The 59,753-nt window shown below is 42.8% G+C and overlaps 2 protein-coding genes and 1 pseudogene across 3 annotated transcripts; all 3 read left to right on the top strand.

The window, feature by feature from the left end:
* Positions 1-975: 975 nt before the first annotated feature.
* On the top strand, positions 976-1,261 carry LOC127198506 (small nuclear ribonucleoprotein F-like). Its single transcript, XM_051156485.1, has one exon. The coding sequence runs from the start codon at positions 976-978 to the stop codon at positions 1,234-1,236; it is 261 nt and encodes an 86-aa protein (XP_051012442.1). The 3' UTR covers positions 1,237-1,261.
* A 910-nt stretch (positions 1,262-2,171) lies between these two features.
* Nrg4 (neuregulin 4) lies at positions 2,172-55,755 on the top strand. Of its 2 annotated transcripts, XM_051156486.1 has the most exons (6): positions 2,172-2,274; positions 3,175-3,240; positions 5,164-5,257; positions 41,305-41,454; positions 48,013-48,092; positions 55,670-55,755. In XM_051156486.1, the coding sequence occupies exons 2-6, from the start codon at positions 3,231-3,233 to the stop codon at positions 55,684-55,686; spliced, it is 351 nt and encodes a 116-aa protein (XP_051012443.1). In that variant the 5' UTR covers positions 2,172-2,274; positions 3,175-3,230; the 3' UTR covers positions 55,687-55,755. The 2 variants fall into 2 exon arrangements, 1 of the variants encoding a protein (XP_051012443.1); XR_007831825.1 differs by lacking the exons at positions 48,013-48,092; positions 55,670-55,755 and having other exon boundaries at positions 3,175-3,250; positions 41,305-41,439.
* On the top strand, positions 43,409-43,800 carry LOC127198504 (60S ribosomal protein L34-like; annotated as a pseudogene).
* Positions 55,756-59,753: the final 3,998 nt, after the last annotated feature.

Here is a 59,753-nt window from a genome sequence, read left to right as displayed (position 1 = left end):
CCCTCCATGCATGTGCCCTGTACGCATTCCGGCCTGTGAGCTACCAACAATTAGTTAGCCACCCTGGATCTTCTTTCTTTGTGCCTTAAACATTATGTGAAACGTTTATCCATCTCTGCTCACGAACACTTCTTTATTCCCAAGGTTCTGTGCAAATGATAGTAATTCTTGGAGCCTCTCACTTTTCCTTATTAGTAAACTAGTATTATTGGTTTTGATGTGTGTGTGCTTATGTAGTGGCATACAGCCTAAGCTACATAGTACGACTCTGTCTTAAATAGTAAAATATCACACTTACATAGGAGTTGGCAAGAATCCTGGCTTGACCCACACGAAATTATCCTTGTTCTAATTAAAAATCCCAATTATGTAAATTTGTGTGTCAGCCTTCTGTCTCAGTGGAAAAACACTGAGAGAAGTAAGGTAAAGGAGGAGAGGCTTATTTTGGCTCACAGCCTTGAGTCACAGTTAGGTGGCATCATTGCTTTTGGGCCTGAGGTAAAAAGAACGTCACATCAAGGAGCTAAGCTCTCCATCTCATTGTGTCTAGAAAACACAGAAACGTACAACATGTATAATGTATGTATGTATATATTAAAAACATGCTTTTGACTGCAGACTTATTCTCATTGTCACATACTATCTGGGGGGGGGGGGAAGAAATGAGACATTGCCACAAATTTATTGGCAACATAATAGTTTTTTAGTTCAAATGAAATAATAAAGGATATTTTCATCATCTCATTTTCAGTCTCAAATACTACATGCTAAAATGATTTATGTGTACACACTTATATATAATGACTATATCTATAAAAATTTTGGATTTTCTCCTAGCATTGGGGATTTTCTCCTAGCATTGGGGATTTTCTTCTAGCGTTGGGCCTTTCCGGTTAGCGGCAGCTGCTCCAGTCATGAGGGGCCGGCAGCGGCAGGGTCAGAGGCTAGTGGGTGCAGCGCTCCCGGGTGTTTGCGATGAGTTTACCCCTCAATCCCAAGCCTTTTCTCAGTGGATTGACAGGAAAGCCAGTGATGGTAAAACGTAAGTGGGAGATGGAGAACAAGGGCTACCTGGTCTCTGTGGACGGCTACATGAACATGCAGCTGGCGAATACAGAAGAATACATAGATGGGGCATTGTCTGGACATCTGGGTGAAGTTCTAATAAGGTGTAATAATGTCCTTTATATCACAGGCGTTGAAGAGGAGGAGGAAGACGGGGAAATGAGAGAATAGCATCTTTGGGGGGAATATATATATATATATATATATATATATATATATATATATATATATATATAAATAATAAAGATTTTTTTCAAATTGAAAAAAAAACTTGTATGTGGGAGATAATATGTGGCAATGAAAATCTAGTCAAAACTTCTTATATATGTGTAATATGTATCTATTAGAACAAATGTATTTGTTTCTGTGTTTTATACCCACGAAATAATGATTTTGTCTGAATTGCAATTTTTAGAAAATAAAAACATCTAAATGCTTACTTTACTTTAGAGAATTCTATAAAAAGGAAACCCCACACTCATTTAAACAGACTTATATATTGATTTTTCGGAACCTACCTTTTCTTAGTGTATGCAAAGCTGAGAGCTCTACGCAGAGGGGGAGGCGGGAAAATTGTAAGAGCCAGAGGCGATGGACGACTCCCAGGGGACAGTGTTTTGCAGACACAAGAGGACTTACACACACATGAGCTCAAAGAGAGGGGGGCAGCATGCACAAATGGCTTTGTCACAATTCTCAGGTGGCTTGTGTTATCAGAGCACAAGCTGTGTTACAACTGTTGTTCCGTTCAGTTTTATAAACTCAAGTCATTCCATATAAATTTTACATAATTTATAAGGAGATTATTCTCTGAACTCTGTGGTGCACCTGACCATTAGCTTCCATCACAGTAGTATGTCTCCGCAAGCTTACACAACACATGTGCGTTACCAAGGCATGCACAGGTTAGTAAGGACTCTAAACAAACAGTGCAGCTTATTTCATAACTTTGAAATGTGGGCCGTGCTTTCGGGGTGCCACCTAGTGCAGCTCCTTTTCTGAGTGGAATCCTGCCCATTTGCAGTTTGGAAACGTGTGGGAGTGGTTCCCTTGGTCTGCCCTGACCTCACCCACACTGAAGTGACATAAATCAGATTTTTGACACATGGTAAAGTGCAAGTCACGGCTGCTGGAGTCCTCGGTACTCAAATGAAAAGCTGCATATCTAGCAAATTTTACTTTTTAATGGGAATATAAATTTTTGTTGAGGTAAGCCCTGTTTATTTGGGGGAAAAGAAAGAATGAGTCAGTGATTATACTTTTACTGTGTTTATGTAAACGCTTTCTCTCTCTCTCTTCTCTCTCTCTCTCTCTCTCTCTCTCTCTCTCTCTCTCTCTCTCTCTCCCCTCCCCTCTCCTCCCCTTCCCCATCTCCCCATCCCTCTCCCTCCTTGTCTGTAAAAAGAGATTAGCTCTAGAAGACTTTAGTATTGCACATGTTCTTAACTTGCTACAGTCTTCGTACCATCGAGAGCTTGTAATGCAGTCTTAGGACAAATGCTTCGTCAGCAGCTCTATTTTAACAGCCTTGTTTCTCTTTAGTAGCAAACTTGACACACAAACATGTCTCCTTACTTGCGCTGTCTTGCCAAACCTCAGACACTGTTTTAAGGAAGGGCATTCGTCAATTAAGTGACAGGCAGAGTGGGTAGCTTCTACACAACGTGGAAGTGCGCTTGTGAAGGTTTTAAAGCTGCAACAGAAGTGCAAATGTTTTAAATGCTTGCTGAGATTTTTCTAGAGAACAACTATTTTCAACACGTTGAAAAGTTGGGAGGTCACGGGTTCTTCTTGAAAGTCAGGTCTCTGAGGGCGCTATGGTTTCAGAAGCACAGGTGTCTCTTGAGATGACCCTGTGGAATGTGCTGCTGCACGTCTTCAAGCGAGATGCCGTGGCACTGAAGTCTTCATCCAAAGCTAACCCTTTAACGTTGATTCTGTTTCATCTGGTCATGTTTCAGCACTACCTATGTGTCTAAGATGATCAGATTCTGACGCACATGTTTTATTTTCAACATTTTAGAGTTTTGCTGATTGAGCATTTGGCGCTTTAGAATGCCCTCAAAACAGGATTATTTCCCCTAAAATATAAATTTTAAATCATTTTAGGTGCTGTCTTTCAACCCTAATCCTTTCACCAAGAATGAAACTATTTAAAAGTTAAGATGCCAACAGGTAATTTCTTGTAAGTTCATACTTTTTGTCTATGTGTGAGTTTTATTTAACAAGAAAATGACAAATGTATATTAGCATGGGGATGCAAAGCCTTCCAAAAGCATTAAGTAGTTTAGCATTAAAAGGTCTATGTAATGAGAAGCCATTTAACTTTTATGTTTTATTATCCTATTTCTTCTTACAAAGTGGCAGATTCAATCTTTCTATCTGGTATCAACTTTTCAACTACTAAGTGAATGCAATAAGACTAAAAATAGCTTCAGGGATACTGAGTCAGGTTCAGTGAGCTCCTCTACTGATGGAACACCGGGTACTGAGAGCAGTCTTTTTGCAATACAGTTAGAGTCAAAGACATTGGTTTCAGCTGTGACAGTCACAGTTCATCCTTAGTGTTAAAATATACTGCCTTCCTGGTTTTGATAGAGTAATAATTGGCATTTTATTTGTTAGCCAAATTACTCCTAGGATATTATATAATGTTAAAACTTGGGTTATTAAGAGACATCGCATTGTGTAAAAAAGAAAAGGGACTCTAAAAAAAAAAAATGAATTTGGGCCAGCTTACTTTTTTTTTTTTTTAACACTAAATTCTTTGTAGTTCTGTTCATTTTTTCCCTTCTTTTTTTTACATTTGTATACTTTTTAAAATCACTTTTATAGTTGCAATGTGAAGCTGAAACAAGTTTTTCTTGTTTCTAAAGTAAAAGGAAAATTTAAACTTTTCAAATTCAGACTGGAGATTTCTAGCTCCTTGAAATTATATCTTAACAGTCATCAGTACTTCAGAGGTCAATATATACTAGCAAGCTTTTTTAATGGCGTATTATTTTTCAATGCCAAGTTGGATGTGGAGTGGAAGTAATGCCATTTTCTTCTTCACGTTGGTTGATTCTAGACCATGTTTTCCAAACAACCAGGAGCTGGCAACATGCACTCCTAAAGCAGTGTGATGCTCTCTTAAAGCAGAAGTTCCAAGGTCCCCCTTGTAGTCAGTCAGTGAAGACCGGGTTAAGGAAAGGTCAAAGGTGAAAGAGAAAGTGACACTGGCCAACAAGCAGGGAAAAAGGAAAACAAGAGAGAAAGCATGGTTTCTTTCCTTGATATTCTGCACGTTTGGGCTTGTATCTAAGCAACGGGTTAAGTTTTCAGTTCTACTTAAGACCCTGATCTTGCCGGGCGTGGTGGTGCACGCCTTTAATCCCAGCACTCAGGAGGCAGAGGCAGGCGGATCGCTGTGAGTTCAAGGCCAGCCTGGTCTACAAAGTGAGTCCAGCATGGCCAAGGCTACACAGAGAAAACCCTGTCTCGAAAAAAAAAAAAAAAAAAAAAAAAAAAAAAAAAGACCCTGATCTTTACAGCTGCAAACCATAACTGAAACTCCCTTGCAGATGAAACCTCGTGCAATTGTGTCCTTTGTTTTTGTGTTTTGTTTTGTTTTTTTGACATTGATATGTAAAGGTTTATTAGAAATCGGACTCTACTTCAATTATCTAGATATTTTCCCACTGAAAATTCAGATTGTTTATATATATTTGAGACATTAAAAGTAGGCACGTAGAGTAAGAATCTAAATACAGCTTTGTCCAGGAAGTGCCTAAGCTCCCCAGACTGGACTGCGCGAGAGCAGTTTTGTAGTAAGACTGCACTTTAATCGAACTGTGAAGATGTCTTTATTTCTGCTATGTAGCTTCTAAAGTTATTATTGTCAATAGCCATATTCTTGGGACAGAATGACTTTTCTTTCAAAGGGGTAGACTCTCTTGCCCATGAAATAAGGAATAAGATTATTTCACTTTGAGGGGGAAAACAATTCATTCTTTAAAAAAAAAAAATGCTAGCTTCGTTCTTAGATGAGACATTCCAGTTCCTGATGGCGTCAGCAAAGCGTTAACCGTCTCTATTTCATATGCATGTGTGTTGTAGATCACGAGGAGCCCTGTGGTCCCCGTCACAGGGCGTTTTGCCTGAATGGGGGGATTTGTTATGTGATTCCTACCATTCCCAGCCCATTCTGTAGGTGAGTGACGTGGACGGACGGGGAGAGGGTGATGGCGTGTAAGCTGAAGGGAAGTGGGGGCGCTGGTCTCTGTGTGTAGGACAATCAGATCCTGGGAGAAAACAAAGCCAAGTGGGGGATAAAAGTCTCAGTGTGGCGTTTGTTTTCAAAACCGGTTTGGTAGTTCCCAGCCTAGACAGATTATAAAGAACACGCCCAAGAGAACCTTCCAAAGGTCAGCAGTTTAGGGATGGTGGGGCACGCCTTTAATCCCAGCACTAGGGAGGCTGAGTCAGGCAGATCCCTATGAGTTCTAGGCCAGCCTGGGCTATCATAGTGAACTCAGACCAGCCTGGGCTATCATAGTGAGACTCTGTCTCAAAACAACAAAATACAGCACTAAGAATGACAAGATTTGGAGATTCATTAAAATGGGAAGAAAGCTTGGTTGCCTGCACTTTTATTTTGTTTTTTAAACTTGGATAAATGTGTTCTTAGAACATTCCCAAAAAAGTTACCTTCGATGAAAGACAACAGGAAGTTAGCTGGTAAAATACCAAGTTTAAGAATGCAACTAGTAAAAAAAAAAAAAAAAAAAAAAAAAAAAAGAATGCAACTAGTTTCTTCCTAACTTCCATTTGCGAACAGCAATTAGTAAGTAGTCAACACCACGCTCTGAGTCTGTGATGGGTAGAGAACGGGCTGGCCAGCGTGTAGTGGCGCCCCAGGTTAGTGGGGTTGGCCCTCTCTGGCAATAAACGAACCGTGTAACCAAGAGCAGCTGTTCAGTACCCTGGAGGAAAAAGGGTCATGGCTGCATCAGACAGGAGGACGAGACAGGCTGAGAGGCAAGGAGAGGAGTGTCTGAAGGTTGAGTGGAGTTGAATGATCTGTCATATTTTAAATCATGTATTATTTTATTTTTTAAACATTTTTATTAATTTATTCTTGCTACATCTCAATGGTTATCCCATCCCTTGTATCCTCCCATTCCTCCCTCCCTCCCATTTTCCCCTTACTCCCCTCCGCTATGACTGTTCTGAGGGGGATTTCCTCCCCCTGTATATGCTCATAGGGTATCAAGTCTCTTCTTGGTAGCCTGCTGTCCTTCCTCTGAGTGCCACCAGGTCTCCCCCTCCAGGGGACATGGTCAAATATGGGGCACCAGAGTTCGTGTGAAAGTCAGTCCCTACTCTCCACTCAACTGTGGAGAATGTTCTGTTCATTGGCTGGATCTGGGTAGGGGTTTAAAGTTTACCACCTGTGTTGTCCTTGGCTGGTGCCTTAGTTTGAGCGGGACCCCTGGGCCCATATTATTTTATTTTAAAAATTGCCTTCCAAGGACCTTAGGACTACATTTCTAATATAGTTGTCACTATAGACTGTAATTGCACTATCTGAGGGTGATACATGAACTTCTGGTCCCTTCCATACTATTTCCTGTATTCCCAATCATCCTGTCACGGAGAAACCCAGACTCATTCCTGACTAGCATTGCTGCTTCGGCCACTTGTCAGTTCAGATTTCTTCTTTGCTGCATCTCTCTAATCTCTCCATCCCTTTCTGTTTTTACTATTGGTCTGCTAGCTCGGACCTTCCCGAGCCCTGGTTTGTCTGACAGAAACCGTTCCCAGACTAACTCCTAGAGCCCCATTTGTATTGCTGTACCTCCTAAGATCAAGAAAAACGTCATAAGCAATAGATCCCGTACCTGCACACCCCCTACCTCCGAAGTCAAACCTTACTGTTCTGCTCAGCTTTTAGAGCCGTTTGCAGTTCGGTACCAAACCCACCGTTGTGGCCTTCTCCTCATGCCTGGTCGGCACTTCATCGAGAAGCACCATTTCATGTTCAGTTACGCTTTGCACTACGCTTTATAACTACTCCGCCTCCTCTTTCTACACAGCCACATTGCAAACCTGCTTGTATTTCAAGGCTACTTCTTCCCCCGTCCTTGACCCCATCACAAGCCAGAGCTAGCGTCTCCCTGTGGACTTGCACAGAAATGTGACAAAGCTATTGCTTTATATTTGGGGTCATTTATATACCCAGCACACGTAGTATTCAGCTATAAATAGCCCTCCGCTCTGTCTCACCACCTGTAGAATGAATGATCCATCAACTCTGATGATGTTTTAGAAATCATTTTAAGTCGGAGTCAGTGATCAGTGTTCTTTAGTGAAACGGGTAAGTGAATTATGATTTTTTTTTAATTAGGAATTCTGCAATGTCTAAGTGTGTTTTACAGCCCTGATACATTCTCTCCATGCATACAGTAAGTGGCGTTTTTCCCCCTCTTGTCTGCACTTGTTTCTTCATTGAGCTTTCTCAGAACATACTCTGGCTTTCTCTATGTACTTTAACTAGTTAGTCTCTAAAACATGTGACTTTAAGCTAAGATGCTAATTGAGTTAACTGGTGTGAATTCTTCAGTGTTACTTGGGCACATTAGCTCTCATGTATATCCTACGTACTCCGGGAGCTGCAGGCAGAAGGTAGCTGCGGGTTCACGGCCAGCCTAGGAGACAATGCGAGACTCTGTCTTCGGTGTTTGTTAAAACTGGCTTCGAAGCCTGGCTCGCGGACGGAATTTGGAATGGTCCACCTGTGCTAGAGGGGGGCTGCGGACTCTGAATGACGGGAGCAGGGCTGTGCGCGTTCTCATATCCCTGATCCCCCTCCCCTTCCTGTGTTTTTACCTAGTTGGCTTGTCAATAACTAAAGAGCTAATGCCAAAAGCTCCTTCTCAGATTTTGAATCTTCAGTGTGGTTTCTGCTAATTTCTACTTGAAATACTTTGAAATAATATTATGAAGCCCATATAATGTACAGTGGACTATTTTCTAGTAAATTTCCCTTTCTGTATTGTATGCTAGTGGCCTCCTTTGTCCCTAATAATGCTTTCTATCTTCACACATATATTTCATTGGCATCAGGGTGGCACACCCAGTTGTCCCTTGTTAAGTATTTGAATATTGGGATTTTTTTTTTCCTTCAACTTTTTGTTAGGCAGGAGCGTCTGTAAATACTCATAGTAAGCTTTAAAAAAAAAACAAACAAACAAAACAAAAACAAAACCCCGTCTGCAATGTTTTTCTTTTAATATGAGTTAAATCAAAATTTGGTTTTCTGGTTATATTACGAAATTTTTAAATCAGTTTTTAACCTTCTTTCTTTATGATCGCCACTGTGCTTTAAAGGTTCCTTCTGGCCTCGTCAGTGTGCTTTGTTTCATTTCATTTTGTAGCAAGATCTCACACTGGCCCAGGCTGGCCTGCCACTCTCTTACATAACCTAGGCTGCCCTGGGACTCTTACGTAAGCCAGGCTGGCTAGGATTCCAGGAAGGTGCTGCCGCCATGGCCAGCTTCATACTTGCCTTTAGCTCTAGGAGCTTGAACCGTGTGTGTTTAGTTAGGATGCATAACACGTGTGCCGAGCCTGCTGGAGACGAGGTCCTCCTCTATCTGCTTGGTACATGGGTTTGCCTGCTCTCTTCTGCATCCTTTCTAGGCACATGTAGGGGCTCCTTCCTTTGCCCTTGTCACACTAGTGTCATACTAGCATGAGGGCTAACATTTGAACATTTTTAGTTTTTATTAAGTCACAATTAAACATTTTTTCCCTTTGGTTGTCAAATCTACGATGTCGTTACTAGACCCCTATCACAAGGCTTCCCTCTTGTTCTCTGAAATGTTTACATCTTATGTTTAGGCCTTTGATCTACTTTATGTTGATTTTTGTGTTTGGTATGAGATAAGGCTTGTTTGTTTGTTCTTGTTCTATTTGTTTGTTTTTCAAGACAGGGTCTCTCTGTGTAGCCTTGGCTGTCCTGGACTTGCTTTGTAGACCAGGCTGGCCTCAAACTCACAGCGATCCACCTGCGTCTGCCTCCCGAGTACTGGGATTACAGGCGTGCGCCACGACGCCTGGCTGTTTGTTTTAATGTACCTATGCAGCTTTTCTAGCTGTCTGTCCCTCACTGAATGGTCTTGGTGACCTGAGCATTGGGTGAGGGGTTATTTCTGGGCTCTGCATTCTGCTCCATTTAGTCTATAGTCTGCATTTAGGTTTTTATCACAGTTTAGTTTGTAACATGTACTTATATGGGAGGGGGTGTGCATGCCATGGCATGTATGGAGGTCAGAGGACAATTAGGCAGAGCTTGGCTCTCTCCACCGTGTGGGATCTAGGAGTCAAATTCACATTGCCCTGCTCGGTGGAAGCCACCTTTACCCACTGAACAATCCTACTAGCCCCTAAAACAGCATTTTAATACTGTACTTGTGTAGTTAGCTCTTAATTCAGGAAATAAGAGTTCTCCGGTTTTCTTTTTCAAAAATGTTTTGGCTGATCAGTGTACCTTAGGAGACCTAAGACGGGCTTTTTGTTATTGCTCTGTGTGAGTATGTTCAATTTGTATGAAGAGTATCCACAGATACTCAGTTTTGTTAAGATTACCTTGGGCACCCATATAGCCTTATTTCTTTATATTTATTTCTTTTAGTCAGGTCTCACTATGTAAACCAGGCTAATCTTGAACTCATAGAGATCCACTGCCTCTGGCTTCCATGCTGGGATCAAAGGCCTGCACCACCATGCCTGGTCATTTCTTTATTCTGTGTCAGAAACTATATATGAAACCATAGAGGTAATTTAAGGCCGCTGGTGTTACATTCCTTCAGAGAGGATCTACACACGCTTTCGGCAGGCGGTTAAAAACAACACTAAGAACAGGTTGGCTGCTTGGTGGTTGGGATCCTTTGCAGCGAGGTTTCTGCTCTGTGTGGACCACTTCATCTGGTTTACCATTGTGTCAAAGATAAACATTAGATCATCTTTTCAACTTGCAAAAGAAGGACGTAGGCCCGTAAGATTTTAAATGAGATTGAATCTTTATATCATATATGAAGAAAATTGACATCTTGATAAAGCTGAAGACTTCTGAGCCCTGTACGAGATGTACACCCTAATTAAGTTTTCATCTGTAATACCTGTTTTATGGTTGTATTGTGATATCGATGCATATATTCCCATTTTTTAAAAAGGCATTTTAATAATTTTGGCTGGTATATTAAATAGCATTTAAATTTTCATTTTAAAAATATTTGTTTTTTAAGGTATAATCTTTATTTTCTAAAGATTTGGGGGAATCTAGGTATATGTAAATTATTTTTTTCAAATTTTTATTTTACCAAGATATACATAACATAAAACACATTATTTTAACCACTTTTAAATGCACACATCAGCATATTAAATATACTCAATATTGTGACTCACCACCACCACCCATCGCCATACTTACCTTGTGAACCTGGAGCTCGCTCAGTACCAGTTAAACAATGCCTTACATCCACCCATCCTGGGAGCACATTTCTGGAAGTGAGGTTGCTGGGCTGAACATCAGTGCACCTGTGACTTTAATGTGTCATGAACTTGCTCTCCATGGAGCTTTTGATATGACAGCTGAACTCACACTAATAAGGTCTATGTGTACCCGTCTCTCCACATATACCCTGGAAAGAAAGGACAAACTTCTGGAGTTGTGCCAGTTTGATAAATAAGAGCATCTCAAAATACCTTTTAAATTATATTCTCTGAATTCTAAGCTGAGTTGACTATGTCATTAAGTATAATTAAATTATTTTATAATGTATTTGTTTATTCTAATAATTGGAGTTTTTATTTCTTCCCCTATAGAATTTCCATTATAAGCTTGGATTTTCCCCCCTATATTATCAGTCATAGAAAATTATTTATGGTTTATTCTTCCTTTTTAACCTAACCTGCTTATTTTTTTCTTTGTGGTAGTTTTGTTTTATTGAAGTCAAACTCTGTTATTTCTTAAAGCCTGTAGGATTTCAGTCACACGATGGGACGTCCTCCTTGCCTAAGTTATAAGTAATTTGCCCATGTTTGCTTTAGGTACCTCTTAAATTAATTACTTAATTAAATTAAATATTTGAGTCTTGTGGATACGGATCTAAATTCACCTTCTTCAAAATGTTTTGTTTAGTGTGTTTGTGCTGCTCACACGATATCTGAAAGTGATTACTCAATAAAAATGTATTCCTCTCAGGTCTAGAGGTTAGTAGGTCTAAGATCAGGGAACTAGCACCCAGAGCCCTGACAAATGAAGGGCGTGGCTAGCTGACAGATGAAGGGCGTGGCTAGCTGACAAGTGAAGGGCGTGGCTAGCTTGCTCCACCTTTTGATAGTGCACAGTGGGAAGTAAGTCTGAACAAGCACTTTGGAAAAAACAGATTGAAAGCGCAACAGCAACTCTGTTCTCACAGCATTACTGCCCTGGCTGTCACAGTTCCCATTAGCATGTCGGCCCCATAAGGACAGGAGCCTGTCCAGCCCTGGGCCAGTAGCAGTCTTTTAGCTGCTGGATTTTTATAGTAAGTTTAGTAGACAGTAAGCCTAGTTTGTGTTCCCTGCCCATGCCTTTTATTTTTCCATATCAACTTTAGAATGAAAATATCTGTTCAGAAGAAAAATATCATGGTTTGGGGGGGTTATCTGAATTTCATTAAATGTGCTTAATGTGTTTGTTTATAATGTCGAAGCCTCTTACCCAAGATTGAGAAATGTATTTTCATTTGTTCAAAGCCTCTCTCATGTTCTTCAACAATGTCCTCGGCATGGTATAAATGTTTTGAACATTCCTAAGGGAGTTTATTCCATATAGTTTATGTTTTATTATTAAAATGAGTTTTCCCTACAAATTTTAAAAAGTTAATTATTTGTATACCTAGAACCCCTCTGGGTTTTTCTCTCTTGGATGAAAGCCAGTGGCTTGTAAAACCCTCAGGACACAGCCTTCTGCTGTGCTCTGGCCTCGTGTCTTGTTCTTGTCCCCTTCCTCATCTCCTGAGCCACAGTAGCCACCCTGCTGTTCCCTGAGCTGGCCCAGCTCTGACTTCAGCTATCGCCCATGTCCTCCTTTGCCAGGTGCTTTCCCTGGACGTTCTTCAAGGAGATGCCTCTTACTTCCTTTACATTTCATGTCACCCTCTCAGTGAAATGGCCAATGTGCACTTTTCTGCTGCCACTCCCTGTTTCCCCACACTCTCGCTATCCACTGATAACACTGCGTGCTTATTTAGTCTTTACTTTCTAGCTCCTTAAGGTGGAATGTAAGTGCCACAGAGGAATATGTTTTTTATCTGTTTTGTTTTGTTTTTCAGTCCATACAGAACAGGTGTAGAACAATCATTGAGGTGATCGCCTTTGGAATGAATGAATGACCTACGACTTTGCTCAGGTCTTTTACTGTCTGTAAAGTTTCTGATAGTTGCTGGGTTCTCATCATATAGGGTCAAAATTAGTGGTGCGTTCTGAAATTCACCCAAAGATCTCTATTCATTATAAAGTCTCTCAAGGTGGAGTTTGCCATTTTCTGTTCTACTCACTGTAGCAGAGGCTCTTAGTGTTCACTGTAGCCTCCTGTGTTCTGCGGTTCCTAGTCTTGCTTACAGATAGGTTGGATCCATGTGACGGATCCTCACAGTGGATATCAACAAAGGGGACAGCAGCCACTGGCAAGTCTGGCTTTTAAAGCCAACTCCAAAAACACTCCAACCCTCATTTGTCCTTGTCAGGGACCCAAGAGCCATATTTTCCAGGAAGCAAAACCAGGAGGTAGAGAAGATAGCTAGGGTGGCATTGGGCATTAGACTGTACAGTGAACACAAACAAACAAAAACAAGAATAAATTTGAGATGTAACAAGAATAAATTAATAAAAAGAAAAAAAAAAGAAAGAATAAAAGGAAAACTTTTTTTTTGCATTAACCTACCAATATTTGAGAGTTTGCCTTCAAGGCAACAAAAAGCAACTTGAGGGGGTGCACTGGTTTGCTGCTGCTGTGATAAACAATGACAAACAGCACTTGGGGAGGAAAGGGTTTATTTGAGTCACAGGGTCCATCATGGCCCATCCTCCAGGAAAGCTAGGTCAGGAGCTCACAGCCGGCGCTGAAACAGAGCCCCTGGGGGAACACTGCTGAGTGAGTCACTTCCTCTGGCCTGCTCGGTGGCCTGCGTTACATAACCCAGACTTATCTGCTTAGGGATGACACCGCCCACAGTGGGCTGAGCCCTCCAACATCAAGTAGCCTCCCCCATGATATTCACACGGACTGGCCTGCTGTTGCCTCTTCAGTCAAGCCCTTCTGGAGCTACCTGAAGGTGTGTTTCCATGGTGATTATAACTCTAGTCAAGTTAACAATAAGAATCTTGTGGTGTGGCATGTTTTTGAAATTTTTCATGAAGTTGAATGGGTACCCAAAATTTTAAGTTGCCTTTGCTTTCCACTAGGGAAAGTAGTAGATAAATTACCTCGTGCAATTTAGTTGTGATTTTGTACAAGGATGTTACTGAGTTGCTTTCACTTTCAGTTTAGCTCAGTTTCCTTCTGCCATTAACATATCAGCCCCTCAGACCATCTCAAATTTTTTTTAGCCTGTAATAGAGTATGAAATTGAGAAAGTGCTCAGCTGGTGGTGGCGGGCGGGGGCTGTAAGGGGACTGACAGATAGTGTCCCCTCCTTTACACCTACCTCATCCTTTTTTACAAATTATCTCAACCAATACGTGCGAAATGGAGCTCCAAATATAGCAGTAATCCGGGGGATCAGCTGGGAGTGCGCAATGCTGGTATTTATGGATCCTCATTAATATAGTTTCTGTGAGATGCACCTCACTGGAAGTTCGTTGAGGTTTGAAGGAGACCCTGTCTACTTTATATTCTATTATAACCGTGCCATCTGATTCCTACAAGACTATAAGTAAATATCATAATGATAAGCATACTGAGATCTGTTATGATGCAAGAATTGCCACACAAACCACTCAAGCACCAATCTCAGTGAGACGTTGAAGGCTTATCAGAAGGCTACACCCCAAGACTGCCATGGCCAGGGACACAGTGGCCTTGGGAGCCTAACTGTGACATTGGTCTGCTTCTAAGGCAGGCAAATTTTTATAAGAAAAAACATAACCAGGTAGAGGGCAGCATTACACCATTTTGACCAGTTAAACACAAGAAGAATCTATTTTGTTCTGAGCACAATGTCCAGGTAGCTGGACAAAGCATTTTAAGCTAATTGGCTAGGATCCTCACCATTCCGGAGAGAACATAGCAGGATGTTGCAGACTTAACTCTACCAGAACATACATTTATCTTTTATTGTTTTATTCTAAGCAGCAGGCATTGAACCTTCCTGGTTTCAGGCACGTAGGGCCTGAGAACTTGAACCAAATTTCACCTTATGATCAAAATGGAGATTTGGAGTCAAAATGGCTTCTGATATGCTAAAAGCTGGTGTTAACAGAGGAGCTACAGTCATGCTAGGAAGTGAAGTAGGTCTCAGTGGAGTGGCTTAGACCTTAAGCAGGTTATAAGATCCAGTGCTGTCATTATGTAGATAAATGATCTAAATAAATACTTAGCCACTTTAACGATAAGTTAAGAAATTTGGCACATTTTCCAGTTTTGTGGATAATTTTCTTTTTTTCTTTTCTTTTCTTTTTTTTTTTTTCCCTACATCTAGGGAGATTTGTATGAGAAACTATGACCTAGTTCTCTAAACTGACTGACTGACTTACTTTAGTTTCCCAACGTCTCAGTGTACACCTTTCCCAGCATTATGTCTCCATTCTTCTTTGCCTTATGCAACTAAACATACGTGCTACATTAAAAAACAAAGCTTAGCTGGGCGCAGCGACACATACTTAATCCTAGCACTTGGGAAGTGAAGGCAGGTGGATCTCCGTGAGTTTAAGGCCAGTCTGTCTACATAGTGAGTCTCAGGGCAGTCAGGGCTACATAATGAGACCCTGTCTCAAAACAAAACAAAACAAACAAACAAACAAACAAAACTAAAACAAAAGAAAAAACCCCCAAAATGAATTTGTTTAACAGCATGAAAATCGAGCCTCAAACTTTTGTAGTTAAAACAAAATTCTCACTACTCTGTGAGCTAGTATTAGCACATTTAGAGAATTAGCAGTGCGGCAGAGTACTGAGAAGAGGGCTGTGTGTCCGTGGTGGTGTGACGGCTTGCATTTTTACACTGTAGGTAGATTTCGTCTCTCATGATGAGCATGTACTGACGACGCTTACAGAAACCGGTGTCTAAAATAAGCATGCTAGCTTATGGTTTATAATGGGTATAAGTAACATGGACTTGTGTTAATGAGAGCCAATCGTTTTCTCTCCCTGTGAGCTAACACAGACAGGAAGCCAAATTTATAATCAAAACATTTAGTTTAGAGCATTATTGATTAAAAAGAAAAACAAAAAAGTAATGTGATTTGAATGTGTAACTTCCTTGATGCATTTATTTCATGGGGGGGGGGGGAGGGAAGTATCTCACATCAGGCTGTGATTGCATTATGTCTCCCGGCCAGAGCTACCTCTGTTTATGGTGCTTAAATACACATCACTGATATTTTGCCTCTGTGCCTCTCCTATACCTGGGTTTCTTTGCCAACCAATAAAAAGAGGAAGACAGCTCTTTCTTTATATATGTTAATGTATGCTAAGCCAGTCTCCATTGTTTAAAGGAACTTTGCTCACCTCAAAGCTTAGAAACTTGTAATTTTGAATTAAATAATCTTATTTCCTTCAGTTCAAAGTATAGTACCATATCAGTTTCCTGCTTATACTTAAGAGTCAATCTGAATATAGTCCAAGTATAAGAAATATATATTATTGTCTGGCTTATTTTCCTTTACACATTCTTCATCTAAGTTTTTTTTTTTAAGATTTATTATTTATCATGTACACAGTGTTCTGTCCACATGTATGCCTGTACCCCAAAAGAGGGCACCAAATCTCATTATAGATGGTTGTGGGCCACCATGTGGGTGCTGGGAATTGAACTCGGGACCTTTGGAAGAGCAACCAATGCTCTTAACCTCTGAGCCATCTCTCCAGCCCCTTTTCTTCTAAGTCTTGCCTTTTAAGAATACTATTCACGTGGCTAGTGAAACACTCCACTTCAGCCTTAGAGAAGTGCCTCAATTTTATTCTTATTATTTTTCGAGACAGAGTTTCTCTGTGTAGCCTTGGCTGTCCTGGAACTCACACTGTAGACCAGGCTGGCCTTGAACTCACAGAGATCCACTTGCCTCTGCCTCCCAAGTGCTAGGATTAAAGGCGTGCGCCACCATGCCCAGCTAGTGCCTCACTTTTAAATCCTGTGGGGTTCTTTCATGCTTGAGCACTTTCAGAACAAGTTCTAGTTCAATCTGTTCCTTAGGAAGGGCTAGAGTTGCTCCTATTTCTTTCAGATAAAAATGGTAGATGCTTTGCTAACAGTGCTCTGGGGAACTGATGCAAAGGCCACGGAGGAACGCTCTGTCCTGGCATGGCTTGTTCAGTTGGCTTTTTTGTACAACCCAGGACCAGTTGCCCAAGGGCGGTACCACTCACAATGGGATGATCCCTCCCACCCCAGTCATTAATCAAGAAAATGTCCCACAGACTTGCGGGGGGTAGGGGGATACACACACACACACACACACACACACACACACACAGAGACAGAGAAAGGGAAAGAGATTGCTTCTTCAGATACATATGTATGCATATACATTTTGTGCCATTGCTTCTTCAAATATATATATTTGTGTGTGCATGTGCATGCACATGTATGCCTGCACATGAACACACATGGAGATCAGAGGATAATTGTAGAAGTCAGGTCTCTCCTTACACCATCTAGGTTCCTGGGATCAGCTAGGTCATCAGACTTGGTGACAAGGTGACAAGTACGTCCCACCTCCTCCACCCCCTCACCCCCCCTACCCCCCACCCCCACCACATCCCACCCCTGCCTCCAACCATCTTGCTGCTGGCACTCTGGGATCTCACAGATAAACAATGTCCACGAGGCCCTGCAGTGGTGGCACAGCATCATTCTGTGCGGTGCTGTGCTGTTCCGGATAAAATCGTATTTCTAGTCTCTTCACAGGCTCTGTGTGTTCTCATCTGTAGACCGACTCTCACTGTCTCAGTCCAGAAGTTTTCCCCTGAAGTTAACACAGATGCCCACAGATTTGTTTATTCAGATTAGAAGCGACACCACTGGTTGGCTCCTGGGATCTTGCAGCACAGAGTGACTTACTCTATGAAGAATCCTGGGCCGCTGTAACACACAGAACTCGGATAGCTAAGGGCTTTATTTGTCCAGAGATTGACCAGTGTGTGGCAGAGAAATGAGCAGAAGTGTCCAGGTCACAGTTCTTTCTGGTTATGATTCCTTAAACCGTCTCCTATTAGTATGGGCTCCAGAAGCTGTTGACATTTTAAAAATTTGATAATAAATTCACAGTGTCACTCCTTCCCATCCTGTGTCTATATTTTCTATTCCCATGGGAGCAATTTTAGCAGCTTATTTCTCTTGTAGCATAAATCAATGTATATCACTGCCCTATGTTACTTAATGGTGTGTTCTGATAAATGTATTTGGTGATTCTGTCATTGTCCCAACATGATTAAGTACTTACGCAAACCTGGGTGGTGCAAAACAGGTCATTCAACATAGCTTCTTTATGCAGTCAGGCAATGTGGTAAACACAAGTGTGCAATTCCACTGCTAGTGGAACAAAGTTCCTTTCTTTCTTTCTTTCGTTTATTTTTTGTTTTTTTGAGACACAGTTTCTCTGTGCAGCCCTGTCTGTCCTAGACTTTAGACCAGGACTGGTCTTTGCAGACCAGACCAGCCTCAAACTCAGAGATCCATCTGCCTCTACCTCCTGATCTCTGGGATTATAAGCCTCACCACCATGGCCCTCAAAGCTCACTTCTTTATAGAAAACTTCACGGTAGATAGCTCACTCTCTATTGTAAAGTACAAGGGTTTTTTTTTTTTTTTTTTTTTTTCCCTGTGCCTGCTCCAGCTCTGAATAATGACATGGAGACCTTTATATTTATTAATAATCTTCAGGCACTATAGCTGGGCAGACGTTCAGCTATCCCAACCCTCCAACCGTGGCCTGGCCCTACTTCCCAGCCGTGTGACTCTGCCAGGTTAGGCTTGCCCTGGCACCATCTCCTGCATCCACTCCCGCCTCTGGTCCCCACCTGGGACTCCTTTCTCCCGGCCTAGAATTCCTGCTTCATCCTCTCCTGCCTGGCTATTGGCTGTTCAGCTCTTTATTTAAGCAAGATGGAGAAGATGATGGAGGACAGTGTTTGCAACAGACTGAGACAGGAGACTAATTGACAACGCCAAAGTCTGGACTGCAACCAGATTTCTGGGTACAGAAATCAACATGTGAATACCCAGTGCATAAAAACATCCTCCAACACTCTATAATGATGCAATGTATATTATAGCAAATACCTAAACCAGTAATAGTTACTTATTATCATCATCAAGGATCACATACTGTATTTGGTTATATATGTGATTTTTAAAAAACATTTATTTATTTTGTATGTGTATGGAACGTGGGGACACACATACCACAGTGCACCTGTGGAGGACAACTTATGGGAGTCAGTTCTTTTCTTCCACCATGTGGGTTCTGCGGATCAAACTCGGGTTGTCACCGGGCCCTGCGCGCGCAGTAATCTTAAGGGACCAACAGGGCAGTTGGTTTAACGGAGCATCAGCACAAGCATAAATAATGTTAACTCAAGTTGTTCTGTGCAAACAATGCCACAATGGGTAACCTTTCATCTTACAAATGCGAGCACATTTCAAGAAGCTGGCTTGACCGTCTATTTGTAATTCTGGTGGACACTGTCCACTTGTTTAACGTGGCATCTCAGTTCCTGCCCACTTCTTACGGAAGCATCGCAGTACAGAGTGGAAATTTTCCTTAATTCGGACTTTGCCAGCCCGATAGAGGACAATGACAACTCAGTTTTGTTCTACTTCACATTTGTCGTGTAAAAGATGAGGTTCCCTGTTTGCATCAGTCAAGATGTACAGAACAAAGTGAATGCAACAGACTCGAGACAGCTGTCCTCAGAGTGGCCTGCTTGCATAGTACTTGTCTGGCATATAGGTTTACTTCTGTAGAACTTTCTCTAAATAGGGAGATGTCTCACTATGCACGCAACAGCGTTTATGCTGAATAACTACTTTTCTTTAGAAAGTCTGGGGTGATGGTGTATGCTAGACAGGGGTGATGCCATGACCCTCTCCCAGGAAAAATCTTGGGTACCAAGTCTCTAAAAAGCTTCTGTGGTAGACAGCATGTGGCAAATGTCACAGCTCATTCCTGAAGGAATTGGGCATCTCCCCCAGGCCTGCTTTAGGGGAGGGCCCTGGAGCACGGGCCTGGTCTCTTCTGGACCAGTCCCTTTATGCATGTTATGTACGTCTGCTATAATAAACGGTTGCCTTGGGCATGACTACATACTGAGTCCATTCTTAACAAGTCATCAGTCCTGAAAATCACAACGGAATTTACCTCTGCTTTCTTTCCTTTTTGTTAAAGGCTTTATTTTAATTGTTTTAAAGGCTTTTTTTTTTTTTTTTTTTTTTTTTTTTTAATGCCTATAATCCCAGCACTCTCGGAGTCAGAGCCCGGTGGATCTCTGAGTTTGAGGGCAGCCTGGTCTACAAAGTGAGTCCAGGATAGCCAAGGGTACACAGGGAAACCCTGCCTTGAAAACAAACAAACCAAACCAAAACCAAAAAACAATTTTTAAACAAGGTTTTTTTTCAGGGCAGTTTTATGTTCACAGCAAACCGTAGAGCAAGGGCAGAGGCCTAGCTCTCTCTCTCTACCCACGTTTGCATCACTGTTTCCTCTGGAGGCTGCGTCATCACAACAGTAACATTCTTCCCATGCCAATGTCTTTCTTTGATTTTTTTTCTTGTTTGACAGTTGAATTTTACTAGTTTTTCACCCCCACCCCCACCCTACCCCTCTTCTCCTCTCCCCCTCTCCCCCTGGAGCCTTTCTTTTCAGCCAGGCCCTCTCCTACTTCCCTATTTTCTTGTGTGTGGCCCTCTGAGTTTACATAGTGTCTTGCCTGAGCACCAGGGAGGTTAGTTACTGGATCCAAAAGCAGCTTCCCAGTGGCTGCTCCACTGTTGTCCATTGTGGAGCAATCAACATCCCTCCTGAGCAGTACTCACAGCCGCCTCTCCACTCCCTGCTGTCATCCCTGAAAACATTAACACTTAGTTCCTGCAAGTCAAAGTGGGCTGCTTTGTCTTCAGGAAGCACTTCTGCCTGCCTGTCTGTCTGTCTCTCTGTCTATCTATCTGAGACAGGGTAGCTCTTGCTAGCCTGGAATTCACTATTCAGACCAGACTGGCCTCAAACTCACAGAGATCCCTGGCTCACTCTCATTCTCTTCCTCCCTCCCTCCTCTCCCTCTCCATCCCTCTCTCCCCCTCCCTCCCTTTCTCTCCTCTCTCTCCCTCCCTTTCTCCCTCACTCTTTCTCTCCCCCTCCCTCTTTCTCCCCCTCCCTCCCCCTCCCTCTTTCTCTCCCCTCTCTCCCCTTCCCCCTGTCCTTCCCTTCCCCCCCCATCCCCCTATCCCTCCCCCCCCCCAGCTCAGGAAGCACTCTTAATGGTGCCCTCTGGTCTTGCTAGTCCCTGGAAACTCTCTTGTGACTTCGGCTTCTTTTGATAGTTCTCACACATGTTTCAGAATCTTTGGGTAACAACTCTTCAAACAGTGTAAGAAGGACACAGAGAAAGCCTAACCTTTAAAGGACATTTACTGAAACTTGATGGTGTGTCATTTTCTGGAACCTACATATCCCATGACTTCGTCGCACAGGGGTGGGACAGAAAATTATAACTTGTGTAGCCCTGTGCCTAGCTACGGATTTTATTAGATAAAATAATTAAAGGGTACTGAGAATAGAGGGGACATGTAGCCGTTTCTGCCAGGTTTCTAATCTTTCACTGGTGAAAGGCCGAAGATTTTTATGTACAGCATGGGTAAGGCCTCAGGGATGAACAAGAATTTGTCAAGCTCAGATATGAAATAGCTCTCCTCCTCATGACGGTGACCTATTGGGAAGTACCTTCACTATTTATAAGGTTAGCTATGGTGTTTTCCTGAAGGCTGATTCTCACAGCAGCGGCTCAGTTTCTATTTAGTGAGATAAATAGAAGCAGTCGTTATTTGAGGGTTTTTTGAAATCAGTTTTTTTTGTCACTGTGATAAAGTGACTAAGAAAAACAGTTTAAAAGGAGGGGTTGCTTTGCCATAGCTTCAGCCTCTTGGTCCCTGGCTGTGAGGTGAGAGTAGCAGAGCAGAGACGGGCAGGAAACAAGGGATGCCTGCAAACACAAGCATCCTCATCCTTCTGCCTTTACTGCATTTGGGCTTCTAGCTTGTCAGATGGTGCCAGCCATACTCCAGGCATGTTTTCCCTTTAGCTAATGCCACTTGGGATGCTCTCATGGATACACTGAGAGATGTGTCTCTCCTAATCTCCTAAGCAATTCCCAACCTAGTCCCGTGGACCAAAACCAAGATTCACCATCACCAAGTTTAGCGAAATGGTTTTGTGAGATTTGACTATCTTCTATAAATTATGAGGCTCTCTTCTATATGCAAGATAAGCCTTTGGCATTATTAGATATTAAGTATGGGTCAGCACATAGGCTTGAGGATCACCTCAGAGGATGGGATCTGGAGCATGGGGCCTGGCCTGGCTGTCACTATTAGAATGTCCTGAGTCCCCTTGAAGACTGAGCTGGGGTGACAATAGAGAAATGCAAAGGTAAAGGATGGCCGAGACGGGAGAGAACTTTGGAGCACTCTGCTGTTTGCTTTGAAGTGCCCAGCCTTTCACTTCCTGTCGGTTCGCTCTGGACAGCCTTGCACTTCCTGTCAGTTCGCTATGCCCAGCCTTGCACTTCCTGTTCGCTTTATTTGATTACAGCACATAACTTTAGTTCTTACTGTCTCCTTTTTTTTTTTTTTTTTTTTTACTCTTTCTTGAGTCTAAAGGTTTTAGAAATCTGGCAGTTTCTTGGATAAAATACTCTCAGATGCTCTCTAGGTGGTCTTTTCAGGTTTTGCTCAGAAATTAGTTCTACTAATTTCTGATAATTCTTGTCCATTCTAGACTATAGGTCTATGTGAAGCAAAATTTTCTTAAATACATTTTGTTTTTTGGTTTTTTGAGACACGGTTTCTCTGTGTAGCCCTGGCTGTCCTGGACTCACTTAGTAGACCAGGCTGGGCTCGAACTCACAGAGATCCTCCTGCCTCTGCCTCCTGAGTGGTGGAACTAAAGGTATGCACCACTGTGCCTGGCTTTAAATGCATTTTGAATATAATATTATAATATTATAAAAGAAAAAATATTTACAAGTAAATCAATAAAAGTCAGGTGATGTTTTATATACTTTTTATTCCTATATAATTTTTCAGGAAAAAAATATATAAATTAGGCAAAGCACATACCTTTAGTCTCAGAACTCTGGAGGCAGAGCCAAGCAGTCTGATAGTTCCAGACCAGCCAGGGCTACAAGATGAGGCCCTGTATCAATAAGTCAGCTCACTAAAAAAAAGCCAGCTCATTTATAATTCTTTAAATAAGTTAATCCTGAAAGTCTTCCATACGTTACCTCCAAAGTGTGTGAGCGAAATTAAGATGCCCAAATGGCCACTTGAGGTGTAATTTCAGCCATGGTCTTTGTTATCTTGTTCATTTAATGAGAAGTAGCTAAGGCTGGCTGCAATGATGCCCCTGCATCCCTGGTCTAGAGGCTAAGGGTGGAGGATTCCCAACCAGGCGAAGCTGCATAGGAGGTACACTCATACACTACAGACACACACTCACACACACACACACATTACACACACATTATACACACACACACACTCACACACACATATACACTCACATACTACACACATACACACACTCACACATACACACACATTACACACACACACACACACACACACACACACTCACACACACATATACACACACACATATACACACACATACTACACACATACACACACACTCACACATACACACACATTACACACACATTACACACACATTATACACACACACACTCACACACATATACACACACATACTACACACATACACACACATTACACACACATTATACACACACTCACACACACATATACACTCACATACTACACACATACACACACTCACACATACACACACACACTCACACATACACACACATTACACACACACTCACACACACACACTCACACACACACACTCACACACACATATACACACACATACTACACACATACACACACACTCACACATACACACACATTACACACACATTATACACACACACACTCACACACACACACTCACACACATATACACACACATACTACACACATACACACACTCACACGTACACACACACACCAAACACACACATACACACACACAAACACACAGTAAGATTACCAAGAAAGGGGCACATACAAGAGACATGAAGAATTAATAAAATAACAAATTAGGCATCAAAACTGCTAAAGTGAAACATATAGAGTATTGAACTTTGTTATAAGTTAAGGTCTAAACATAGTAAAATTGAAAATGATTGGCATTGGTGTGAGGATTGATTGTTTTGTGTCTTTCGCCAGAATTTTACTGATTTAAAATAGTTATAATTCAAACAGAAATGGAATCAAATAAGCAGGAAACTTAAATAAAACTTAGTCTTTAAACTAGAGCTTAATTTGAGGTATTTTGACCTTGACAAATAGTATTTTGAGGTAAAATTGTGTGTTTAAATCTTTATATTCAAATAAATGTCATTAAAACAGCCTAACAACCCCTCAAAAAAATGGAGGCGTCAAAATCTGCTCAATTTGGAGAGAAGAAAAGAGCAATATGACAAATTTTGCTGACACAAGCGCAGGCTAATGCTGTTATGGCCTAAGTATAGTCATGCTGGGCTGTCCCACTGTTACCAGCTGTCAGCATTTCTGCTAGGAACGCGTTTTGCTTCAAAGAATTTACTGTAATTTACTGTCTGAAATAAAAGCAAGCTACTGTTTCTGAACTCCAACTAAGGACTGTTAGTATAACAGGGAGAAAATACAACACACAAATTTTAGATATCTGGTTACATTTTTAGTTTCTTAGATACTTAAAAAACTTATGAGTATCTAAGACTTTTTTGATTTTTTTTTTCTTACTATCTAAAACTTAAAGAAATGTTAGGAAATGGGATACTTTTATGCCTTTATCTATTTTATGTACATATTACTTTTTTTTTTCTTTTTGGTGTTTCGAGACAGGGCTTCTCTGTGTAGCCTTGGCTGTCCTGGACTCACTTTGTAGACCAGGCTGCCCTCCAACTCACAGCCTCTGCCTCCCGAGTGCTAGGATTAAAGGCGTGCGCCACCACGCCCAGCCATATTACTTTTTCAAATGTTCTGTATATATGTGATTTATTCTAGTTTTATACATACATTTCAGAATTAAATGAGAATTTTGTTTTGTGTATCAAAGTGTGTGTTGCTGGGCTAGGGTGTAGCTCATCAGTAGCACATGTCATTAATAAGTATGAACTGTGTTCACACTCTGGCAACAATAACAGCAACCACAAACTTTTTTATATTTTCTCTTTCTCTATTTTGTCATATGCTTCTAAGACATTTGCTACTTAAATCATCTATACCATTGAAAACCTTGGTGTGCCCTGCGTTTTTGAAACACTTTATCTCATTGGACCATCCCAAGATGGGCGTGACAGCCATGTCATAACTTATTTCAGGCAGTCTTTCTTTCTCCTGTCACTCACCTGTTTACTATGTGCACTCAGGACTGTAGTTGGGGGGCACACATACTGTGGGCAGCACCCCACGCCCCTAAAAACAAGTGGTTTGCTATTAGAGACTAGCTGTGAAGTAGCAGAAACACATCTTTTTTCTTCTTCTTCTTCTTCTTCTTCTTCTTCTTCTTCTTCTTCTTCTTCTTCTTCTTCTTCTTCTTCTTCTTTTCAGGTAGTGATTTTTCACTTATATCGTGCACTTTTTTCAGAAAATCTCCAATTACCCTAAAGTACAAATGCCACCATGTGGCTTAATGTCATCCTTGAACGCATGGGTTCTGCAGGTGAATGAAGAGCAGAAGCAAGAGGCGGCTCCGGCTCTCCGTCCTTCTGTAGAGTTCATCAAGACGGACGTAAACTTTGTTGGGCCTATTTATAGTGGATTTTACCAAACTACCAATTGGTTCTTCATAAGATAAATAGAATTTTTTTTTTTTTTTTTTTGGTTTTTCAAGACAGGGTTTCTCTGTGTAGCCTTGGCTGTCCTAGACTCACTTTGTAGGCTAGGCTGGCCTCGAACTCACAGCGATCCACCTGCCTCTGCCTCCCAAATGCTGGGATTAAAGGCGGGCACCACCCACCACGCCAGGCCTAAGATAAATAGAATTTCACTTGCTTTATTATTTGAACTCTCTTTTAAAATTTACTTTTGAGATTATTATCCTGCTCCAGTGCAGTTTATATATATAACAGAAAATTAATCCATAGAATGATTGTAGCTCTGAAAGGATTTGCATTTTTAATTTTATATTCTTAGTCACTAAAGGTAGAATGGTAAGTAAACTTCAAAAGTATGGTTCTTTTACTAGATTTTTAGAAAACTTGAGCCAGGGTAATTTGTTTTATTATGACTTTTGTCTTCCTAAGTTCTCATACTGTGTCCTGAATGCTTGAAGGTTTTGGTTTTGTTTTTTCTGAGAGTCTTTGGTGGGATGGCTAGAAACCTGTGAAATATCATGAAATTCCCAAATACCCCGTGACAATATGTAGCCCTGTCGTCTCCACTGGCAGCACACACATGCCGCGGCACATGTATAGAAACAACATGTGGGACTCAGTCGTTTCCTTTTCCCATATGGGTTCCTGGGAACCAACTAGGTTGCCAGGTTTGGCAGTATCTTTATCGGCTGAACTATCTTGATGGGATTTTTGTTTGTTTTGCTTTGTTTTTTGAGACAGGACTTCTCTGTTTGCCCTGGCTGTTCTGGAACTCGCTCTGTAGACAAAGCTGGCCTCGAACTCACAGAGATCCACCTGCCTCTGCCTCCCAAGTGCTGGAATAAAAGGCCTACACCCCCCACCACCACCACCACTACTACCACCGCTGCCACCATCGCCACCGCCACGGCTGCCACCACCACTGCCACCTGACTTATCTTGATGTTTTTAAATTACTAACTTTTTTAGGTTGGCAAACAAAGAAATCGGTTTTATTCTCACTTCCTCACACATGCATGTCATACTTTGTCCTCAGCTGTTCCTCTCCCCACTGTTATTATCTCCTGTTGCTCCCTAGACCCCTGCAGCTGGTTCCCTTTCCCGGACGGTTAGTCTCCGCTTGTCTTTCTTGTTACCTGAATTCTCTTCTCTCAGGATTCTTCCCCCATCCTCACATGCACATGAATGTGTGCGGATGGACACACACACACACACACACACACACACACACACACACACACACACAGAGGCAAATTTATGCTAATAGATGCACTCATATCAATGTAGGTTCTGAATATAAGTGGACATTTGTGATAGTTATCTTTCTGGATATGGCATTTTTGTTTCATAAATAACTTCCAGTTCCATTCACTTTCCTGCAAATGTCATGATTTCATTTTTCTTTGTGACAACAATACCAAAAAATTCTATTGTGTATATGTATTATATTTGTTTTGTCTACTCAGCGATTGATGGAAATCTAGGCTGATTTTATTGCCTTGCTGCTGAGAACAGCAAGCAATGGGACGGACATGAGTATTTCTGTGTTGCAGGATACAGTGTCTCCAGGCATGTGCCCATCCGTGGTATGTCTGAATGGATAGTAATTCAAGTTTCAGTTTCTTGGGGACCCTACTGCTTATTTCTATGGTGGCTACACAGGTTATGCATTAACTATCAGGGAACAAGAACTCCTCTTTTCCCATATCCTCTTCAGCATTTGTCATCCTTTTCCCCCAACCCCGTGACGTCTGATGGTAGCTCTTCTGAATAAGATGAGATGGATCTCAAAGCATCTTCAATTTGCTTTTCCCTGATGGTTAAGGATGCTGAACACGTGAACTCTCCACCACCCCCACCCTCCATCACCCACAGACATGATTTCTCTAGATATCTCTGGCTGTCCTGGACTTGCTTTGTAGACCAGGCTACACTCGAACTCACAGTGATCTGCCTGACTCTGCCTCCTAGGGTGCTGGATTAAAGGTGTGTGCCACCACACCTAGCAAAAAAAAAGAAGTGCTTTTAAAAATATTTATTTTTATATACTTTTAATATTTTATGTGAATGAGTGTTTCATCTGTAAAAATGTTGGTATATCCTGTGCATGCCATGCTCCCTGAAACTGGAATTACAGATAGTTGTGAGCCTCCACGTGAATCCTAGGAACTGAACTCAGGCCCTCTGCAAGAGCCTTCAATGTTCTTAATTGCTGAGCCACTTCTCCAACCCAGGTTTTTTTGTTTCTGTTTAAAAAATTTTTTAACAGTTTACTTTTATTTGTATGCATTGGTGTTTTGCCTGCTTTGCACATGTTTGTCTGTGTGAAGATGTCAGATCTTGGAGCTACAGACAGTTGTGAGCTGCCATGTGGGTGCTGAGAATTGAACCCAGGTCCTCTGGAAGAACAGCCAATACTCTTAACCACTGAGCTATCTCTCCAGCACCACCACCACCACCACCACCCAATTTTAAATTAAAAAAAAAAAAAACTTTTTAGTGAGCCTGGGGCCTGGAGAGATGGCTCAGTGGTTAAGAGCACTGTCTGCTATTTCAGAGGTTCTGAGTTCAATTCCCAGTGATCACATGGTGACTCACAGCCATCTATAATGTGATCTGATGCCCTCTTCTCGCCTGTAAGTATACATGCAGATAGAGCATTCATATATGTTAAAAACAAAAACAAAGAACAGCAACTAAAAAAAAATTACCTTTTTATTTTGAGACAAGTTTTCACTAATTTGCCCAGGTCAGGCTAGCCTTGAACTTGTGATCTTGGCCCAGCCTGGCCATCAGCTGGGACCACAGCCTGTGCTGCTGTGCTCAGTCATTCTTGGTCATAGAAGTGCTGGCACAGGCTTATGTGCGTGAGGCAATGTGTTGATGTCACCATGAGTTTGTTCTTACAAGTCTTAGCCACTCAGTAATGATTCTCTGAAAGTTACAACACTTCCTCTGTCCTGAAATATTTCATAAGGAGTCTTATAACGAAGCTTCAAAGGCCTCTCGGCTGTCACGAGGTTAGGAAACCATGCCTAAGACGCGATCCCCCAGATCTCATGGGTAGCATGGGAATCTAAGCAAATTCCTCTTATCCTGGAATCATCCAGTTTTCTGAGATGGTTGGCCTGTAAGCCAGGGACTGGACCATTCACACTGAGGATGTTTGGTTAGACAAAGGCCCACAAGGGAGAACAGCCTTAGATAATTTACAGCCGTGAAAAATTAGGTAGTTCAAATGACTTAGTTTCAGTTTATAAAAGCAATGTTTACCGAATATTTGTAGGATATAACTATCTTCTGAAGAGAAGATATTTTTTAATATAAAAACATGGCATTAAAATGTGAATCTAAGCAGTCATCTGTAACAATTGCCCCTCAGTAGTTCTTACAGTCCCCTGCTTCCCTGACTCGGGCTTACAGGTCTGCTCTCCTGAGCAGTCTCCTGAAGTGCTATGCATCCTGGGAAATACTGACTCAGTCCTTTGGTTTGTCTATGTGAATGTTCTATAAATACCCATCACCTTAGAATCTTGTTCCCAAGAATCTATTCTTTGAAGAACTAATCTGTACCAGTCGTTTATTTCCTATGTGACTTGGAGCCCTTGCCAGGCATCAAGTTAGAGCAGAAACTGTATTGGAGATGGCTCAGAGAGTGGACCACTTGCAGCGCACTCTCCTGATTTCTAATTCTCGGTACCCAGCCCAAAAGCCAGGTGTTTGTAATCCTAGTGCTGGGGAGGAGAGCGAAAAGGATCCTGGGAGCTCCCCGCCGCATTGCCGGAGCCTAATTGGTGAGCTCCTCCAGGTTCAGAAAATGGGATTGAAGAAAAGCACGGAACATCAACCTCTGGCCTGGATGTACAAACACATGCCTACACACATGAACATATGCACACACATATACCATGCCCAAGAGGGGAAGCAGGAGCCTCTTAGGTGGCAGATAATGCCTGTGGTTAGTTCTCTCCTGTAGCCAATAATATGACAAAGGAGAAGGACAAAATTCTTTACGAGAGTGTGCTATATAACCATTTCACATGAGTTTCTAGCCTTTTATGGTAGCTAGGCATGATGGTGCATGCTTGTGACCATGGCTACTCAGGAGGCAGACACAGGAAGATCACACTAGCCCAGCTGTTCAAGAAAGCCATGGTCCAGTCAAGCAAACACACAAACATATGGAATCAAATATGATGAGAAATCTCCAGGAGCATCTGGAGTGTTTACCTTGATGTGCTCCCCTTCCAACCACCATCTTTATTGTAATGTACATCTGTAATGTAAATGGCAGTGGTTCCTACTCCACCTACCATTTTTATTTTTACTATGTAAACAATTGTGGTAATTAAGTATGCTTTGCAGGTATAAATGATACTTTGATTTTTTTTTTTTTTTATTCAAGATTGAATTTGAGGAAAGCGAAATTTAAAATGCATTGAGGAGATTGGGACCACTGGCTATAGTATCACAGGTACCTGACGAAGTGTTCTCAGTTGTCTCTTTCCTCCGAGGGACAAAAGATATTAAAATAAAAGTAGAAATGACAGTCCTAAGTCCTTAGTCACCGCCTCCCCCTCCTCTTCCTCTTTCTTTTTGAGTTAATATTTTTCTTTCCATAAATAATTCAGGATGTAAAATTCAGCATTAAGTACAGAAAAACATCCCGGACAGACGCTGAATCACTGTCTTCTGTGCTGGTCCCTCGGATGACAGAGAACAGTGTTTCGTCTGTCCTGAAAGCCCAGGCAGCAGGATGCTAAGAGCTGAGAACACATTTCACATGATAAGAAGATGGAATTCTCTCCACGAGTCTCCTCATAGTCTGAAAACACTTTAGTTAGACCCAGGCAACATCACTCAATCCTTAATGCCAAGGTGGTGTTTACGTGTGTGCTCATCATTCTTATTTCAAATTAATCAATAGCTATTCTTCATTGGGGTTTGGATCCCAGCAGTTCTGAACATGGGTTTGCTGTTAAAACAAAAAACAAACAAACAAACAAACAAACAAACAGAGAACTGCTACTTTCAAACAGAACTACTTTTCTTTACAAATAGAAGTGCATGCACTCATGTGCGTCTCTGTCACAATTCTTCCTAGCATCGTCTCATTGCCCACATCAGCTATGGCTTTTAACCAAATCACTGATTTCTGCTGTACAAGGAGAACTAGGTTCGGGGTCATTTGGAACTGTCTAGCATAAGGCAGTTTAGTAGGCGTGCACAAGTCGCAAACACAGTACACAGCTTACACTCTACCTCTATACACATCCTTCTTAAATTTAAATTTTTTTTTTTATATTTCTTTATGGTGTGTGTGAGAGTGTGTGTGTGTGTGTGTGCGCGCGCACGAGCACACAAAGTGCTTGCGTATGGAGATCAGAGGACAAGTGTAGAAGTCCGTTCTCCGCTTCCCACATGCGTTCTGGGCCCTTACCCTCTGAGCCAGGCTGCTGGCCTTCTACTTTTGTTCTGCTTTTAGACGTGAGGCCCGTTCTAGTTTTGCTCCTTTTCTGCTACAGTGATCTAGGGATAAAACTCAGCACGTGCTGCGTGCAGTACAGCACACGTCCTTCATATGACCCGCTCAAAGGGCGAAATCTTCACAAATATAATGCAAATTCCTTATTTAAGAAACAGAAATCTAAGTACAACATCAACTTAGTGATTAATATTTCAGTAGGTCCTACTTTACTTAAAATTATTCACTTAATTATATTAATAAATTCAATTAATCAGTTCAACATTTTAAGATATCTTAGAGGTTTCTGTTATAAAACATGAATAAAATGACTATGGTTTAAGTAGAACATCAAAATAATGATTAGTTGAACAGTTTTACATTCTTAAAATGTTTAACACTATGTAAGGAGTAATAGCTTATTTGATCAGTGAGCCCATATAAGTTGAGGGAAAACAGAATTATGTCAAATAAAATGTATGTATATTGTACTCAATATTCTAAATCAGAGAAAAAGCAATCTGTTTTTATTAAGTAAAAAAAATTAAGTTAATCTTTTGTTTTGTTTTGTTTTGTTTTTTGAGACAGGGCTTCTCTATATATCTTTGACTGTCCTGGACTCACTTTGTAGACCTCCTCCCAGCAGTCCTTCCCCCAGCACACAGGCCTGGTGTGCAGTCCTCCCTACATAGAAAGCCTGGTGTGCAGGCTTCTCTGAAACCTCAGTTCATCTCACTCTACCCAATGAGTGTACTGAGCATTTCAACAAACAGTCCCTAAAAGTTTAAAAATTTATAAAAGAGGAAACCAGATTTTCACAAATAAAAACTGAGCATGTGTTAGAAGTATATTTGAGGAACCGCTTACTTACAAAGAGACCAAAAGATGTTGCAACTGACTCAGGAAAACTCAATAATGTGCATTCATGTGGGTAGGCATGAAATTGATGTGGGCCCACACAGCGATCTGTTGACGTATACCAAGCAGAGTTCACTCGTATATTCCTAAGGTTCGCAATTTACAGAGTACAGGTACAGGCCTCTGTGGAGTTGGATAACCCAGAGAGATGTTAGCCATGCATCCGGGAACCTGTTTTGTGGCCGACGTCAAAGTCTTGCTCTGAAGAACAATCTAGACAGGAGCCTTCTAGCCTTTGGCATCTTGGCCAACTCAGCCATCTAGACACAAAGGCAGTCACGTAGAGTTTCCAACCAGAACTTAGGGAGTTGACGCAGCAGGAGCGGAGGAGAGGCGCGTCTTCACCTGTACCTGCATCACTAGCTGGGTGAGGCCCTACGGGCTGCCCTGCTTTCCTCTCAACCCTGTGACTGTCCAAAGATCACCCCAGGGCCAATCAGTACAGGACGTTCAGCTTTGTGATTGGAACTTAACTTGGCAAAGTATTATCTGGTGAAACAGTTACCCACGGTGACACAATGAACTCTGGTTTCACCAGGACTCTGCCAAACTCACGTGACCACAAGACTCAACCAGAGTGACTTCCTGTTTTATGGCTTTGCCTGAGCTCCATTTGCCATCTGTAGCAACAGCAATGCTGTTTGTTTAGTTTTTGGTTTTGTTTGTTTGTTTGTTTGTTTCTTTTTCGAGACAGGGTCTCTCTGTGTAGCCTTGGCTGTCCTGGACTCACTTTGTAGACCAGGCTGGCCCCGAACTCACAGTGATCCGCCTGCCTCTACCTCCTGAGTGCTGGGATTATAGGTGTGCGCCACCACGCCCGGCCAGCGATGCTATTCTTGGGCAGGTAGAAACCTTTTTGTGTGTGACGGTTCAGACTGAACTCTGCCTATAAAATTGGGTTTAGAAGAACAAACATGTAATCTGTTGAAGACTAGTCACACATAAATAAGATTAAGAAAACCTACACCTATGGTGCCGCTGAATTTGGCACATCATCTCACTTAATTGTAGATTATCATTTTGTCCCAGCCTGGCTGGACTCCACCTGGCTTAGTCGGTGTCCTCTTGCTGTGAAGAGATGCCATGACTATGGCAACTCCTATAAAAGAAGGCATTTAACTGGCACTTGCTTACAGTTTCAGAGCTTTAGTCCATTGTCAGCATGGTGGGCAGTATGGCAGCGCACAGGCAGGCGTGGTGCGGGAGGAGGGGCTGATGGCTCTACATCCAGACCAACAGGCAACAGTAAGAGAGAGAGAGAGAGAGAGACACTGGGCTTGGGTTGGGCTTTTGAACCTTCAAAGCCCACCCACAGCGACACACTACCTGCAACAAGGCCACACCTGCTCCAACAAAGCCTCACCTACCAATCCCTCCCAAGTAGTGCCACTCCCCGATGACTAAGCATTTAAGTATATGAGCCTATGGGGGACATTCTTATTCAGACCACTGCAGCACCCTGTTTTACCAAAGGGAACTTCAGAATTTTGTGGGTTGCTTTATTAATCACAGAAAATGTTAAGGTTTTTCTTAAAGCCAGTTCTTATGATTGGCTGGTTCTTGGCACTCCTTCTGGATAAGATTTGGCCTTCGCATCTCTCAATTTAGTAGACGATTATATTTCAAGGAGTAAATTCAAAAATGCCTCCGATATTAAATACAGCAAAGTCCTTTTCGCTTTACTCTTTGACAGTACGTCACAAGCTTTATTAAACATCTGGAATTAGGTTGCTCTTTAGAACACCTTTACGGAACAGAAATAACAGCCTCGGTGCTTATAATAGAACAGATGCAAATGCACCCAGCAGCTGCTCCATTTATTCATCTTGTTAATGCTTTTTATTTTAGTAACCTAACTTCTGATTATAGACTCCCTCATTAGTGTTCTCAGCAGAAACAACGGATGCATCTTTCTTGACCTCAGTGTTTAGAACAAAACTTAAGAGCATAAATCTCCCGAACCCCCCGACTTTGCCTGGTGGCACTCCTCTCACAGCGCAAGCCTCGAGCCGTGGCTGAGACCCAGGGTGCGCACACCAGCTCCCTTGGCTCTATCACTTTTTCCAGCTGCATTTGTCTTCCTGGCTTGCGTTACTAAGAGCTGAAATCACCCCTTAGAGCCAGCTGAGGTCAGCCCACTGTTCTTTAGAAAGCTGAGGGCCGACGAAAAGCGACACGGATCTTGCTTTTACTTCCTCCTTATTGTTGCATAATGGAGTTTGTACAATGGAGTTTGTGTTGGCTTCTGAATTTTGATTATCCCTTGAGTAACTGTCTTTATCATCCACTCTCCCCTTTGGAGTACAGCCAAAAAAGAAATCCCATTATCTTATCTATAAGACTTAATTTCTACCCAGGAATACGTATAGCTGTGACTTTTGCATAGATCTAATGCTTAACTTCTTTTGTCAGGAAGTGAACTGATGCTGGCTTCTCTTTGTCTTATTCCAAGTTGGGTCATGTGATTTTCCCTGCAGCCTGGGAAGGTAAGAGGCCAGCATGAACACTGTGCATTTAAAACCAGCAACTCCAGTCTTTCCAGGTGTCCCTAAGATGGTCTTAATGAACCCTTAAAAGACATGAACAGGGAAAATCTCTATAGCTAGAAGGCCCACATATGTATATATATATTTACTTATTTTTTACATATACTAAAAATATTACTTGAAAGAAAAAAGTTATATCAATTTTATGTACACCATATATATATATATATATATATATATATTATCTCTAAGACATAAGTTATGTAAGATATACATAACTTTTTTTGTTTGTGACTGAGTCTCATGTAGCCGAGGATGACCTCAAACTTTACACTGTAGCTGAGACTACCCTTAAACTCTTTTTTTTTTTTTTTAGATGTATGTATTTTTATTTTATGTATGGATAATTTATCAACATGTGTGTGCACCATGTGTAGTACCTGAGGAAGGCAGAAGAGGGTATCGGATCCCCTGGAACTGTGGTTACAGATGGTGTGGACTGTCACATGGGTTCTGGGGTTCTAACCAGGGTCCTCTGGAAGAGCAGCAGTGACCTTCTGTCCTGAGCCATCTCCAATCCTGCCCTTGAATTCTTTACCACCCCCACCCCATCCCATTCTGAATGCTCTGCTGTGAGCCATGTGCCGCCATGCCTGAGATGCATATACTTTATTTTTAGTTTTAATTTATCTTCCAGCCTTTTAAGAAATAATACATTTTATTTCAGAGGGGATAACTTTTAGAATTTTCTCCCCGATCACATTTTTGAGGTAAGCAAAATGGGGAAGAGAGAGACTGGGACATCGATAAATTATTGTTAGTGTGAGGGCAAAGACAACATTATGAAAGCTAACAAACCACAGAGCTTTGCCTCCGGCACCTGTGAAGTCCTCTCAGAGCATTCACTAGAGTAGACTGGCCTCAGCACACTCAATGAGGAAGTCTGTGCTTACAGCCCGTGCCTTGCTCATTGCACAATCACAGCATGCAATAAATAGAAATAAAATAGTAAAAAAAAAAAAAAAAAAGGAAGAAGAAGAAGAAGCCCAGTATTTCACTGGGCTTTAACTACTTTCAGCAAGTATTTGAAACTTTCAGTGATATACTTAAACTAAATCTTGCAGACCACTGTAGGCAGTAACTTACCTTATGGCAGGCACGGGTGGTTCTCCGTGCAACTGTGTCACCATTTTCATATGGAATAGAATATGTATCCCACATAGGATGTGGTGGGCTAACAGTCAACCTTGAAAGAATCTAAGATTTGCTTTTGGGTTAGACTAAAATTGGGCTGACCCTCCTGAAGTGATTATCGTGATTATCAGCCCTTAGCGGTGCACATGTCACACACTTGACATAAACAGCTGTTTCTTCCAGACTGTCTATTAGCTGAATATCTGTAGGCATAATCACGCTAGTCAGTGTCTAATGCGTTTGTGGCACCAGGTAAAGAAAGAGGCAGAGGTTGCCAGTGCTCGTCTCCGAGTTCTTGGCCTGCACATACCTGGCTGGCATTTTACAGGATTTGGCAAGGTATTTGGGTATCAGATTGCTTTTGACATCAGTGTCTTTTCTCGAACTCTTGTAAAGGTTTTATTTTTGGGTTTTTGTTGTTGGTTTTTTTTTTTTTGTATACAAGTTTTAGACTGAACTTTGTTGTCACAGAGTGTTGGTGAAGTGGGATCAGCTCTGGGGACCACAGTGTTAGAATGATTTCTTCTAGGGTAACTGTCCAAGTGAAATGGCACTGGTGTTGAGTTTTCCCTTGTTAGTGACTCTTTCACAGTAGGGTACTTGTGTCTTGTTCCTGGGAAGTGTAAAGTAGCATGTTTTGTTTTGTTTTCTGAGACAGGGTTTCTCTGTGTAGCATTGGCTGTCCTGGACTCACTTTTCAGATCAGGCTGGCCTCGAACTCACAGTGATCCACTTGCCTCTGCCTCCCGAGTGCTGGGATTAGAGGTGTACACCACTGCCTAGCAATAGTAGTATGCTTGTTGGCTACTCTTTTACCTGGAGTCTGGCATTGCTATAAACATGGCTTTTGTAAAGAGATTCCCTTGCATTCCTCTTTACCCGGACAGTGTTGCGTTCTGCTATACTGCTGCTAGATGTCTTGTTTGATTATGAAAATAACTAAATGAAACAATTTGGGATTTTTTTTTCTGTGATTTCATGTTTTAAAACTTAGCCGGGTGTGGTGGCGCACACCTTTAAGCCCAGCACTTGGGAGGCAGAGGCAGGTGGATCGCTGTGAGTTCGAGGCCAGCCTGGTCTACAAAAGCGAGTCTAGGACAGCCAGGGCTGTTACACAGAGAAACCCTGTCTTGAAAAACCTTAAAAAAAAAAAAAAATCCCTAAAAAACTTAAGTTTGCAGCATTACAGAAAGGTCAGGAAACCATTTTTTTTTCTAGCCTGAAGTCCAGCATTCATTTTCTGGAACACAGCCAAGCCTGCAGGATTCACAACTTCTTGGTTCTTTCAGTTTGTGTTTGTTTCGTTTTGAAAGGGAGTCACCCCAAATATCCCAGGCTGGCCCAGAACCCACACTAATCCTACCATCTCAGCCCCCCAAGTAAAAGTTTGGTTCCTTTACTTTTTGAAGGCCTTCAGTATCATAACAACTTTCCCTGAACACAATAAAACCAGACAGACGCTTCTCGGGTCCAGTGCAGCAAACATGGGTTCTGTGCTTCTGGTGAAACTCTTGGTGCATCTAGAAAACCGCTTATCATGTGGATTCTGAGTCTGGGAGGCTGTGCCCATTCTAGTGTTAGTCTTCAGTTCTAGGAGAGTGTGTTAGCGCTTGGTGTCCATCAAATTAGATGGCACAACCCTTAGCTACCTGACAGCCTGCACAGAAGTGACACCCAGGAATACTTAGCAAGAGTGGCTTACAGAAGGATGGGGCTGCTTAGCTCTGCGCAAACACTCCCGTGACACTGACCTTCCGCTCACAGTAGCGATACTTTCCAGTCTGTTATGTCTCCACTCCACTCCGTCCCCATCCCCCCATTTATGTTGGCTTAAAATTTAACATTTGTGTTGTAACTGAAGATGTGACATTTTCGTAACTTAACCAGAGCTTTCAAAACAGGCTCCTTATGCACAGCGCTGGGTGGGCAATATTCCCTTATTTATATGGTAAATATCTGAAAAAACAAAATTCACTTGTAGGTTAGCCAAACAGTAGTACACTGTGTCTCTGCCTTTCTCCAAGTTCTGACTTAATGAGGTGAAGAGTTAAAAAAAAAAAATGTTTTTGATGTTATTTTGATTAAAATTTCCACCAGTGTTTTACTTTTTCCCCAGATGTGGACAACAGAGAAGTCTGTTGGTTGCTTCCCTCCAGTGCCTTTTTCTGTTTCCTTCGATCCTGATCTGATCACTGCATTTTACCCACACCACTCCTGGACTATACAGGGCTTTCTTTCTTTCTTTCGGCGGCTCCTCTGCAAGGCGTACATGTTCACTGAACTCTATTTGAATGTAAAAATAATCTTAAGGAAATCATGGGAGAGCTTTTATTTGTATTTTCGGGCCTCTAGAACAACTCTTGGAACTGAATTTAGAGCAAGGTTTTGTCTTGTGGGAACCCTACTCTCCCTGTGTTTGTTTCCGCTGTGTGTGTTGATGTACTGGGCCTGCTGGGTACTGCCTTGCCAACGTCTCCCGCCCACCGCACCTTCACCCAAGAAACTCCTCCCTGACCCCTGATATGTAAGGAGTTAACACACACTTGGAACAGACGCCAAGAAGTTATTGGCAATGATAAGAACATTTATTTTAAAACAATAATTTGCTAAAATAATCTAGTTATTTGTTAGTGATGATAGTCGCATTTGTTAGTGACGGAAGCATATACACACGTATGTATACAAATATACGTATTTGACCCTGAGTGCCATGGAGCGTCTGCAGCACATTTTGTGATCCTCCTCCTTCACCAATGTACGTAGCGCAGAGTGGCAGAAGCATACTTAGGGCCATTTCAGAAACTACTGGAAATTCTGCCCTAATCCTAAGCCAAAATTCATTTAACTATCTTTTATTTAAAAGTTAGCAACTTATACGGTAATTTTAAATGTAAGTGTCCTAACAATACCATCCAAAGATACGCCATTTTGAGACTTTCATGCTAAGGAATAACAGGAGGAAAATGACAAAGCCTCTATCTCTCGTTATTAAGCCATTATGTTTCTGTAAGCAGAAAACTCTGTATTCACAGTGAAAACCCTGAAGTTCCATCATACAATGAACGGTCTTAAATCTGAGCTGGGCGGTAACAGGCAGCCTCCGTCAGAGCTGTATGGAGACCCCATGCACAGTGTCGTGTGTGTGTGTGTGTGTGTGTGTGTGTGTGTGTGTGTGTGTGTGTGTGTGTGTGTTGTGCACTCAGAATGAAGCTGCAGGGACATGCTGTCATGCAGGGCATGAGCCCTGCTAGAATCACCATGGATCCCGTTTAACTGTGGATTCTGTTTGTGCCTCTGTATGGTCAGATACCTTTATTGTTGCCAGATTTTTTCACAACCCCTACACACTGTTATGTGACCTCATATAAGGTTATAAACCATAGCTTATGAAGCTGTATTCTGAGGAATAATGTGCATGCGTATGTGTGTGTGTCTGTCTGTCTGTCTGTCTGTCAGTCCTGGGAAGTTGAAAGTAAAACTAGAGAAGAACAAAATGAATTTTCACTCATCTTTTATCTTCTTGTGTGTCTTTAATTGAGTTATGGGAATAATAATATTTTCACATTTTATTAATTTGTTTATTTTATGCGTATACGTGATTTGTCTGCACGTCTGTCTGTACACACCATGTGCATGCCTGGTGCCTGTAGAGATCAAAAAAAGGCGTGAGATCCCCAGGGACTGTAGTTCCAGATGGTTGGGAGCCTCAGGTGGGTACTGGGAAGTGAACTCAGGTCCTCTAGAAAAACAGCCAGTGCTCTTATCCACTGTGCCATCCCTCCAGCCCCAAGGAAAAAATAGTATTTTAATATTTATACTGTAAGGAATTATGAAGTTTTTTCCCCCAAAATATTTTTCATGTAGTGTTTTATATCCTGGCCTTATTTTCCCTTTCCTTGTCTCCACAAAGCAATCTTTGCAGTAGTTTGAGACCCCCTATACTGCCTGAAGTCCCCATGAAGCCAAGAGCAGTAACCTCCTGCCGTCATCACGGCAGCGTGAGGCTCATACAATGCCTGCTGTTTGGTCAGCTAAGATTCACTCTGTGCTAAATTGGTTTTCTCTTATTTATATCTAGGCTATTAGTTATCCTATCACATTCATTGTTAGAACCAGTAATTAGTTCACATATAATTCTCTAGGCACGTTGTAGAGCGTGGGAGGCAGAGCGAATAAATGTCTAAATATTTACCTAATCTAAAAAGAGGTGAGGAGGAAAATTAGTTTTGGAAAATCAACTTTTACTTTTTTTTTTTTTTTGGTTAAAAAAATAGCTTAAAGTATGTATCTGTGTGTGCATGCACACTCATTTTTATATAGCATTATTATTACATATACTTTGTGAGTTCCCTACATAACTTCTTAACTTACTTTATAAACAAATGCTCATATTAAAAAGAAAAAAGTTGAGCCAGGCATGGTGGCGCACACCTTTAATCCCAGTACTCAGGAGGCAGAGGCAGGTGGATCGCTGTGAGTTAGAAGCCCACCTGGTCTACAAAGAGTCCAGGACAGCCAAGGCTACGCAGAGAAACCCTGTCTCGAAAAAACATTAAAAAAAAGAAAAAGAAAAAAGAAAGAAAGATTGTGTTTTGTTTTTGTTTGTTTGTTTGTTTTTGTTTTTGAAATGGAGTTTCACACTCCAGCCTTGCTGGGCTGGCCTAAAACACATCATGTAGCCCAGGCTGGCCTTAAATTTAAGTTGCTCCTCCAGCCTCGGCTTCCCAAGTGCTAGGACTATAGATGTGTGCCACCATTTCTAGACAAAATACTTTTTATTTTACATTCAACTGTAATACAAATTGACTGGATGCCAAGCAGCATAATTCTTGATCATGTACATTAATCCTTTAAACAGGAACAGGGAAAGAGGGCTGACTGGCCGTACCAAAGACTGATTTCTTTTTGTTGTTGTTGTTGTTTTTGGTTTTTCAAGACAGGGTTTCTCTGTGTAGCCCAGGCTGTCCTGGACTTGCTTCGTAGACCAGGCTGGCCTTGAATTCACAGTGATGTGCCTGCCTCTGCCTCCCGAGTGCTGGGATTAAAGGTATGTGCCACCACACCTGCCTGGCCAAAGACTGATTCTTGTGGTAATCTTTGCTGTGTTGTGTTGTCTCTGAAGGAAAATAGAAATGCTGTTAGTTATATAAAGTTGACGTAAGCTCAAGAAGGCGGTATTGAACAGTAGGGAAGGGGTATAATAGTGACTAAATCTGGCTTTGGAAGAAGCACTGATCTCAAAGAAAAGTTGCATCATGTATACATCTATATGAAATCCAGTAGAATAGATTGTAGATGATTTTGCGTTATATATGGACAGTTACACCATTAGAAATGTAGACTTTAAGCTCTGATCGCATGCACCTGCAGTCCCAGCTACTTGGAAAGCTGAGGCAGGAGGATCACTTCAGCCAGGGGCTTGAGGACAGCTAGAACAACATTGCAAGACCCTTCCGCAAATGTTGGGCAGGAAGAGAAGCCGAGCGTAGAAGTCACCAGCGCTGTCCGCACTCGGAGTCTGAACACTACCTGGTTCCTCTAGACGCTAAGCGGCCGGCGAAGTCTCAAAGGAAGGGAGCAAGTGTGAAATAACGCATCTGGCTACACCTGTGGCTCCATGAGCGTTGCGTCAGGCATGGCTACTCCACGCTCACTGAAAAGTAGAGGCCGTTCGTTGCCTTCACTCTGGCTGGAAACCCTGTGTTGTCCGCATCGACGTCTAGAACCGAGATTCAATCTCTATCTAAACTTTTATCCTATAGGTGCATTGAGAATTATACAGGAGCTCGTTGTGAAGAGGTTTTTCTCCCAAGCTCCAGCATCCAAAGCCAAAGTAACCTGTCAGCAGCTTTCGTGGCCCTGGTGATCCTCGCCGTCACCCTCGCCATCGCAGCGCTCTGCTTCCTGCGCAGGTAACTAAAGTGGAACCAGACCCACATAAAGCGGCAGCCTCTAAGTAACTAACATGCTCTTTACTTCTAGAAGTTTCTGCAGATACCATTTTTTGTGTCTGGCATTATCTCTCTAATACAATTTTGTTATAGACTAATAAGTCATTTAGAAAGCAATTTCAACTTGTCTTTGTCACCGTCATCATCGTTTGCCTCGGTGCCTCTAAGCTAGCTGGACCCACACACTCACTATAGGACTTTAGTCACAGGCATGTTTTTTTTTTTTTAAGTAAGCTTTGAATATGGAAAGCCAAGTGACTCATGAAGTACTCTAGGAGCATAAGGCACGTGGCTGGTGTCCACCATCATCCTTTTCTTTAACGTCTATTATGGGATAGACATATGAACATAGCGGGAACAAGGTAGAAATGTTCCCTAAATTCAGGGGTTATTTAAATCTAGAGAAACAGATAGAGAAGAAAACAGTGAAACAAAAGGAAAAATGACATGTTGCAAGACTTTACATCAAAGATTCCTTTTGATTTATCTTCAGTGTTTTGGAGGGAAAAAATTAAGGGAATATGAAATTAAGTTTAGTGGTTATTTTGTATTAATAAATATTAAGTGTGCATCTGCTACCCTTATATGGCTATGAAAATGAAACTGATAGTCATCATAAACCAAGTTGGCTTGAGAAATTAGTATTCTAAGAATAAGATGTAGATAAAATAATATTTCATAAACCCTGACTAAAATTTGGAGGGACTTTACTCTTCTTTTTCCAAGGCAGGGTTTCTCTGTGTAACAGGCTTGGCTGTCCTGGACTCACTTTGTAGACCAAGCTGGCCTCGAACTCATAGAGATCGGCCTGCCTCTGTCTGCCGAGTGATGGGATTAAAGGTGTGTGTCACCTCACCTGGCTGACTTTACTCTTTTTATTTTTTATTTTATATATTTATTTTGGTTTTTCGAGACAGGGTTTCTCTGTGTAGCCCTGGCTGTCCTGGACTCACTTTGTAGACCAGGCTGGCTTCAAACTCACAGAAATCCATCTGCCTCTGCCTCCCAGTGCTGGGCTTAAAAGCGTGCACCACCACCACCCAGCGCTTTTTAAATATGCATTACTGTGTAGTTTATTTCAAAGTATCACTTAAGCAACCAGTAGGATCTTATCTCATGATTTTTGCATCTAAATACCTCAGATATAAAAACTTACTAGCTTATTACGTCCAACCGTGTCTCCCATGTGCTCTGTCATTTGCTTGTGCCCTTCCTCAGTGTGACCTTGGCATGTGTGAGCAAGGGTTACAGTTTAGGGCTGGGGCTCTGTAGCTCAGTGAGAGTGTGCTTGTCTGGCAGGCATGAGGTTCTGGGTTCAGTCATTGAATTGTGAGAAGAAATAGAGTTTATTTCTCTAGACAGGCACCACGATTGCTTTAGCCATAAATGTTGTGCCAATGTTACAATTAATAACTTAAGAAATTAAGAATTTGGCAATTAAGATTAAGCTCTGAAAGAAAAAAAAAGATTTAGCCAGGTGTGGTGGCGCATGCCTTTAATCCCAGCACTCAGGAAGCAGAGGCAGGCAGATCTCTGTGAGTTCGAGTCCAGGCTGGTCTACAAAGTGAGTCTAGGACAGCCAAGGCTACACAAAGAAACCTTGTCTCGAAAAGAGAGAGACAGAGAGAGAGAGAGAGAGAGAGAGAGAGAGAGAGAGAGAGAGAGAGAGAGAGAGAGAGAGAGAGAGAGAAGAGAAGATTTAAGCTCTGTCTTAGAATCAGTGAGTATTTTGAGGCTGGCCTCAAACTCACAGGGATCCACCTGCCTCTGCCTCCCAAGTGCTGGGATTACAGGCAAGCGCCACTGCACCCAGCTAATAAAAGCTTTCTTATTCATAGTGTATAATTATTATGGATTAGCACATGGATTGGTTGTGCTAAACATAGTCATAAAGAGTCAAAACTACGCCCTTCCTTTTCCTCTTCCGGGGACGGTGCTTAGAGATACTCAAAATGGTCCAACGTTTGACATACCATCATAGGCTCTCCTACAATACAGCCTCTAACAAAACTAGGCTGTCTCGAACCCCTGGCAACAGGATTGTTTACCTGTACACCAAGAAGGTTGGGAAAGCACCTAAATCGGCAGGCGGTGTGTGCCCAGGCAGACTGTGCGGGGTTCGTGCTGTGAGGCCTAAAGTCCTGACGAGGCTGTCCAAGACTAAGAAGCATGTCACCAGGGCCTACGGTGGCTCCATGAGTGCCAAGTGTGTCCATGACAAGATCAAGGCGGCCTTTCCTAATCGAGGAGCAGAAAATCGTTGTGAAAGTGTTAAAGGCACAAACACAGAGTCAGAAAGCAAAATAAATATGTAGCTTTTTTAAGTAAGAAAGGTCAAGGCTTGGGGGGGAAAAAAAAGAGTCAAAACTACAAAGCAGCCACCACAAGTGCTGCTTGTTGGTTGCTGTACGAGAGGGAAAGGAAAGCTCTAGGGCCTCACACTCAAAATGACCTGTCCCAGAAGTGACACGGCTCCTCAGACAGCAGGCCTTCTCAGGCCTACTCAACTACAAAGGGCTTTTGTCGTCAATGCAGCTCCCCTTATGCTGAGCAGAAAGCCAGAGGCAGGCCTCCCACAATGACTGAAGGATTCCTAGGGAATCCAGTAGTCCACCGAGGGTGGCTAAGATTGACCCGTGTGCTCTTTTAAATCCAGAGAACTTTAATATTGGTACACTTGTCTGCAACTGGATTCCTTCACTAACCTCTGAATTTGTAAAAGAAGTGCTGTGTTATATCCCAAACGTACTAAGCGCCAGTGAGCGGTGAAGTTTTCATAAAAGAGCAAAGCACAGTTGCTCTACAGACTGGAGGCAGAAACATTCTGATCTAAAGCTACAGGTACTGGTTTATGCCTACAACTCCAGCTCTTGAAAGGCTGAGGCAGAAGGACTGCTGTAAATTCAAGGCCAGCCTGGATTACATAATGAGTTTCAGATTTATAGAGTGAGGCCCTGGTACACAAAAAAGAAAATTCTAACCTGAAGTGCCCTATACCATGCTAAATAATAACTTTTGGCCCAGGAATAGTGGCTTACACCTATAAGCCTAACACTTGGGAGGCCGATGCGGGAGGATTTCTGTGAGTTCCAGATAAGCCTGACTACCAGGGGAAATCCTGCCTCTAAAATAAGCCCCCATGGCCTTATCTTAAGGATATAAAGTGTAGCCATGTAGGTGTGAGGAGTGAAAGTGTAAGAATGATAGGTGTTAACTGAAAAAGAAACCTCTACAACCAGGCGTGACGGCACATGCCAGTGGTCCAAGGCTAGCCTCTACCATTAGAGAGAGCCTGCCTCAAAAGCAAAGACAAAAAGAAAAGAAAGACACTTATAATCACAAACATTAAGTGGATTTTTACCCTGAGCTCACAGGATTTCTAATGACTAGAGGGGGAAGGGCTAAGAGCATAAAGTAGTCCAGACTATTTTTGGGTTTTGTTTTGTTTTGTTTTGTTTGAGACAGGGCCTCTCTGTGTGTAGCCTTGGCTGTCCTGGATTCGCTCTGTAGACCAGGCTGGCCTCAAACTCACAGCGATATGCCTACCTCTGCCTCCCGAGTGCTGGGATTAAAAGTGTCCGCCACCACGCCCGACTTAGACGGTTTTAATATAAGAATTTGAGAATATTTATTCTCAACTGATTGACAGAACCAAGTACAAACCAGCTCTTGAGGAGCCCACTTTGATTCTTTACATTAAAAGGCACAGTATAGACTAGTTACTGAAGTAGAAGAAGAGAGGTACCACTGATAAAAGCAAGCGCTCTAAATGCACGAGTCTCAGGAAAAGTGGATAATAATCTCTTCTTATTCTAAACATCGTCTTCCAAGCTAGTGTGCTAAAGTGAAGACCAGCTGACCACGCCCCTGGTCATTTACTGTCCTGCTGCTATTGGTTATTAAACTATGTTGTGTAATATTAACCCTGACAATCTAGACTTGGCTGTACTAACCAGGAGCTTGCAGTGGCTCAAATGCACTCTCCAAATTTCCTGCTACAACTAAGAGTAAAATCAGATATGCAAAATATTTGTTCATAGGGAGAATGAGACCATGGTGTAAAATAAGTATGTCTAATATGTTTGAAAAATAATTGGGAGCTGAAGAGATGGCTCAGTGGTTCAGAGCATTTGTTGATCTTACAGAGAAGCTGGCTTTGATTTCAAGCACCCACATGGTGGCTAACAACTGCCTATAACTCTAGTTACAGGCGATCTAGCCTCTCCTCTGAACTCCTCAGGCACCAGGCATGCGCGTGGTACATATACATACATGCAGGCAAAGCTTTCATATGCAAAAATATATATAAATAGAAAATTTTAAATAAATAAATGATATGTTTACAAAAGAGCAGACTTGGCAAAGGCCAATGCAGAAGCTGAAAAATAAAATTATAATTAAAAATATTCAATACATCTTATTCAGTGTCTTTTAAGTTTAGTGTGTTTTTAAACAGATTAGAAGGAGTAAGGGCAGGGATGGAGGGAAGGGAGAGACAAAGACAGGAGAGAGAGAGAGAGAGAGAGAGAGAGAGAGAGAGAGAGAGAGAGAGAAACAACACTAGAGGAGAGATGAAAAAAATGGGAAAAGCATCCCAGACCTAAAAGAAAAAGAACTGTAAAATATTAAGGAAAAGTAAAGAAATGTGAAAAATCGAGTGGCTATGTTTAATTCACGCTTCTCTGGAGTTGAGGGGAAAAGGGGGGACTTGGGACAGAGGCAGTGTTTGAAGAGGGTAATAGCTGAGACATTCAGAGTGTATAAATTGCCAGGCAGTGGTGGCGCACGCCTTTAATCCCAGCACTTGGGAGGCAAAGGCAGGCAGATCTCCATGAGTTTAAGGCCAGCCTGGTCTACAGAGAGTTCCAGGATACCCAGGGCTACACAGAGAAACCTGTCTTGAAAAACCAAAAAACAAACAAACAAACAAATCCAAAACCGGAATATATAAGTCACCTACAGATTCAGCAGGTTAAAGAAAAACACATGTGCAGCCTCATAAAATCACAGAACACCCATTCTAAAGTGAAAATCGCTAAAGTAGAAAAGACAGCAAGTCTTCAAGGACCAAGTAGTTTAGGTGCCTGCTGAGCACTCAGGAGGGCGGGAGCAGAGATGAGGCATCAGTGACGGTTGCTGTGTGCTCAAAGGAGGCGACCAGATGCATGTGCCTGAAGCTCCAGTGTTTGGGATGGGGGTGGAGACAGGCGAGTACCAGCTCCCTGACCAGCTAGCCTACCTGAAATGGTGAGCTTTGGGTTCAGTGAAACACCCTGCCTGTTTGAAGGGACTCAGGTAGAAAGTGATAGAGGAAAACACCCGACACTGACAACTCCCTCAGGCCGGCAAGTGTGCACAACACACACACACACACACACACACACACACACACACACGCACACACACACACGATGGCAGAAAGAAAGGAAAAGGAGGAAATGTTTAATAAATGAAAGAAATAGTTCTTTAACATAACTGATGGTGGTTGAAAGAGCTTTGACCCGAGGGCCTTTCTGTAACTCAGGAAACAATGCTACTTGAGAGAGGTCCGAAATGTCCTCTTATCCCCAATGCTACGACCCCTCCTAGATTGGCATTTTAGGATTAGAGGCCAGTACGCTTTTAGAAAATGCCATTTTGCTATGGCTAGATGATGTGAATTCATTTTTCACTAGTGTAAGGTAATACATTGGGATTGATGTATTTGAAATAAAAAACTTTTTACACTGAATTTTTCATTTTAATATTTAGAATTGTTTTTTAAATTCACATGGTCACGGGGCTGGAGAGATGGCTCAGTGGTCAAGAGCATGGACTGATCTTCCAGAGGTCCTGAGTTCAATTCCCAGCAACCACATGGTGGCTCACAACCATCTATAATGAGATCCGATGCCCTCTTTAACACTGTATGCATAATAATAAATAAACCCTTTTTAAAAATTCACATGGTCCAGCACTCAGGAGGCAGAGGCAGGTGGATCACTGTGAGTTCGAGGCCAGGCTGGTCTGCAAAGTGAGTCCAGGACAGCCAAGGCTACACAGAGAAACCCTTGTCTCGGGTGGGGGACGGGGGGGAAGGTGGGGCAGGCAGAATTCACATGGTCACAAATTATAACCTGTATAAGGTTCTAACCAGATGACCCGGGGCTGGTGAAGCTTGGGTCCAAAGTGATTTTTTTATTGCCATGAATTAGAGTTTTGTTCACCAAAGCCACCCTATATATTACACAGTGGTGAGGAGTAATTTCTTTACAGAAACACCACCTAAGACACAGCATTGGTGCCATGCTGTAGGCTCAGCCCAGCAGCATCCAGACTGTCATGGCCACCTCTGCGGGCAGGTTGGCTAATGGAGGTCAAGGTGGGGTGGAGATACATCATTAGGGCAGCCCTATGGTTTTAGGTCGCTCTAGAGAGAAATAGCCTTCAAATGTTCAAGCTTAATTTTCCTTCTGATTCTTCCGCCATGTTTTCCAGCCTCATGTTTTCCATTTGTTTTTCTCTCCTCTTTGATGCCAGGAAGGGCCACCTGCAGAGGGCCAGTTCAGTCCAGTGTGAGATCAGCCTGGCAGAGACAAGCAACACCGGTCCCCACCACAGTGAGTAAATTCCCACCGGGGTGCTTATAGGAACAAGTGATATCTTTGTTATGTGTATGGATTTATGTTCACAGGCATTCAAAAGGGTGACCCTAAGAATTTTTCCATGGATTTTGTGCTAATTATTATTTTTCACATGAGAATATGTTTGTTTGTTTGTTTGTTTATGTTTTTCTTTTTCTTTTTTTTTTTTTTTTTTTGAGACACAGTTTCTCTGTGTAGCCTTGACCATCCTGGACTCACTTTGTAGACCAGGCTAGCCTCGAACTCACAACGATCCGCCTGCCTCTGCCTCCCGAGTGCTGGGATTAAAGGTGTGCGCCACCATGCCCGGCTGTTTATGTTTTTCAAGACAGGGTTTCTTTGTGTACCCTGGCTGTACTGGAATGCACCGCGTAGTCCAGTCCGGCCTTAGAGATTAGCCTGCCTCTGCCTCCCAAGTACTGGATTAAAGGCATGACCCACCACCACCTGGCAGATTAATGTCTTATTAGCAGTGTGACAGAAGTAATACTTTCCCCAAAATTAATATGTGAAATTATATGACTTTCAATACTTGAAGTGATGCCCTCAGCTGTAACATCCGATGTGGGCTGTGCTGGGGGCCCAGAGTGGGGAAGTTACCCTAGGAGTGAGAGAATCTTTGAGAAAACTGTAGACAAGCCATTGTTTTGTTTTGTTTTGTTGGTTTTTTCAGACAGGGTTTCTCTGTGTAGTCTTGCCTGTCCTGGACTCGCTTTATAGACCAGGCTGGCCTCGAACTCACAGAGATCTGCCTGCCTTTGCCTCCCGAGTGCTGGGATTAAAGGCATGCTCCACCATGCCTGGTGACAAGTCAATGTTTTGAGCAGTCTTTGTTGGTATTTCTAGCCAAGTAGGACAGCAAGCACTGATTTCCTTCCTCTTACTTGAAAAAAAAGTTGACAAACTATGAGGCGCAACAGCTGACCTCTAGTCTCAGAACACACATGCGCTGTGACCCAATGGTTGACAGCTACTATTAGAACGCGCAGGCACGCACAAATTTAAAAAAAAAAAAAAAATTTTTTTTTAATGCTGGGCTTGGTGACACAGTCCTACAATCAATCCTACTGTGGGGAACATAGGGACAGGAGCATCTCTGGGTTTTGCTGGCCACATAGTCTTGATAAATCAGATCGAGGCTCAGTGGGAGATCCTATTCCAACAAATACTACCACTCAAGGAGGAAGAAAAGGACAGAAATTAGCAATATCAACAAAAGTTAGGTAGCATTCCTATTAATACTGCAGGTAGGGAAATAGGAGAAGATCTGGCATAATTTAGATCAAATACACAAATTCTTTGAAGAACAAAACTATGAAAGAAAGAAGTAACTAGGCCCAGCAGTAGTGGCACAGGCCTTTAATCCTAGCACTTGGGAGGCAGAGGCAGCCAGATCACTGTGAGTTCGAGGCCAGCCTGGTCTACAAAGCGGGTCCAGACAGTCAAGGCTACACAGAGAAACCCTGTCACCCCCACCCCCCCCCAAAAAAAAAGATGTCAGTTCTCTTTTTATTTTAGTTTGCCCTGAGATTAGTACCATCCCAATAAACCACAGCAGGTGTTTTTGTGGTAATCGACAGGGTGACTGTAACATACCATGGGGAACACAGTGATGGAACAGCACACGGAAGGCCCTAAACTCCCTGACTTCCAGCTTATTGTAAAACTACCATAGTCCAGGCGGCCTGGCGCTGGCATGACGAGGACTGCAGGGCTCTAGACATGGGCTCCCAAGCAGCAGTCTAACAGGATGCTGTGACAGTCGCATGTCCACATACAAGCAGAAATAAATTCATTTTTCCCATGTATAAGAATAACTCATGATGACTTTGAATGAGAAAACTAAGATACAAATGTATTAGGAGAAAGTCTTCATGCCCTCAGGTTAGGCAGAGATGGAATGTGAAAGCACAATTGGTAAAAGGCATGATATACGGGATTGTGGGCAGTTGACAAATTCCCACGCTTCAAATGATTCCACTGTGAAGATGAAATGCAAGGCACAAAACAGGAGAAAATACTTCCAAATCATATATCTGACAGATGGCATAACATATACGAGAACTCAGGAGCCAGGCGTGGTGGCGCACGCCTTTAATCCCAGCACTCGGGAGGCAGAGGCAGGCGGATCACTGTGAGTTCGAGGCCAGCCTGGTCTACAAAGTGAGTCCAGGATGGCCAAGGCTACACAGAGAAACCCTGTCTCGAAAAACAAAAACAAACAAACAAACAAACAAACAAAAATACGAGAATTCACTCAACTCAAACGTCTCAACTTGGTAATAGAAAAAAAAAACTGCAACTAATGTGTGGCCATTTTACCAAAGAAAATACACAAATGGCCAATAAGCACATAAAAAATACATGCTTAGGGGCTAGAGAGATGGCTCAGTGGTTAAGAACCCTGTCTATCCTTCCAAAGGACCCTGGTTCAATTCCTAGCATCCACATGGCAGCTCACCAACTGTCTGTAACACCCGTTCCAAGGGATCTGACACCTTCACACTAATGCACACAAAATAACATTAAAGAAAGTATTTTTTAAAAAAAGAAAAAAAAATATGTGCTTACTGGCATTGTAATTCATTAAGAGATTTTAAAACCCCAATAAGATACCAATTAACACACTAGTCCTGCTGTGACTTTTAAAATCCTTTGGGATATGGGAGCACACCGTTCTCAGCTGCCGTGACTATAAAATGGTGCGGACAGTTTACTAAGGCGCCCAGCAAACCCCTCCTTAGCTACCACCCAAGCAAACAGAAACCTGTGTTTGTACAACAAACCTGGATATTCACAACAGCATCCCTCCCTGCAACCAGGAAGTGGACATCGCCCAGAAGTTCACTTCTGTGCCCGTAAATGGTCAGCCATCGCTGTGCAAGCACAACACATCTACGTGCGCTGTCCCATGATCAGACCCAGCTGTGCTGTGTGGTGGGGGTTGCACAGTACCCCGCGTGCACCTGCCTTCGTATTGACACAGGAGAGGGGGTTCCTAGGGCCCAGGGTTGGAGTAAGCAATGACCACAGACAGCCCTGAAAATATTTCCAGGGAGATGGATCTGCTCTTTTTTGTTTGTTTTGTTTTGTTTCGTTTGTTTTTTGAGACAGGGTTTCTCTGTGTAGCCTTGGCTGTCCTGGACTCACTCTGTAGACCAGGCTGGTCTCAAACTCACAGCCGTCCGCCTGCCTCTGCCTCCCAAATGCTGGGATTAAAGGTGTGCGCCACCACTGCCCGGCATGATGGATCTGCTTTTAACACTGGGTGATGGTTGTGGCTTATGGTTGTAATTTTTTTTTTTTTTTTTTAAGCCAGTGAATAGTATATAAAGGTGAATGTTGCAAGTTGTTAGTTTTCAACTAACACTGCCAGGGCTGGGTACGTATGTACTGAAAAAGGAAGCTGAGCCACTGGCACCATACACAAAATGAACTCAAAGCGGATGCGAAATTACATATAAGACCTACGAGACTCATACAAATCTTGGAAAAGTACTCACAAAGCTGGAGGTGGAAATGTATATAAATAACAACTAGATATAGTCAACTAAAAATTTCTTTAGACAAATTGGACTTCATCAAAATTAAAAATTGGTGTCCCTAAAGGCCTTGCCTACGAAAGGCAGCCCACAAAACGGGAGGAAGGGCCTTTTAAACCATACAGCTCTAGGATTTAATACAGAGACTTTATTTCATGTGCATATATATGTGCCTGAAAACAGGAGACTGTCTTGAGGGATGTGTGACTTCCCCCAGGAAAATGTAAACAAACATCTATTTAAACCCAAACAAAAGCAAACAGACCTAAGAAAGATTCTACCAATTTCAGCTTGACACGGCAAATGCGTCCTTTAGGGTTTCATAACAGGGATGTAGGTGACCCGCGGGCCTGCTCACTGAGCTCCTGCTGTGTGGCTCTCAGTTGGCAGTGGAGTTGGTACAAACCTGGGCTAAGGATGCCACCTAGTGTTAAGTTGGGAGACATGACTGCAGGCTCAGGTAACAAGAGCCCACAAAGGGTAGTGCCCATGAAGATGCTGCCTTTTCTCTTACAGAGGTTTGCTGGTCTCAGTAACACCAGCCAACTCTAGAGAAGACAGCCCATTTTGCTGCAGGCTGGCCCACAGAACATTTAAGTGGCATCTTACTGCAAGATGGAGCTACTGTGCCATGAGCCAGGGCACTAATCCCACTGTAGGAGGGAGCAAAGAAGTCTAAGGGGCAGGGGGCAATAAAGCAAACATAGTAGGGGGACAAACATGAGCAACGTGCAATGATAAGCATGTATGAAAATGCCATAATGAAGACTATTATTTTGATAGCAACTTAAAATTAATAACAAGAAATAATCCTGAATAAATTACTTGTAACAAATTTTTTTTTTTAAAAAGCCCAATTTGAAAAATGGCAGAGGATTTCCACAGAAATGTCTCCAAGAGCATGTGAAATGTCCAACATCACTGGCCACTGGGGACGTGAAAAGGAGAGTGTGGATCCCTCACACGTTAGGAGTGACCACGTGTTGGCAAGGATGTACACAAATTAGAACCCTTGTGTTATTGCTAGTAAGAATATAACATGTTCTAACCACCTAGATAGACAGCATGACAGGTCTTGAACAAAACCACAGAATCACCATTTTATCCCTGGGAATTTACACGCATGAGCAAATGTCTGTACACCCACAGTCATAGAAGTTACATCCGTAATAGTCAAAAGATGGAAAACAACTCAGGTGCCCGCTGATGTGTGACTGGATAAAATAAGTGGCTGCATATAAATGGAGCATTAGTTAGCCTGATACTGTATTATGAATAAACTCTAAAGACATTAGGCTGCGTGAAAAAGCCAGACTCAAAAGTAAATACGGTGGCCAGGCGTGGTGGCGCACGCCTTTAATCCCAGCACTCGGGAGGCAGAGGCAGGTGGATCTCTGTGAGTTCGAGGCCAGCCTGGTCTACAAAGTGAGTCTAGGACAGCCAAGGCTACACAGAGAAACCTTGTCTTGAAAAACAAACAAACAAACAAACAAACAAACAAAAAAGTAAGTACTGTGTACGCCACTAGAATGAGATCCTAGAGCAGTCAAATGCATGGAGACAAAAAGTGTAACTGCATCACACACAGGGGCTGTGGAGCCACATCACACACAGGGGCCGTGGAGCTGCGGAGTTGTTGTTTAATGTGTAGTGTTTTATTTGGAATAATAAAAAGTTTCTAGAGATGATGGCGATTCCTACTGCTGTGTGACTGTGCTTCATGTTTCTGACCTGGACAATGGCTAAAATGGCAAATCCTGTTACACATTTCACAGTGAAGTCAACCAGAATAAATTAATGACATTATCATAGGATGCATTGAGCTTTCACGCGCTCAAAATGATCACAGTCTCAAGATGCTAAGGGAACGTGTCCCTAACTGCGGAGTTTAGCGGCAACTCTAATTAATGGCTTGAGTTGGCCTTTGCTTACTCTGAAGCAGTACTGTCTGGAGTGACAATCGTGGTAAAGTGCTCACCGGTGAACCAACCAGTCAGGGCCCTCAAAGAGAAATGCAGGGTTTTATTATCGTGTCGGTATCTGGAAAGGTTAACGTACATAGGCCCCAATCCAAACCGGGTGTGTGTGGAAAGAGCGTTCTGCCACGATCCCTGACGTAAGATGGGTGGATTAGTAAAACTCGGTGACTGTTTGCTTTTTATAAACCATGTGCAGATAAAACATGTTTCTCCCTTTCCTATTTGCAAAGACACATTTGTAGAAAGGAAAGAAGAGGTTTTAGAGAGATGGATCTGTGGCTAAAACGACAGACTGTTCAACTACCAGCACCCATGTTGGGCAGCTCACAGCCACCGTAACTCCAGCTCCAGGAGGGTCCTATGCTTCTGACCTCATGTATGCATAATCCCTCCCATGCATCATACACACAATTTAAACAATATTAAAAAGAATAGGAAGCTATCTTACAGACTTCCATTCATAAAATATGACCTGTAGTGGGGACAGTTTTAAATTCTAACTGCTTTCTTTCTTTATATACTAGTTGGGTTGGGCTTGGTTTCTGAGATTAAGCTGTACTCCATAGCTCTGGATGCCCTGGAACCCAGTGTATAGCTGAGCTTGCCTCAAACTTGAAACAATCATATTGTCTCCACCTCCCAAGTGCTAGTATTAGAGGTATGAGCCACCATGCTGGGATGAGATGAGTATTTTTAAAAAATATTTATTGATTGATTATGGATACAATGCTCTGTCTGCATGTATACTTGCAGGCTGGAAGAGGGCATCTGATCACATTAAAGATGGTTGTGAACCATCATGTAGTTGCTGGGAGTTGAACTCAGGACCTCTGGAAGAGCAGACAGTGCTCTTAACCTCTGAGCCATCTCTCCAGCCCTGAGATGAGTATTTTTTTTAACAGAGGAAAAAAGATCATGAGAGCATCCATAACAACCAAAATCCAGGATAGGGTGAGTATCAGCTTATGAACTTAGCATATGTGACCAGGCATTTTTCCAAGGCCAAAAAAGTCGCTATTATCTAAGGCCATAACACAGAGAGGAGAGGAGATCTGCGTGGTAGGGTGAAAGCTGGAATATGAAATGAGCCTGTTACAGACTCTCTCAGCTCTCACCTGTGTTGTGAAAACTCAAGGTCAGAGAACCATGATCAACCATAGATGAGTGATGCCACCCCAGTGGCGATGTCATTGGTCCCGATTCAGCACCTCAGGAGACAGGTATATTTACACTGTCCGTGTGCTTCTGGAATACAGACTTGTAAACAACCCTCCTTACTTACTTGTCCCATTAGAGACCCACAGCCTCAAGTCCCAGCACATGGCAATTTGTAAGAGTCTGGAGTAAGTGGTGCTGCATCTAAACACTAATACAGCAAGAATTGAAACCCAGATGTGTCTGGCTTCCACACTCATGCCCCCCCCCCCTCTCTCTCTCACACACACACACACACACACACACACAAGGGTGTACAGAGGTCAAAGGTCACAGGATACTATTATGGAGTTAGGTCTGTTCCCACCAGTAATGGGTTGTGGGAACTGAACTAGTTACCAGCCTTGCATAGCTGGGCTGTGTTGCTGGCCTCCAAGCCCGTTTCCCTCTTGTGCACACGACCTTCCACAGGTCCTTGGGGGTCGCTGGCCAGAGCAGCTTTGCTCCCAGGATTCTCCCATGCCTGTGTTTGATATTTCTTCCATGTTTGGCATCTCCTGCTGTCTTTGCGCTCAGTGACTCGCCCTGGCACTCTTCCCTTTGCCCAGCCCTTTGTCATTGTGAATAATTCAGAAAGATCATTAAGCTTATTAGAACTTTAGGCAGCAGCAGAAGGGCAGGAAGGCAGAGGCACTTGCGAGACTAGAATAGGGTTGCAGACACACTGTGCACAGGTGCTGTAGGGCACCTGTCCTGGGTGTCTGACTTAAGTTCACCTCAGGTCTTCTGCCCCAAGTAGAAGCTGTGGGTTTATATGTGCAGGTAAGAGGGTAGGTAGGTGTGTGTGTGCACAGGCCTCATGTCTTACTTTCCACAGGTCACAGAGAGCACTGAAGACACAGCCAGTAAGGGGCGCTATTGAGTCATCTTACACAGGCAGAGAGTGGACCGTGAACCACGCAACCAGAGAAGGTAATGTTTCAATTTTCCTTTCCTTAGACTTGGTAAATGGTCCTGTAAGATCTGGCGAGCTAGGTCCTACTTCCCAGAGCCCAGTGAGACATGAGAGTCCAGTCCGGTGCAAACAGCAAGGGATGCTTTATTGATCCATCACGATGGGGTCTACCAAGCTCTATTGAGCTGGAGACCCCGAATAAGCAAGGCTTGGGTCTTTTAGACTCTTACAGAAGCAGACCTTAGTACAAACATGATTGGTTAGTTGACCTTTAACATGATTGGTTACTAGTTATTTATCTTTGAAGGGGCAAGAGCTCAGCTTGGGACATCACGAGTGCTGTCAGGTGCTAGGGACAGGGGGCCAAGAGCTCAGCTTGGGACATCACGAGTGCTGTCAGGTGCTCAGGACAGGTACGAGGGTGTGGTTTTAGAACAGCCCTGAGGCCATCTCGGAAGGTACCGAGTGGCCAGGCCAGGGTTGAAAAACAACTTTTCTATCTTTTCAGTCCTATCCAAGGCCGACTGTTTAGGGGAGGGGAAGCAACACACTGTGCAATACTCTTTTTAGCAGTGACAGTACAATCAGACCATGGAGAAATCCTGAGCAATGTCTGGAGTAAGAAAAAAAAAGATGAAAATTAATTTAGTGCAAGGAAGATTTAGAGCATTACAAAACACCTCACTCCCACCGTCGGCTACTAAAGAAAGAAAAAGAAAGAAAGAAAGAAAGAAAAAGAACAGGACTGCTCCTAGGTATGTGGAGAACAAAGGTTACTGTAGATAAAAGGGAGAGCATAGCCAGAGGCACAGACATCTGGAAGATTCCAGAGTGAACATGACCAGACTGAGCTAAGCCTTGAGGAGGGGAGGAAAAGAGAGGGGAGAGCCAGACCAAGACGCCAGGAGGATAAAGGACGACCAAAAGCTTAATAAATAAACAAATAAATAAATAGATAAAAAAGCTGGATAGCCAAAACGGCTGGATTAGAGGGGGAAGGGCAGCCCAACCCCTGGGCTGGAGAAGTTCCTGGTATGGGGTGGGGTATGCCAGCCACACCCTGTAACAGGTAGGGAGAACCCGGCAGCTAGGTCCACTTTCATATGTTAAATAGGCATCTCAGCCATTTGTTTGAGACCTAGCAGCTACCCGGAAATGCAAGCTAGAGTCTGAGAGGAGGGACCAGCAGTTGAGAAAATGCCTCCAGAAGACAAGGTTGCAGGTGAATACAAATGGAAGAGCTACACAGGCATTTCACGTGGCGACTGAGAAAAGCAGAGCTTGATGGTCCTCTCAGCGTGACCAGCAGAGTTGTCTCCACAGGTCTTACTGTCTTAGGGTTACCGTTGCTGTGCTCAAACACCATGACCGAAAGCAACCTGGGGAGGAAAGGGTTTATTTGGCGTCCATGTCCTGGATCATAGTCCCTTGTGGGAAGAACATCAAAGGAATTCAAACCAGCTGGGAACCTGGAGGCAGGAGCTGACACAAAGGTCATGGAGGAGGGCTGCATATGGCACATTCTCAGGGCTCTCTTGTTCACCATACTTTTTTATTTTTTTGAGACAGGGTTTCTCTGTGTAGCCTTGGCTGTCCTGGACTCACTTTGTAGACCAGGCTGGCCTCGAACTCACATCAATCCGCCTGCCTCTGCCTCCTGAGTGCTGAGATTAAAGGCGTGCGTTCCCACTCCCGGCTTCATCATACTTTCTTATAGAACTCAGGACCGCCAGCCCAGACCCAGGATCACTAGCTGGGGCCGGGGGAGCTGCGGGGGGGGGGGGGGGGGGGCTGCAGGCCTGCTGATAGGCAAATCGTATGGAAGGATTTTATCGATCTATGTTCTCTGCTCTCAGATGACTCTAGCTGTGTCAAGGTGACATAAAAATAACCAGAAGAGTTATTAAGTTCCAGACCTGTTTTCATCACCTGACCTGTAATTTTTTGTTTGTTTGTTTGTTTTTGTTTTTCGAGACAGGGTTTCTCTGTGTAGCCTTGGCTGTCCTATACTCACTTTATAGACTAGGGTCTGTAATTTTTTAGTGCATATTTTACAGAACAAATTCCCTCCTCTTGGAGGACATTAATTGGTTAGGTCAGGGTGATTCTCCGGTTTCTTTTTCTCCTGTCGAGGTTATGCTGAAGCATAGTAGACAAGAGGCCGCAGCAATTTCTAGGACCTTCTTGTGGAGGCCTGGGGCTAGTGATGCGTCAGTCACAGCCAAGATGCAACACCCCCCTGACCCCTGCTTGCCCGGTTGATGTGCTCACAGGCTTTTCCGGCCAGCCTCATGCAGCACAGGCGCTGTCAAATTATGTTTGTCACCGTATGATTCATCCACCCACTGACCCATCATTATTTAACAAATCAAGAGTGTCAGGGATTGAGGTCAGTATACAAAGTGACCCTCGGGGTGTCCTGTGAAGACTGCTATAGAAGATTCTGACTGAGAGGCAGCCCCCCAACTTAGACAGTTGGACTCAATGGTGGTCCCACTGGCAGCTTGGCTGTGTTGGTGGGAAACTGGCTCTTATCCACTGGAAACTGAACTTTTATTGTTTTCCAAACTCATAATATGCGGTAAGACATCCTAACGTGTGCTTGCCATCGGCAGCAAGCTGTGCAGTGATTTCCAGGCATCTCTTGATCAGGCCAGTCATGAGCTCCGTGGGCCATGTGGCTAAGCCACACGGTCTTGGTTAGACGAAGTGTGTATTAATTGCATTTGACTTGTGCATAGTCTCAGCTTCTACCAGGTTTGCTAGGCTGTGGCTCCACAGTCAGCGGAGGCTTGCTCAAGAAATCTGAGCAGAAAAATAATTAAAACAAAACAAAAGAAATCTGAACAGTCTAGTCTCCTCCTGCCTCCCCTTGCCCCCAGCTCCTTTAGGAAAAGCTTTGCACCCGCGGCAGGGTTTTATTAACGCATTTGTATTCGCCAAAGCATTTTTTCAGGTATCCGCTATTACAGAGCACCAAGTCTCCTCCCCCTAAGCAGCCCTCCTGTTCCGCGGTCTACTCTCCATCTCCAGTGGACCTCTGACGCCTACTGACGTCTTCGCATTGTGCTTTCTGGACTCTCACACCGTAGTCCTAAACTTAAGTAGTCTCAGGCCTCGGCCACCCAAGACTCTTTTCCTTCTGTAGCCTGCCGCTGCATTTTACCTTTTTAACAGTTGGGGTGTTCTTTTGTGATGGTTACATTTGTTTTTTTCGTTGGTTGGTTGTTTTTTTGTTTTGTTTTGTTTTGTTTGGTTTTTTTTTAGAATTTCACATAGTTCGTGTATGTGCACATGTGTATGTATATACATACTTATAAATACAAATTGCTATGTCATTTTTGTGTTGCTTAGATGTAGTAAGGTGTGACCTCTTGGGTTTGGCTAGCTACCAGAGGGCTCTTCACCAGATAAGACTGGTTCTCCCTGTCTCAGCAACCGTTAGTTGCCTAGGAGTGTGAAGCTTTTGAAAGAATTCTCCCATCTACACTCTCATGTCAACTGGCAGTGTCATGTTTAAGTCCGTGTTTAGACAACCATATTGGTGAGATTTCCTGTGTGCAGCACCCCTGTCACACACAGAAGACACGTCCCACTTGGGACCTCTGGCTCCTTCCTTTCTATGGGTCGTTGTTGACATCTCATTTGGGGCTGGTCAATGGTTCTTCGGGAGGCAGAGGCAGGTGGATTGCTGTGAGTTCAAGGCTGGCCTAGTTTACAAAGCGAGTCCAGGACAGCCAAGGCTAGGCTACACAGAGAGACCCTGTCTTGAAAAACCAAAAAAAAAAAAAAAAAAAAGCTGCTTTGATGAGGGGTGTCTTAGGGTTTTATTTGCTGTGAAGAGACACCATGACCATGGCAACTCTTATAGAGGAAAGCATTTTAATTGGGGCTGGCTTTCAGTTCAGAGGTTTAGTTCATTATCGTCAGGGGCTGGAAGCATGGCAGCGTGCAGGCAGACATGGTGATAGAGAGGTTCTTGATCTGCAGGCAGCAGGCAGACACT

The sequence above is a fragment of the Acomys russatus genome, chromosome 14 (assembly GCF_903995435.1).
Source record: "Acomys russatus chromosome 14, mAcoRus1.1, whole genome shotgun sequence".
Lineage (NCBI taxonomy): Eukaryota > Metazoa > Chordata > Mammalia > Rodentia > Muridae > Acomys > Acomys russatus.
This window is presented reverse-complemented; position numbering and strand designations above follow the sequence as displayed.

What these genes read in the sequence shown, in the direction of transcription:
- Nrg4 (XM_051156486.1), top strand. An exon ending in ATTCCCAGCCCATTCTGTAG is followed by an intron (nt 5,258 to 41,304) that starts GTGAGTGACGTG and finishes TTTATCCTATAG; the next exon opens with GTGCATTGAGAATTATACAG. An exon ending in GCGCTCTGCTTCCTGCGCAG is followed by an intron (nt 41,455 to 48,012) that starts GTAACTAAAGTG and finishes CTTTGATGCCAG; the next exon opens with GAAGGGCCACCTGCAGAGGG.
- LOC127198506 (XM_051156485.1), top strand. Translation starts at nt 976, where the DNA reads ATGAGTTTACCCCTCAATCCCAAGCCTTTTCTCAGTGGATTGACAGGA.